Source organism: Poeciliopsis prolifica, unplaced genomic scaffold (assembly GCF_027474105.1).
Source record: "Poeciliopsis prolifica strain line A6 unplaced genomic scaffold, Auburn_PproV2 SCAFFOLD035, whole genome shotgun sequence".
NCBI lineage: Eukaryota > Metazoa > Chordata > Actinopteri > Cyprinodontiformes > Poeciliidae > Poeciliopsis > Poeciliopsis prolifica.
In genome coordinates this window covers 4517506-4584510 of record NW_026562410.1, presented here as the reverse complement: position 1 = coordinate 4584510, position 67005 = coordinate 4517506, and the positions used below count along the sequence as shown (strand labels likewise).

The following is a 67005-nucleotide window of genomic DNA, read 5'->3' as shown; positions in this document are numbered from 1 at the left end:
CCTACAAAGCTCACTTCATCATGGTAACATGCATTGGCTTCGCTCGGGATAAACAAACTCCATTTTGTCAATTTTCAGCCTCCGTCTCTGTAGCAGAAGTGAAGATGCTTTCTGCGAGTTGAACATGTTGTCCTAAATATTGTCAAAGCCATATAAAATAACAGCAGCTGGCCAAAGAGATGCACTGTTTTCACCAACCATGATAACATAAAGCAAAACTTAAAACAATAAAAGTGAAACTGAGAAATTAAACAGAAAACAAGTTGAGTAAAAGTTTCAGAAAAAACAGTAACTCCAGCCGTACTGCAAGCCAATAGAAACATATTTAAAAAGTGGAAGCATTATGTGACTAAATAACCTAAAAGTTGTTGATATATCAGAACACATAACTACTTTCAAAATTTGATATTTTTATTATATTTTTCACCAGTTCTTCAGCTGCATCACAGACCGATGAAATTCACAGCGTCCCGCTGCGTCCTGCCTGGGTACCTTACTTATTTATGATGTCACAGTCTGGTTTTTATCCTACATTAAAACAAATCAACTGGGAACATATGATCTACGACTGCGGCCAAATTGTCAAGTAATTGTTGGACGGCATAAAGTAACGGCTTATATTTCGCTCCCATTTTAATCTGGTGAGTCAAGTGTCAACACAGCATATTATGAGATTAAACAATGTCATTACTGACTCATTGTTGCTAGATTTAAATCGCATTTGACTTGTTTCTGTGGCAGTGACCAATGTTCCCTCTAAGCTGCGCGCCTGCGCAATCGCGCACTGCTCGCATATTCTCAGCGCACAAGAAAATCTATGTAGCGCATAAAATAAAGTCCAACGTAAAGTGGACATTGAGCTCAGACATCAGTTTTTACTATGGACCAATAAAATTTTTTCCGTACTACTTTGCGATCGAACAGTGAGTGACAGGAATCCAGCCAATGATACGATACGGTTCACTTTCGCTACGCAGCCAATCAGCGCACGCTGATTGCTGTGTGTACGTGGGTTACGTACCTTGGTCATATGCGCCGTGCAGGTGAGAATAGTGCGGTAGAGTTAAGAAAACGTGAAAGCCATCACCTTATCATGTCTACGTGGGACATCCACTCACCAAGCCAAAGTAAAAAAAAAAGAAATGCACTTCTTCTAAGATCAAATGGAATCAAATCAAATGAAAGGAATGATCTGCATTTGATATTGAAATGTTGAGTTCAGACTTTTGACTATGGATAAGCAGACATTTGTACACTGGCAAAGAAGTATGAGGCCATTCTCCTCCACCCACAGATTATGGAGGCCATTAACAGTCAATATGCTGAATTCAAGTACATAAAGCAAGAAGCAGACTGACCATCAACCTGGGCTAAGTGAACAACCACTGGAGAAGTGAGAAGGGCAGACGTGAAAAAAACTGTAATTAAATATTTTACAAGAATCTATACTTCATCACAAGCTACAGAAAACATTTCATTGTGCAAAATGTGAATGTTTTAATCTTAACAAACATTTATGTCTGAAAGGTGTAATGTCTCATTTCTCACCGTGGCTGAAGCAGGACTCTTATAGCATGCATCTCATGAACAGCAATGTTTTCTTTTCTTTTCTTTTTTATTTTAATTGAGCAAATCACTTAAATTAAAAGCAAACGAATGAAAATTGCTGATGTAATTAGATTTTTTTAATAAGCCATGCAACTTTCTATGATCCCAGATTTATGATACTTGTGTGTGGCCACACCGTGTACACTGATGATGATCACAGTGGTCCTCAGTGTGCTCAGGAAGCTTGTGTGTACGCCCCAGACACATGAAAAATTAGAGGGAACATTGGCAGTGACATATATGACTTTTGACAGCTGCAGTGGCCATTTTGTCAGGATTTTCTGAAATGAGAAAGCGTTAAAAAAAAAAAGAACAGAATGAATTGTTGAACCATTGATAAGAGTCCAGATTGAATTTGTAGGTCGGAGGCGTGGGGATGCTATTTATGGCATCATGCCTTAAAAACGCAACAGTGTGATGCGGGTATTAACATTTTCTGAGCTTACTATGAAAAATATTAAGAATTGCAGCAACATATGTTGAGCTTAAGAGTCACCAGCTTTGAATTTACTAGAAACGTTTGATGCGCTTGCAGTCCAAGCAGATAGTTAAAAAGACCTGACAGTGAGAGAGCCGTGCACAGAAAGCTGTGTCTGGTGCCAGCTTTAAGGGCAAGGACCTCCGGAAGTGTGCATACTTCCTGCTGGGTAAAGTATACATCTCCTGCAAGGCTGCAGTTCAACAGCCCCTCACCTCGGTACACGTGAACCTAAATTAGCAAACAGTTCTATGAAGTGTCATCGAGTTGCTGCACATTGTGAGATTCCCTCTATTTGTACAGGGTTATATCACAGTTTGCTCAAAGCGCTGCCTCATATCGACACTGTCAACTCTCTCTCTGCCTCGCTGATGCAACGGTGGAGAGTTTGGTTTATACTCATTGAAACGTAATTGAGCCGCCTTTAGGCCACACTACGGCATCTATGATTCCGGCGTTGTGCTCGTACGCCTCGCCGGCGAACGTTTTCTCGGCGGAACATGAACGAAGTGCCGCCATCGGGTCAAATGGAAGCCGAAATAATAATCTGGTTATTATTTCGGCTGCCAGTTGAGCAAAGGTCACGGCGTTGCCTAAGAAAACCTGTTTGCATTAGTCACGCCATGCGGCCCGAGAGAAACACACCGAAGAGCCATTAATCTCGATTTTCAGGGAAAAGGTTTTCCCAAGAGTCTGAGCTATATTTGAATTGGCTCTGCTCTCGGTGGAGGGTCCCTGGCAATGTGTGAATATGTATCTAAATCATCTCCCTTGGCCCTGTCAGTGCACCTGAAAAATATTTTTCCACTCCTATATTGGACACCAGCTCTTTTTTTAGTCGCATGTCTCCTAACCCGAACCCCCAACCCCTTCCTCTGTTTATTACATACGCTCAGTGAACTCCTCATGCGTGTTTGTTTGTTCAACGAGGACAGCTGCGGATTTGAATTATTAAAATGAATCCTATTTAATGTTTCCCCATCTTGGATTCTCGGAAATATGAAAGCAGCAGAGAGCGTTCCCGAGCATTTGATATGAAGCCTTTAAAAAAAAAAAAAAAGCACAAAGACATCACATGAGCAGAGCTCTGTAATCTTAAGCAAACGTTAGCAGATGCTGCGTATTGCTGCGCCTACATCTGAGCTCCAGTGTGCTGCAATCAAGCAGCAGATGAAGCAGAGTCCTGCCGAGACTGGAATCATTATCACAGCTTTATACTGAGGAGTGACATTGTGTAATTGACCCAAATAAAATCTTCTCGTAAAATTTGTTGGCTTACTGCAGAAATGTCTCTCTGTTTTTTCTTTCTTTCTTTCTTTGAGAACTGAAATGTGTTACAAAAATAGCTCATTTTCTCCTGCTTTTTTTTTTTTTTTTTGACAGCTACTGCTTCATAAGTAAAATGGATCAATTTTAATATTGTGAACAACTTTTACTTAATGCTGGTCCCGGTTTGAAGCGCCAAAGTCTGCGCAGCCAGCGGCGGCTACGTCTCACATTCTCTCTGAAGGCTAGCTACCGCTAACTGATTGGAAAAACGAGAAGGAAGCTACTCACTTGAGTTAGCTTTGAAGAGTGATTAGCATGTGAACTGCCTTCTCCGTCGGCTAGCCACTAGAACGGACAGGCTAGCGTTAGCCTTGGATAGACTAGCAAGTAGCTAGCCAAGCACTCTCCATTTCTGTATGAATTAAAACAAACTGTACAGTCTAAACTTTTTACTACCTCTTACTAAATCTTTTTTTTGTGTGCATATGAGTTTGTAATATACTGTTATGTACTTTAAGCACATGACCCACTTTCTTCTGACCTTTCACAAAAAGTTAAGAGCATTTTTTTTCTCCCGAGGGGGTCAGCGTGTTCCTCTGTGTTTAATAGACAGGACTTGGAAATCCTTTCTTGGAGCAAATTTGGCAGTAAAAATTTATAGCTGACTCATCTAGAGGATTTTGGCAGCCTGGAATAAATTGGGTTTTTTTCTCCTTCTTTTTTTCCACATAGAACCAAATCTTCAGTGGCAGACCGCTCTCAGCTCAATCTCACAGAAAGTTTTTTTGTTTTTTTTGTTGCTATTTTGGACCCCCAGAAAAAAAAAGGGTTATTTTATCAAAAATAACACCGGTGCAACATTTCACAGAATCTAAATAGTGCCGCTTTTAACCACTTGCGTGAAGTTGCGTAGTTCCTGCGGCTTCGGCCAAAATAAAAACGAGCCTCGACTACATGAGCAGTCGGTGACCTTCCACACACATGTGGTCCCGCTGTGAACTCGACAGTGTGATGAGCCCCTCTAATGGATCCATGTTTTCTAGATTACCAACAGAACTCGCTCAGGTCCAATGAAGCTCATAGAAATGGATCCTGTCGGCGACCGAGACCAGATGTCTGACCCCGCGGTGATTGAAACAAACTATAAAGTGGATTATTCAATAAAAGGTCACGCAAGTGTCAATCCCCGGTCCAAATGAAGGGATCTGGTAATCCTTTGCATCATCGGTACATTGTCGGCTCCTGTGTTGCTGTACATGCGTTAGGAGAAAGCAGATTTAATTAGAACTCTGCGGATGCACGTAAAGTTGGACCGGCGCCTGGGAGGATTGTGTTCAGAGTGTGTCTGTTGAACGTCACACATGACCTGCTCAAGCTGCCTTCGTCCTACATACTATACGACGCAGATCGCAACTCTGACCTCTTGACCTTATCAAGTTACCATCTGGACCTTTTAGGCCCGCAGGGTCGTAAAGGTCTGAAAGCGAATTCGTTGTAATTCTACTTATATAAGGATTTTTTTTTTCACAAACCGTGCCTGTTGACAGAACTCAACTAGTTGCAGTAATTCTGTTGCAAAACTTCATTAGAATGAGGGCGTCTTATGTTGCATTACCTCCACTTTCCGCTTAAAGAAACCTGCTAACATTTCTAATTAAAATAAAGCTTCTCAGAAGTGCTAAATGAAGCAAGCTGATGAGAAAGGCAGAAACATGGATAGTTAGTGACAGGTCGACTCATTTCAACCCAAACATCTTCACGCTTGCTGAACAAAAAAACAAACAAACAAAAAGAAACAAAACCGCCGCATGCTGGGTCAAGTGACGTTGCGAGAGGTGATCACTGACATAAAAATAGTTTGCTGCGTGGTTTGCAGCTTCCCGTGTCACCAACACTGACGTACTGTGAAGGTGGACGTGTTCAAACATACAGTTACATAAAAAAAAGAAAGAAAAAAAAAACAGCTCCAGCAGCAGCAGAGAAAAACAGGTTTAATCTGCATTTAACTGCATTGATGAAGTTATTGTTCCCGCTGAGGTATTGATTTCAGTTTTCTTTGACTTTTGAAACGATTAGCCCAGGATTCTGAAATATTCTGATCCACGACTCTATTGTGATCGGTGGTGGTTGATCGTCCATCGCTAGTTTTTCTCTTGCTCATGTCTTCCCTTACAACAACCTGTCAGTGACGCCTTTGTCAGATCCTGCCATGCTCCTTGTTACAGCGTGGAGTTGTTTCCACGTTTTCCCACCTGCTTTCTATTTACTTTTGTAAATTTTGGCATCTGTTTTTGTAAAGTCTTAATCTTTTGTTCTTTTGTCCGGCTTTAAGTTCTCTGGGAAGACGTGGTCGCTGCTGCAGATCTGAAAACTGGCAGACTGAAAGTATAGTTCAAACTGGATGTTATGCTTTCCCAGGCTTTCCTCTTTGAGCACTAAGGTTCAAAAAGATGGTCCAAATTTCTGGCATGATGCAGCAACTGGAGAAATGAGGTGGAAGAAATGGTCCAGGATTAGTTCACCTCGGGTCAGGCAGAGTGGAGTCAGAAGTCAGATAAGAGTTAGAAACCATTGCTTTCGTTCTTCAGGTCAGACGTTGGGACGGCAGAGACATGCTTGTGTTCCACTTAGCTGTCTCCACATTGCAAATGTGCGCAAAACTTTATTGCAAAACACAATTTTGCAACGGTAGTGTTTCCATTAAACGAGAAACGTAATTGAAATGACACTTAAATAAATTTGTTAGTCATTATAAAACAACCAACTTCTTCCTGTCGTCGTCTTGCGCTAGCAGCAGCAGCTAGTCATTGAAAAATGTTTCAACTGTAGTTTTGTGAAATAAAAACATTTTGATTGAAAAAAAAATATATTTTTTTATTAGCATTTTTCCATTTAGCAAATTTATTTTCGAAATGTCAAAGTGCGCCATAACACAACCAACAGAAACTCGACTTAAACAAAGACAGACAGGTGAGAGTGATTGAGAGTGAGTGCAGTGAGATATGGAAAACCATTCATAGCAACAATCAAGGCATGACATGAGAAAAACATGAGTTAAACACCTTAAAAGACAAAAAAACCCAGATCTTTACTGAATTACTGTAAAATCTCCACTGGAAGCACACAGGTTTGCATTTATGCTTTTCATTCAAATTCAGTTGTATTTGCATACAAGGACTTTATACTTCCTCTGCGTGACAGCTACTTTGTTCCTTAAAGGCTTTGTAAAACATTTCAAATCAGTTCAGAGAATCCCTTTATGGGATTTAGTGTACCTGCTCATATTCCCCCGCTTCTCTGTCTTTTTTTTTTTTTTTTTTTTTACGTGACGATGATTTGAAACCCGCAGCAGGGTGACATAACGCCGGGCACGGTGCGGAGGATTACGACTCATTCTCCAGAGCTTTATTTTGAGGTTCGAGTGGATAAAACAGGATTAGCATCACAATGAATCTACGAGTATTCAGAGGCAAAGACCAGTGGCTTTGTGACCTTTGGCGTCTGAAACGTTTCTTAATCCCTCCTCCATCTGTGTTGTGATGGCTAAACATAGATCCGATGAGTTGTCGTTGCAGCAAGGTGCCCAATTTTTTTTTTCTTTTTTAATCAGAGTTGTTAGGGGTCTACTAAAAAAAATCAAAAAGTCCTGCAACGTTTAGACGTCTTTTGGGTCCAACACACCTGAATCAAATGCCTGGAAGCTTTTTTTCCCCCTCGCAAAACACGAATCATGTGACCAGCAACAGGATGTTACCTCTGGCGGAAAAGAAGACGACAGGAAGTGGTAGGAGGATGATGGCACGGCGTGTTCTTTCAGTGACTTGTCCTGTGGGAAACCTTATTTACAAGTGATTTCAGTTGCGTTTCTTAATTAGCAGAATTGAGAAATTGTGTCTTATTGACATTTATGGAATACCAGCAAAGTTTTGCACAATAGAAACGCAGCTGTTACGAATGAAACGTACTTTCTGCCAGTTTTTTTACACCACGCCAAGTAATGAGTCTGTGTTTGAGTTGTGTGTGGCGCCGGCTTTCCCTGAAATGAAGAGAAAACAAAAGTGCGACTCTGCTGCACTTCCTGGTTTTGGGTCATTGATACTGAAGAATATATTATTTTTCATTGAACTGTGTTTCTAAATGCTGCATTGCACGTAGCATCAGTTAACCAAAAGCGACATTAGTGAGATTGCTAGCATGCTAATGCTTTTGAACTCTTGGGTTGGACTTCAAATGAATTTAAAACAAATTAAAGGATTTTACTCAAGAATCACTTCATTGCATTGTTCAGCCCTTTGTCAACATCTGCTGTTTTTATGTGCCATGTTTTTCCCTATTATGGCGAAATATTCATTTCTAAGACACATCGGCTTTGGTTTGATAGTCAAAATCAAACCGAGTGGAATCTCTGCAGCCATCTTTACTGCAGAGGTTTGAATCCTTATGTTATAATTCTGTGTAATAGAGATGCTTTAAACGTTTCTTTACTGGTGATGCAGAAACTTGCACATTTCCCCCAGGATGCACCAGTCCTCTGTGATGGTTAGATGTGAAGAGAAACTGGGTCAGAGCTTCTGGGAAGCATTAATATGTGAATGAGTCCATCCCATAACTTATGAGCTATATGATCTAAACGCACAAATATCCACTTCAGTCAAATTTATGTTCATATCAGCCTCATTTTGGCTGCTAAATACCAGGAAGTGCAAAATAAATGTGGGATTTAGTTTTATTTCGTCATTTTCCATCCAGAAGCTGTAATGCATTTTAACCTCCATTAGTTTCTTCCTTAGTAGACCATTGTTGCACTTCACAGACATTACAATAAAATCACACTTTTACAAAAAGGACGGAATAAAATTACATCAAGACACAATCGAAACATAAAATTCTAAAAGCCTCAAGACTTTTAATATTTGGCAAATATTACAAAAGGGCATGTGCACAAGATTAAAACAGGACATTTCAAAAATATATTTAAAAACATATTGATGTGAACGTCCAACACGTCGCAGACAGAAACAAAAAGAGTCACTGTCTGCAAAAACGTGTACGACATTTTCTAGAAAAAAAAAAAAAGAATTCTCAATATTTAATCTCAGAAATCTGGAACAAAACTTTGAATTTTCAGATTTTATTTTTTTTTTATTATTTGCACAAAACTCAAAGCAAAAATGGAAACAAAAATGAAGTGCAATAAAATGAATAATATATTGACACCTTTCTAAAATAATGGCCTGAGACATTGTTTGCCAAAAGGCATACTTGCAAAATAAAAAATTAAAAAACACTCAGGTTGTATTGCCAGAATACTTTTGGCAAAGAATAACTGAGGTCATTATTTTAGAAAGGTGAATCATCAAGAATCAGTGTTTGAAACGTCATCAGTTCTCAAACAGCATGTTTAACCAGACAAGTGAGTCTCATAGGAATGCGTATTATTGATTATTGACTATGACTGCATGTTCGAGGAGGACAAATCTTGATGCAACCTGAGGGTGAGTTTGATTCATTGTCGTCACATCCTGAACAGTCTTAATGTAGCTGAATGAAAACCCTTTAAATCTCTCACCACCTTGTGCTACATAAATTCTCAAAAAAACAAAAGAAAAACCATGACTGGCGTTATAGTTCGCAGATGATTCTTCTGAAAGAGTTTTATTTCTCTTTCTTCCAAGTATGGAGAAAATTTCCTTGTGGGCCTTCAAAGTGGAAAACACACACACACATACACACACACACACACACACACAAATCCCTTTGGTAATGAATCTAAAATACCCTCAGTGTGCAGCAAGTCTGTATATTCATATTTTTCTAAAAATGATTGTTTTCAGAAGTCAACTTACATAAAAAAAAAGTCAAAACAACGAACCATTTGCCCCAAGCATTGTGCGATTCGGGGGAATCCTGGAATAAATCATGAAGGCTGAATTTAACTGTACAGAGAGCCAGAGCTAAAATGGAATATAAAAGTGCACCAGGTCAAGGTTTTATGTAGCCATTTTGCCTTTCTCCGTTTTAAAAGTGTACTGCACCATTTTTGGCGCTCCCTGCAGGTCGGTACTGTACAGCTGGAGTGGAGCTGCTGGTGTCTCACCACACAATTCATTGTTTCTGTGTTTATGATGTAAAGCACTTTGAAATGCCTCGCTGCTGAAATGTGCTACACAAATAAAATTTGATTGATTGATTGATTGATTGATTATGATGAGGCATCTGGGTTCAACCCACTGGTGATGCAAAGGTTCTCCATGAAACAGTAAACTGAACCGTACTGACGTTACTGAAATATCCACTTTTGCTACCTTTGGAGAAAGATTGCTTACTCTGTTGTTGCAGAACTCCACCACTGTCAGACACAAGTGTTTCTCCAAAGGGAATCCTCTTTCATTTCTCTTCAGCCAGTGTGTGTGGATATTCAGTGTGATCTCTAAAATGAATAATCAAAGCCTTCGCATGTGGCGTTCAGATGTTTTCCTCATGCCAGTGTGTTTCCTGTAATGGCTGGAAGACGTCGCCGTCCTTAAATGTCAAATCTCAGGCCCGAGTCCCAGCCACCTTCCACTGTACCGCGCCGGATCGCACATTTGAGAACTTCGACGGAAAACAACAGAAAAGTCAGTCCAGGTTTGAAACTCACAGCCTCGGGCCTGAACTCATTGACCTAACCTTGTTGAGGTTATAGGTCACCAAGGTTAGGAATTTCCTGAGAGATCCCACAGGGCTACATTCCTGGCTTCCTGCTTCTGCATCCTTTTTTTTGTCTGCTTTCTTTTCATCAGAATCGGATTGAGTTCAAGTCTATGCAGATGAGCATCAAGTTTATCTTCCGATCAAGAAGCTGATGATAGTTTGACTGGGGATTTTCTGATCTTTATGATGTTTGGAACGAACAAACCTAAAGGTTTACATCTCTGGATCCAAAATGAGAGAACTAAAAAAAACAAAACAAATTTAATCATTAAAATGAATCCTGCCAAGTAAAGGCAGATACTATTTTATTTTTACCAGTTGAGAAATTTGGCAAAATTTAAACAATTTTTTTTTCTTGAAGTATTTTGGAGAAAATATTTCAGCAACTTTATGCTTAACTGTTCACCACCTGGTCAACTTTACTGGTTTAAAGGCGTCTTATTAATAAAATGGTATTGGTATATCGACCAGATTCTATCCATTGTTCCACCAACAGGATGCTTTGTCAGGATGACACATTTTTTAAAATTTAATCAACGATGTGTTTCTCCAGCGTCTCAGTTCAACTAAATCGGTCTCATTTCATTTGAAATTGGCTCAAAAGGGCAGAGGCCGAGGTGGTTTGCAACACAGAGAGTTGAGGTCAGACGCTTACACAGCTCTGCAATCAGATCCAGTGTGTGTGTGTGTGAGTCATATACACAGTTTGTCCCCCTGGGGACAGTCTGACGTTCCCAAGATTGTCTTCCAGTCGAAGCTAAAGTCTTTACGTAAAGGTTACTTACCTCGTACTGGGAAGAGCAAAACGGAACGTGACTTTTTGTACTTTTTAGTATTTTATCGCTCAATTGTCCTCCAGGCCCATCCTGATAACCCAGCAATGAGATTTCCTGGAATGTTGCCCTTTGAGCGCCTGCGGATTCACACGGCTCTGATCGGGCCCGATCATTGAACGTGCAATGGAAGTTGGGGGAGCTCTCTGTATTTGCGGCGAGGCATGAAACATCACAGGCCGAGCAAAGGGGAGTTCATGATCCTTCGGCGTACGATGATTATGTATGTCAGCCATTGGAATGGATTTGTTCATCTTTCGCAGGGCCAGGTGGGGTTTGGGGGGGTTGATCGGTGGACTTTGGCCTCCGATTATTTCCCTCTTTCCAAGAGTGGCTCATCAATGCTTTAGATAGGAAGTGTTAATGTTTGACAGAGTGCAGTGCAATGCGGCAGCACTCTGCTCTCGCGATTGGGGCTTTAAAGATAAGCCGTCTGAACTTGTTGCCTTATCTCATGGCCTCATCTTTACAGCTCTGTAACTGGCCTGGCTGCATTACAGTCTGAAGACCTAATGGAGGAGGAATTTATTTTCTAAAGAAGCAGAGGCACAAAAAAAGAGAGAAGAATCACAACTATTTGAGTCCTTTTGACAATTCGGGACATGGTGGCTTCGTGGGAAGTAAGAAACCCGAGTCCAACTCTCGCACACTGTTAATCACAGATAGAAGTCCATTTACACTCCAAGCCCCTTTTCTTAGAGAATCAGCTAATGAAAGCAAATGGAAGAAAGAGAATACAATCTAAAATGCAGCTTTCATTTGTTGATTAATCTTAGTGAAACGAAGCGAGTCTCTCGCCTCAGAAGACCCCAGGAGGCAGGGTTTGCTCATGGCAAAGTCCAAGTTTTCGCTCTTACACAACACGCGTTGCTCCGTGCAACAGATAGACTGTAAAGCGAACAAGCGAGGGGCATTTAAGGATGAAGAAGTACAGTATACTAAATGAAGCTGCGGATTTCCTCGACTTCTTTTCTCCTCGAGAAAAGAAGACTTCCAAATCTTCTTTTCTCGTGGGAGAAAAGAAGACTCATCGTAACAGGAGTAACAGCTCATTTCTTGAGTTGTTACGCCTTTACCTTTACTTCCTAAAATGCAGAGGTTCACCATGGAGCGAACAAACGAACAAGTCAGGATTCAAGAAAAGAAAAGGAAGAAGGAATGGAAAAGGAAGGATGAAAATACAAAAGGCTTAGATGTGTAGCTATGAGGGATAAGGAAAGGGAAAGAATGAGTCAATGGCAGGTTGAACAGAAACAGGAACAAGGAAGGAAAAAGGGATTGAAGTGAGGTAAAGACGGAAGAACATATAGGAGGGACAAAGGTCACAGTGAAGGAAGGAGAATGAAATAGTTGAGGAAGGAAGCAAGAAAATAGGAGGGAAGAATGGACACAAGGAGGGAAGGAAGCAGAATCGGGAAGTACGGAGGTTTTTTCCTGAACTCTTCTATTTGGCAAAATAATCTTCTGGACGATGTGGGAACTCTTAGTGACAGTGAAGAGATCCGTGTGGCGTTGCTGTTGTTGTGGGGTCACATGGTCACAGTGTTGTTTGACCTGACCAAGTGTAGCGTGTGTGAGGTCACCCAAATACAGAAGCCCAACAACGCTCACCATCAGGATCCTTTGTCCCCAAAACAGCCTTTAAGAACGACTGACGCTTTTTACAAAATCCGACTTTTCTCCACCCTAGGAGAAATAGTTGTAGTTACACTTAGGCTAACACGGTGCACCATGCAGTGCGGACTGCGCGGTCCTGCTAGGAGGAGCTTCATCCTCAGAGGCGGAGCTAGGTCCACCTTGCTGTTTTTGCACAGCTGAATGGTTGCCAACGGGAGAGTGAAAAACTTCTCAAACATGCATGAAAGATTCAAGGCAACACTCCTGGGTTCGCCTTGCAGCGTGATTGAATTTTACACATTACTGCTCCTTTAATGTGACTTGCTAATCAGAAACCGAACCGACAGCGTCTTTCATCTTCTAAATTACTGCAGTTGTCCCTGTTGCCGGCGTCAGAGAGTGGATTTGACTTTTCAAACTTAACTTACCACGAACTGCTGATAACGGTGGCAGCTTGTGGTGTGCGAAGAGTCTTTGTTGCTGCACGGCGCGCATGCAGGATGTAGCTCGACAAGCTTGCAGTGCAATCAAAGTTCAACGTGAAGGGGGAGGTGGAGGCTGTGACGAAAACTCATCAGGCCAAATGCGGCATCCATCCAGCTGCATACTCCACAACGCAATGAGACAGATGGGCAGTATGACAAACGGTATGGGTTGGGTGGGGATTCTCAGAAGCTTCTTTTTAGTTCTCTCTCGGTTAAGAGGAAGGGATATTCCTTCCTCGTCGACAATGAAACGACTCAACGAAGCGGGCGTCGCAGAGCTCTGATTCCAGGCTCTTGGAAATATGTGAACAGAGCTGAAAGGTTTTTGTTGGGTGACCTATATACTCGACTCTGTTCCACCAGTTCTGTGAAAATGAACGGGCAAAAAAAAAAAAAAAAAAAAAAGCCCAGCAAATTATGAGAAGTTTGTGGAATGAATCCCAAAATGTTTGAGCAGAAAAACGCAGCTCTACCAAATACTAACGAATGACGTGAAAACCAAAAGTCCCCCCTGTGATTGGTCTGACATTCAGGTCCAAACTGACTTAAAGTAGAAAAGTTAGATATCAGAGGTCGTGGTCAGGGGGAAACACTAAATAAATTGTGAGTATATTTAAAATTAGAGATATGAATATCTGTTTGGGTCCAGATATTGAAAAGATTCTAGAACAGGTATTGGTGATCTATTGGCTGATCTATTCAGTCTAATTCTATTCTGTGAAGCTGTTGGTGTATTTACGTGTGGTGTACTGCTGTATAGTTGTCAAAACAATTGTGATTAAGTAGATTTACATCTGTTTAAAAGACAAAGAAACGTTTCAATGTTTCCAAACATCTGAACCTTTGCATTCTGCCCCCAACACTTTGACAACACTAAATAAATTCAACCGTTTGCATTTGAAACAAGCTGGAGTTACTCTGGTGCTTCCAGTGTCTTTGGGCCTAAAACTTTCTGTTTCTAAGAATGATGCTAATCTGGCTGCTGCACATAATCTCCTAAAAAATAAAAAAAAGCTTCCAAGTTGACACCATTCCAGTTTTTCTCTTCTGATGCGCCTCTGGTATGCCAGTTATGGCAACTTTTTGCAACGTGAGGGAGTGGCGTCCAGGTGGGAAAAAAAAAAAAAAAAAAAAACTGGTTAGTGAACAGTTGCATAGTTGTAAAACTCCACTGCGCCCGGCAGCAAAAAGCAGAAAACGAGGGAACACTGGGAGGGGAAAAAAAACCCGGCAAAATCTGCAGCGCGGCGTTCCGACTGTCTGCGATGGCAGCAAAGATGAAAGATCAGCGGTAAAATGCGATGGAGTGATTTTGTAGCATTAGGCTACAAAAAGACATTAGGCTGTGCTAACTTTTCTACCAGAATATTTTGTTTTATTTTGTTTAGCTGAGATTAATGTTTTCTTAATCATATTAATACAAATATATAAATATAAATCAATCAAATTGGCATAAATGAGTAAATATGTAGAAACCTGGTATCGTGTTATTTTTGTGGGGCTATCAAGCATCAACACTTATGTTCACCTGGGTAACATTAATTTGATTACTTGTAACAAAATAGATTTTTTCCAAGTTGGATCACCCGTTTTCTGTTTTCTTTGAGGTTGAGCTCAAGAATAAGGAAGTAGAAAATGTAACATTGAGAGCCTGAATACGTCTGAGTGCCAGTTTAAAGGCACAGAAAATAAATATAAAAATCAGCTTTGACTCAGCAATCTCCAGCCAGGTGGAGGTTTGCTCTTTTTTTTTAACGCAGGAAAGAAGAACAAAACGCTTTCATCTGGTTTTGACGTAAATCTGGAGGCATAAAGCAAAGACCTGAACAGTCGAGACGTATCCTAGTTCTGAGCAGGTACCACCTGTGACGATGCATCGATTAAACGTCTGGAGAGGAACAAGCCGACTCGTGTCTCAATTAAAACAAAACGCCTCGAGTTTTTGACGCTGAGCAAAAGCAAGCTTTACGCTACACCAACTAATTTAAGCCCAAGCTCCTTCCAATATTTCTAGGGACTGTAGCTAAAATCCAAGACTTTTAAACTGCATTTTATGTTAAACTGCACCTTTTTATCATATCATCTTCAATTAGTCGTGATGTCATTTTACCTCTGCTGGTCGTCACACCAAAGTTCATTCAGCAAATAAATTAAACACTCGTGTTTCTTTAAAAAAAAAAAAGTGTTTTATTTGTTGTCGTTTTTAAACAAAGCCCAATACAGATTCAAAGCCAAACCGAGGAACACTGGCAAAAATCAATCCAATCATGTGCGGGACACAAGATGAACAAGGAGAGAGAGAAAAAGAAAAAAATCAATCAATCAATCATACAACTGAGTCAGAGAAGGTGCATGATGTCTGTGATCTGAGGGAATAATAATGAAATAAAAGGTTTGTGGCAGCAGCTGTTGTGAGGTAAATACAATTAGACATATTATAGATGTCTTTAGTACTTTTATAAATGTCATAAAACCCAAAATGTGCTTAAAAAAAAAAAACAATAAATTTCAGATGAGCAGTTTGGTCAAAACTGCGTGTACCATCACAGAAACAGTTTCCTGCCTCAGGGGGGAAAAACAAATATACACCCAGCCTGTGCCGCTTTGGATGTGTGTGCGTGTGTGTGTGTGTGTGTGAGAAATAGTCATAATAGTGAAAATAGAAACAATCGCTTTCTGGTTTCCCAGCTCATTTTTGTGAACATTTCAACTTGACAGCTGTGACTCAGGGTGCGTGTGCGTTCAGATTTCATGAAACGCGTCACACCGACGAGCGCTGCGATTGGTCGTGTACCGTTTTCTATAAACTTTAAAGATAAAAAAAAAAAAAAAACGAGGAGGGAAAACTGTAGTTGAGCTGTTGCCGTGTTTTATTTCGGGATCGCGCCACTACCGCGCGGCGCAACTTTGAAATATGAAAAGAAAAAAAAAAATAAACGTTAGTTTCTGAAATGAGCTGATCCACCCATGTAAACATTTTCTGATACAGAAAAATATACAAAGTGTAAAATGTAAATTGATCTTCTATTCTCTCATATGGGAACATATCTATCTTATAACAAAATAAATCTCTACTGCTGTTTGGGCGGCGATATGGGCTCGAACAATCCCAACCAGCACCGTTCTCCGGCTGCTCCTCCAACGCGCGCTTCGCTCTCTACTCTTCACCGAAGCAGCTCAAACACTCAAAAGGCTCTGCCTGAGAGGAGCTTTAGTTTGAAGCAAAACGACAAAAAAAAAAGGTAATAAAATACTCGTTTCCATCTGTATACCAGCTGTTAAAGTAATTTACAATAAAGTGTACGTTTCTATTATTATTCTTTAAAAATCAGAAGCGTTTTGTACTGTAGCTTGGCTTTTTGAAACGACAAAAAAAAAAATAACCTGCTGGATATTTTTTTTGTTTTTTTTTTACACAGGAAAAGATACTTTTCAAGCGGTAAAACAAGCTTATGTTGTGGGTTTGCAACAGTTAAACAATTCTTAAGTACAAATGGAGAAAGAATTGCATAGCTGATCAGAAGAGAACTCAACAGGAGCCGATCCTTTTTGGTACGGTGCACTTTGTTTCATGACTTTGCACAATTTCACATATGTACATGAAATAGTAAGTCCATTCATAGTCTCCGCCTCCTCCGACACCTTTAAGATCAAGTTTGCTTCTGCGCTCCAAAGCTCGACAGCAGCAAGGCTGCAGGCTTTTTTCCGTCTCCACTCTGCTCTTACAAGTTCGTAGGAGTTTTTCTTTTAAGAAACCATTAAAAAACAAAAAACAAATTATGTGTAAAAAAAAAAGAAAAGAAAAAAAAGTGCCATTTTGCTACATTTTCAGCTGATCCGTGGTCTGAGCTGAAAAACACAGGCTAATGTGTTCCAGCCATTCAGCGTCGCACGGTCTCTCGATTCTATGAGTTTTGGTCATGTGGACAGTCCGCACAAACACACACGTAGAGGAAGGAGGAGAAAAAGAAATGCACGTCGATGATGCGAGGAAAAAAAATCAACACAAGAACAAGTCGTAGCCGGCGAGTACGGTTCCGTTTCAAGGGTTTGACTTTGTGGTTTAACATTCCGGCTGGTAAAGCTTCGAAAAAACGAACAAGCACCATAAGGAAAAGGCCTCAGACGTCCTCCTCTTGGAGAGTTCAGCAGTTTCCGCTCGGTTCTGTGCTCCCACAAAATCAAAAAGAAAAATAAAGAGTTCTACATTCAGACTCGCCTCAGGTTTTACGGCAAAGTCACTGAAATGTTTCAGGCTTTATCGTGTCCTTTTCCTCCGGTTTCCAAGTCCGAGTGTCGGAGCGCGTCCGTTCCGTTGTTTATTGTTCGTATTTGCTCAAGGAGTCCAAGATGTCGTGTCCTCTGGCTCCAGCCAGGTTCGTAAACCCGTGTGTCCATGTGGGGAACAGAACGTCCGGTGTTTGGGGGTTCCTCACCGTCTCTGCTGGGCATACACCGGATACGCTAGCGTCACGTTCAGAGAGTCGTTGTGCTGGACCAAAGACGTGTGCTGGTAGTGGAGTACGAGTTCCTTCAACGAGCCGTACAGGTTGTATGGCTCGGCAAAGCCGTAGCCCGACGGCGTCTTGTTGATGACGCAGTGCTTCACCTCGCCTTCGACGCTGCGGAGAGACACAGAGGCAGGACAAACGGTCACACACTTGTTGGGAAATCTAATCACAACAACTCTAATCGTGGTTTTATAGATACGTACACAACGCTGCAGGCGTAGCACCCTGCTTTGCTGCTGTCCCGAACCAGGAATGTTCCGTCTCTCTTGCCTTGGAGCACGGCCTCGGCCTGGAGCCGGTTGATGTTGCCCAGTCTCCAGCTGCGTTCGTCATGATGCGGGAGGTCTTCGTCGTCGTCCACCATCGAGTATTGACTGAAAGGAAACCAAAGACATGGCAGAATGTTAGTCGAGGCACGTTTTCTTGTCGAGTGACGTTTTCTGTGCCATTTGGACTTGGGGACTTACTCTTCTGTGTTTTCGTTCTTGATTCCTAGCCATTCGTTGAGCTTCTTCTGTCGGACTCCTTTCTGTGTCAACCACCTGTCGGACAGGAAGCACGTTAGACACCAAGGAAAAACAAATCTATCAAAGTACGTCAAGGTTACAACGCACCTCGATAAGAGCACCCTAACCCTACATGCAAAGTACTTACATAAGGTACTGGTCTCTGGTCTTGCGGAGCTGGATGAGGTCGGGTTTGATGCTGTTCATCCTCTTGTCGATCTCTCTGTAGTCCGCCGCCTGCTTCTTCAGGTCTTCCTCCAGCCTGCGCTTGCTGTCAACGATTTCGCTGATCCTCGATTTCAACTTTTCGTAGTTACCCATGATTCTGCAAACAGCAACGAGTTAGCGCAAAAATCCCCGAACAACAACAAAAACACTGCATCGGAAGGTGAGCTAAAAACGACTAATTCTTGTAGCGTCCTCACCTTTGGATCTCCTTGTCGTTGCCTTCTCTCTTGAACTTCTCGATGTACTCTTTGCTGTACCGCTCTTGTGTCTGACATTGCTCCTCAAATATCTTAATGGTTTCGTTAAAGGCTTCTATCGCTGTGCGTTTCATTTGGATTTCCTGCAAGATGAAGTGCGGTTTTAAAATCCAAATCCAATTTCCGCGGTGAAAGTACCGATGCCAGTCGGGAGTGAGGCTGCGACTCACCTGTGACGTTCTGGTGTATTCCTCATACAGACGGTCGTACTCCTTGTTCTTCTCTTGGTACTGCTGGTGGTATTCACAAAGCTTCCTCCCCACAGCTTCGATGTTGTCTTCTTTCACCACCTGGTCCTGATGACGGATTTCAGAGTTGTGGTTAAGCTCCCGTCAAAAAAGGGAAGCGCTGTGACAATCCAGTGGGTTAGCTTCCCTACCTGCTGGTGTTTGGAGACCGGGTAAAGCAGCTTGACGTCTAGCTTGGGGTTGTACTGAGCCAGCGACTCGTTCCGATAGTGGTTGATGAGTTCCACGACGGAGCTGAAGGTCAGCGGATCCGAGAAGCCGTACTTTCCGTCGCGGTGGAAAATCTTGATGAGCTTGTTGTTGCCTCCTTTCCTGCAAGCGAACAAAGGCGGTAGAAGAGTTTAACCAAGAGTGGGAAGGAAGGATAGGAAGGCGGAGGAGGACGGTTCGACTCACCTCAGCGTCAGAGTGTAGTCTCCGTGCATTTTAGTTGAGGCGTCCCGCACCAAAAACGTACCGTCCGCAGTGTCCCTCAGTTTCTCATTGACTTCCTCCCGAGAGATATCCCCCCAGTACCATTCGGCGTCCTGAAGAGCCATGTTGTTGTTCATACCGTTGTTAGTCACAGCTGTGGACTTGGGTGGTTTTGGAGGTAGAGCTGTTGGAGCAAAAATAAAAAAAATATATACAGGTTGAATTTCTGGCGTCTCGGCAGCAAAATATACTTTCCCCGACTTCTGCTATTTGAGGCAAATCAGGCGTTTTGCTGCAGGCTGATTAGCTCTCACTCATGCCTCTCCTCCTCTCCGCCCCAATTCATCAAACTGGGATAATGAAACTCTGCCTTCTCTCCCGACAGCGAGAGAGTGGGAGGAGAGACGGAGCGCAGCGTGAGTCAGGCAGAATGAATTTCATTCAAGAAAGGAGGCCGCCTATAAATATTCCTCGCTGCAAAATGAGAGAGCGCATCCTTCTGAGAAAGCGATCTTAACCAGCGTTGAAAAACAGACGGCTGAAATCAGACGATGCACGCAAGTTTGAAATCTACAGCCGTCGCCAGCCAACGAATCCCCTAAGGCCCGGGCTTTGGTGAGGGATAACCTGATTCTGCTCTAGAGATTTAGTCAATAAACCTATGAAAGTCAAAGCCAACGTAGGCTAGCAGAGACTGTAGCTAAGGTAGTTGGCTATTTTTAACCCCACAAATCTGCACTGCATCAACGGTTCTGCGGCGGCGGACCTCGCAGAACATCTCTTGCCTGCAAGTAAAAGCAGGATTAACTTGTCAGATGCCTTCTGCAGTAACAAAAAAAATAAATAAAAAAAATTATTGCATAAAACACAACAGAGTGGGTCTGAGCTTCCCACCTCATCTGGAAAGGACTGGAAACGCCTCCTCCTCAAGCACAAAGCAGACTTCAGAAAAGCAAAAGGAAACCACAGATTCCTTGTTCTCTCTGAGGCAGAAACACTTTTAAAATCGCACGATTCCCAAAAAGCCATTAAGAGGCAGCCTGCTCGGTAACGCGTTACATCACTCACCGCAGCCAATCACACAGGGGGGTCAGTCACCAACCGCTCCTGCATCTTTCATTTCCTGAGAGCGATGAGGTCATTTTCCGAGCGTATTTCCTGCCGATATACTTTACAGCACTGCTGCCGAGCAGAATGGGATCAGACTCTCGTAGGAAGGAAATAAAAAAAAGCTTCCCGCAGCTCGAATCATGCTTTCCCTCGCGCATCCCCGTCTCCCTCTGCCGAGCCTGTGCACTTGCTCTCCTGCAGGTTCGCTTGCCCACCCCCTCGCCCCTCCTCCCTGCGTGTGTCGCGCGGACGCTCGGCCCATCCCACTGCTGGCACGCGGACAAAGCCGGCTCTGCTGCTGCAGCACGTACGCAGCTGAATCATAATGCCTAGCCCCCCCCCCCCGGTCAGCATTAACCCGGGGTTCTGAAATACGTCCTGTAATCCCGCAGCATGACACTCGACGTGACGGAGACAGCCTGCCAGGTTTCCTTAGCGATGTTAAAATAGAAGCAGCTTCCTGGTAGAGAATTAGGGCCTCAGAGGGAGGAGGGGCCGGTTTTCATATGGCCAGATTTGCTAAGAGGAGATTCTACTGATTTATGAAGAAAAAAAAATTGAAGAAGAAGTGAGGGATGCCCAAGAAGAGAGCGATTAGTTTAATAAATGAGTCCCTGAAAGAAAAAGTACAGCTATTATGATTAGCAAGATCTGCTGCTCTCCCCACACCTGTTGCTGCACACTGCTACTCAGCTGGCTGAAAGAACCTTTCCTTTTGTGACAAAACATTCTATTGAAATAAGCCCAATTCTAAATATTACTTCATACCTGAATCGGTCCAAATATCAGCAAAAATGAATTCTAGACTGAATTTTGTGACAGTGCAGGCAAATCTATTCTCTCTAATTCTACGCTTTGTGGTCTGAGCAACTTTATAATTTATTATTTTACATTATGTTTGGTATTCCTAATTGCATTTTCTGAACCATTGGAACATTTCTGTTGCAGTTCATTTGTCCAAATTTCATGTTTGACCAAGCTAGTGGAACTGTTGGATTATTTCCATGTGTGCTCAACTGTTGCAGTTATCAAGCCAATTTGTTTTGTTTTTTTAAAAGAAGGAAAAAAAAGAAAGAAACATTTTAAAATAAATTCAGCGAAGCTTTTCTGAATTCATGCCTCAGAGATGGCAGCATTGGAAGTGGAAAAAAAAAACAAAGCAACTTTTGCTTTCCTGTTTGAAATAAAAGTAATTCCATCTCGCGGTTCTCGCTCGAGGTTCCTGTCCTGTGAGAATCTCACGCCGGGTAAAGAGTCCTTTTACGCTTTCAATTATTTAGTCTCTCTCTCGAGACGCCGCATCTAAAAATAATGCGAGGGTTTTAGAGCCGGTGTGGATCGGAGAGTTACTTATCCAGCCGTGTGCCTGAAGCAGGTCTGAGAGAAGAATTTTTAAAACAATAAAACAAAATAAAATATCTTGGTGTATGTGTTTTTTTTTTTTTTTTTTTTTTTTAAGAGTTCGCAAAATAAAATTAGAGACACATCCTGGAGTTTCAGAGTAAGAGCGTCAAACTCACGCTGTAAGTTGTGCATGTCTCAGTGGATCAAAAGTCCTTTCTGAAGCGGTTCTTTCAGTTCCACAGGTTGAATTAAATCCAATTCGACAGAGCTCCGTTTCATAGTTTGGGTCGTCTCCACCCTCCTCTTCTTCTTCCTCCTCCGGTATGAAGATGCGTCTCGTTTTAATTCTTTGAAAAAGCTGCGGCTCTGCGCGCTTCTTAATGAAATCCAGGTAATCCTCTGGGCAGGTGCTGCGTGCGACCGGGCTGAGTGTGTGACTGACTCGCTCGCCCCGCTCTGTCTGACTGAGAGCGTTCAGCTTCTGCTCCGACTCTCCCTCCCCTCCCTCCTCCTCCTGCAGCTCCTCCCCCCTTCCCCCACGACGTTTCCTTTTCTGAGCCGAGCCTGAGGCCTGCTCACGTGGAGGCGGATGGTTAATGATTAGCAGTAGCTGCTCTGGTGTCGCCTTGAATCCAGAGTCTCAGGTTTCTGTGGTCACTCCCTCTTTTTTTTTTTTCCTCCTTTTTTTTTCCCTACATGTTTGTAAAGGACGAATGGGGTGGGCGTTCGGTCTTATGATTAACTTGCAAAAGTTTCAAATATTTGCTGACTGAGCCCTTTGAGGAGGCAGGACATGTGGATGTCCAGGCGGTGGGGAGGCGAGGTGGGGTTGGCCGTCTTCAGTTAACAAGAAGCGCTCTGTGGCGCAGGCCGACTTTCCAGCCAACCAAATCTAAGTGGGCCTTTTGACGCTTACTTAAAATAGGCCAGCAGTAACTGGGAGGAGGCATGCAGACACCCTTAAACACACGCACACAGACACAGGTCATTCACAAAACACACACAATCCGAACATGTGTGTTTACAAAGTAGGCTCCCCTCGTCTCGGTGTTTGCAGGAGCCAGATGACTGAAACCCGCCGCACCTGAGCGCCTATGTTTGACCGGGTCATGTGCTTCTTCAGACGGGCCGCCGACGCCCGGCTGCGTCGAGCTGACCCGCTCAAACTCTTTCTGGTCCTGGGCCCTTCCCCGCATGTTTCTACAGACCGACAGTCAGCTTGGGGGAAAGATGCTATTGCTAACGAGGAAAAAAAAAAAACGGTGTTTCGTTTATCTGTGCTACCCGTAAATCTGTCCTACATCGATGCTACGTCACATACTGCTTACTCAGCAGATTTTTTTATAAATACGTCCTACCTGGGGAAGTTTTGTTTCATCAAAGATTACGGTAAGGTCTTATTTTATACCTGGTTTTCATGAAGCTGCTACATTACTTCATGTTTTTACTTTACATGACAGGCAGCTTATAAATAGCTTTAGTTCGCCGTCTGCAAAGTCATTACAACTGTAAACTAGTCATTGGCGGTTAATCAGGGCTATTTTTAAATATTTTAGTTTAATTACACTCTTTTTTATTATTAAACTTTGCTGAACAGATGTTAGCGATACTATGGGGGATCAAAGCTGTAATAGCTGTGTAATATTAGTGTATATTAATCATATCCTATCATTTCAGAAACACAATGACCTGCGCAGTTCGGTGGACACATTGTGGCTGCGCTGCATCTGATAAAGTCTGTCGTACAACGTATTAATGCGCAAAAAATAGTTGCGGTGATCTGTGTTTGTCTGCGTTTAATTTAATTCCCCAAAAAAACTGTTTCTGCTATCTTATACTGTTCTATTCTTACAAGCACCTCTGTACTTACAATATTTATCAGGCAGGATATTCTAGTAAAAGGATTAGTGCAAACATCCATAGCTTTCATTTTAAATGGGTAGGACATTCAGATGAAGGAAGTGATGTTTTTGTGGTTTCGTCGTGTATATGAATTGTTCCAATGCTAACTATAACTCCAAAGCTTCCACTTCAGTCCTGTCACTCAAATAATGGTATCCAATAGATTTAACATCAACACAACCTGCTATAGTTTTCTGTTTGTAAACGTGACGGTAGCACAGACCGATAGACTTAGCTATCTATTTGTGCTACGATAGCAAAATCTGATGAGGTAGCACCGCTAGTCAGAACACCGGACACCTGAAAATATTTCTGGTCCAAAAAAAAATGCAACTGTGCCATTTCAAAGCTAAAGCTAGCATGCTACAAGTAGCAGAGCAGGAAGCCCAACTAAACTAATAGCTACCAGATTGCTATGTATGGCAAAAAAAAATAGCTATTTTTTTTTTGCTAGAATTTTATATATATATATATTATATAAGATAATTGTAATTTTCAGGTGATACTAATTTTTGCTTATATTTCTTGATTTCATATGTCATTCCTTTTGATCAGATTTTGTTTTAAATGAGAAAAGGTTTCAATAGAAACCTTTTCTATTGAAACAGCGAAGAATTATTTTTAGCAATCTATTATTCTATCAATAATTTTAATGATTAGTTGGATTTTTTTTTTAAATCAACAGTTTCTTTATACAATATTAGGAATATCCTAAAGGTGCAAGCAAAAAGAAATAATTAATCATTTTATTGTCTAATATTCAAAATTCCCTTAGAGAATTTGAACCATGTGAAGCTAAAACTATTGCGTTTAAAATATTTACAAAGGTTTTTAATCTACATTTTTGGCTTAATTACTACTTTGTTGACATTTTGAGTCTGTACATACCAGTGACTAAGCTAGTCGTCTATTCATCGCGATGAATCTGGTTAATCATTTCAACCCAACGACTTTCCAAATATAAATCTATAATTGGGGAACAAAAAGCATTTCCAACCGTCCATCAAAATGCTCTTGCAGGTGTAAATTACTGACAGCAGAGACCAGTCTAAGCACAGCCGTGTTATAAATAGCCCCAACAGGTAATAAAAATGTTTAAACAGCCATGGTCGGTCTATGGTCCGTGGGCGAGCCAACAACAGCGCTTTTAACAAGCCCTGTAAAAACATAAGTGTCACACGCAACACACTGCTGCCTCCTACCACAGCAGCTCTTTTTTCTCTCTCTCTTGCTTTCAGCCCCCCAAAGCAGACCACCGCCGAAACTTTTAAACTAACTTCAGTTTCCAGGCTGACCGGGAGAAAATAGACCCAGAAAGACAAACCGCAAAATCACAGAATCTGGTTCAATCCGGTTAAAATGATTAAAAAAAAAACCCCCAACATCCAGAAAGAGCAAGTTTGTGATGACGCATGCTTTGAAGCACCTTGGCTCCATAAACACTAAACTTCCCATCTGAAGTTACTTTCTTCAATGTACAATTGCTAAATTATTCCTCAAATAGGTTTGATAAGATTCAGGAAATGTAAGAACCACTGACAATCGGGTCGTTTCACTTGAGTTTTCTGTTTTTATGCATCAGAAGAAGCTCACATCTGATCAAACTGAAAACTATTAAACGTTTACGCTCTGCCTGGATCATTTTACATTACAGATTTGAAAAGCAGCATTTAAGGTGAGAAATATTTCTCATTTTGCTGGAAAAACATCTGAATGCACTGGAATCTAAACAAGACTCATAAAAAAATCCCAAATAACTCAAAAATAACAGCAGGATTTTTCAAAAGTGCATTGAAATCCTGCAAGAAAATTTGACACTTTCAATTCAAATGCACCTAGATGTTGCAATCTGCAGCCTGCTGCAGCCTGCTTCAGCTGCAGGTCCCAACGCTTTGAGCTGAGCTATTAATAGCTCAGCTCTCAGTCAAGAGTTGTGCAGCAGTTTAGTGCCCACGGGGAGCTTAATGTTCTGCACTGCCTAATAAATAATGCGTCCATCTCTAAAAGAAGCGATGCAAAGTGCGAGCGTCCGATGTAAAGGTAGTAAATGATGGATAACCGAAGCTGTTACCTGGAGCTGCTTGGCTCTCGCTCCACTCGCTTGTCACCAGCACTTCAATGATCTTGATGAAAGCATCCAGACTGGGTTCGCAGCTGTGGGAGGGGAGAAAAGGGCAAGTGTGGGGGGTTAAAGGTCAAGTCTCAAATGCAATATATCTGAATTTCTTTTTTCTGACGAGTGGTGTTCACCTGGTGGGCTGCTGTCTGAAAAACACGGGGCTGAAGATCTCGCCCAACGATCTGGCGCTGAGCTGGTTCTTGGGCGCGTTCTGGCAGACTCTAGAGAAGTGCCTGAGCAGACACTGCAGGGTGAGCCAGTACTGGGGCGGCAGGGTCGGGGAGCTGGCTATGCGGCGCAGCAACTGGGCGCATTCCTCGGGGTTCGCTGCCTCTGTTGGTGGGAGGAAAACAAAAAAATAAAAGACGCTCTGGTCAAAAGAAAACGAGATGAAACAACTGCGAGCGTCTTTGGCTGAAGAGCGACACGAAATGAAAGTGTGATCTTCAGACAATGAAGAGATGGAACAAAAAAAAAAAAAAGAGAAAAAAAAACAGTCATGCAGTTTGTCTTGGAAACCGCTGAGAGATTGTGTGGTTGAGAATGAGCGTAAGGTACACTAGCAGGTGATTGGCTGCCTGGAGATGGCAGAGATAAACTTTCAGGCTTGTTTTAGTTCCTATTAACCACAGATATCCTGTTTCTGGCCATGTGACAGAAAGAGAATGCAATGCAACAGAACGCAGTGAGGTGCAACTTTTCTTCTTCCCTTTGCTTTGCAAAAAAAAAAAAAAACAGCAGAAAAGTTGATGCAAAGTTAGAGAAAAAAAAGCAGGGGAGAAGGATGCATGATTTGAACTTTGCATGTTTTCAATTGATGATGTCAAGAACCCAAACCACCCAAAAGTAGAAGTGGAGAGTAGATGAGTTTTTTTTTTTTTTTTTTTTCATCTCACAGAACGTGCTGTACAGTTTGGGGACATCACGTCAGCATTTCACGCGCCACTTTTCGAGGCCTTCTACGCAAGCGAACAAACGCAAATTTGAGCTGGCGCTCACCTTTGACGGCGTGGACCATCTGAGCGTGGAGGGCGGCCGGGACGATGGGCTGGGGCAGATCCTGCAGGTATCTGCGCAGGCCGTCGCACAGGGCGGGCAGCTCCAGCTGGTCCAGCTCGGCGGTGGGAGGATCTGAAATGCAACGGCTTGGTTTGTGAGAAAACCGCAAGCTCTTTGAGTCACCAATGTCATGCGTGTGCAAACACAAAACCCCTTTTATTTTCTGAAACTTCCTCTGTGTGTGTACTGGTCTCGTTTTGCTGACTGGAAAGTTACAAGGTTCACACACACACACACTCAAGCTGATTAGGACATGGGGAGTGGAAAAAAATACCCAAAAACAAAACATTCTTACCACAATCACAATACTGCCTGACTTCGAGTCCACCTCCAGCGGTGAACGTTCGATACAGAGTTGGGTTGTCCACACCTGTCAAAAGGAGAACACAGACGTCACCCCGTGTGGTTCTGCCGAACTGGTCACCGATCGACAGAGTCAACTGGGTCGTGAGGAGGAAGGCGGGTTGTCATGGCAGCCTCACCTTTCCTCTCGATAGCTTCCAGGAGTCTGGTCAGCAAGGGCGGGGCGGTCTCTGGGAGGAAAAACTGCTCCGTCAAGTCGGCCAAACAGACTCCTGAGGAGACAAAGGTCAACAGAGGGAAATATTAAAATCAGTGGTTTCATATCAAACAGACGTGACAGTATGGTGTCTAGGGTGACTAAAATAACACGAGGCAACAACCTAAAGATCAGTGATCAGCTAGAAAATTGAATTTGGATTTTGGCAACCTGCATACAGATGTTTTAACAACAGCTTTACTCTCAACAATAAAGAAGTTTCACAAGACTCGTGGCTCTCTGCAGCTTCTCCAAACTTATTGCAATTTCTCACTATAATGCTCTCCTTTCTTGCGTGAAATCCCCTAAAGTACATCGAAGTACAAGGGACCGTTTCTCTCTGACTGAAAACACAAAAGCTCTCAGGGGATTTCAGTCGGCGTAGCAATTCTCAAGGTGCACACTCATGGATTGTTTCTCCGTTTTGCGAGATTGGGGTTATTCTTGCAGTTTTCACACTTGCGTTTTCAGAAAAGCTTCTCACAACTCTGTGTCAAGCTAACAAAAATGCAAGGAAGTCTTTATTCTGGCGCCACAGTTTAATTTCTCCCAAGAAAAATGACGTTTGACACTCTAAACAACAACAATAAAAATACAGATAAGTCAGATGGCGGTGATTCTTCTGAACCGGCTCAGGTGTTTGACCAACAAACCACTCAGAGGCTTCAAAGGCGGCAGGTACATGGTCGGAGAACGCCTTTCAAAAGGTGAAAAGAACAGTCTGATTCAAGAGCAGGAGGGGCCGAGCGCTCAAGTCAGGGTTTGGTGGGTTAAGGAACTAAGCAAATATCCTGTGACATGAGGTTAGCCAGGTCTCTGGGTATTTTAGTTCTTTACTTATTTTGCCTTTAGAACTTTGCAGCCAGGTGCGGACATGAAAGGATGAAGTATTTGGCCGGGGTTTTATTTGGATTTTGTAAAGGCGTATTTTGAAGAAAAAAAAAAGAAGTAAAAAGGGATATTTTCTGAAAGGCTCGACTGTTTTAACACCGAGACTCTGGGTCGGTGAATGGAACCTTTCTCCAAACTGTATTTTCCTTTCTGCTCCTCTTTAAAAAAATTGCGAATAAAAAAAAAAAATAAAATAAAAAATCTGCCTTTAAAAGAAGAAAATGAACAAGTGCAGCTCTCAGTAATGCATGATAATTATTAGAGAGGCTTTGCTTACATCCCACGAACGCGAGCGGGTCGGGGAGGATGGGGGGCCGAGGGGTTCAATCGGGCGAATAATGAACGGCTTCGACCGAATCCACATCCTGAGACCAGAGGGGCTGGTGGGTTGCGTGTGAAGAAACTGGATTACTCAAGTCCCTCTGACCACATAACACACAAACCTTCGTTGAGGACAAGTGGTCATCTGGAACACATTACTGGAAATGCAAAACCAATGGGATGGGGGAGGTGGAGAGGGGGGGGGTTTCGGAGAAGTAGCAAACTTTTAGATGGAGCAAAGTTTCCCTAAATAAAGATGGGAGACATGAGGTGCTGCCATCTCTCACCTTGGAAGAGTGAGCTTCTTCCCCTTACTTCCCCCGAACAACAAGACATCCAACACGGATCTCCTCCCGCGGCCAACCTCGTCTTTCCGGGAAAGGAAACCCTAACCCGGCTGCTTTCCCTCAGATCAAACCCATAAAAATAACAGATCAAAAGAGGAGAATGAGTCGCTGAAAGCTTAAACAGGATCCAAAACCTTTCCAAACAAAGTTGCAGATGCGCTTTTCCTGCATATTTTCACGCACAGATCTGCTCCAGACAAGGTAGGGCGATAACTGCTACAACGAGACGGCTCTTCAAGATGATCCAGAGTCCCATGTTTATTAGGGGGAGGTCATGAGTGGCACGGCACACTGGAGATTGAGTTGCTTCTTAGTACTGTCAACGGCATGACGGTTTTGGCGTCCGTAGAAACGTATTGAGTGTCCGGGAGGCAAAACATGGCAGAAATGCTCTGAGCAATCGCCGACGATTCCTGAGACGATCCGATGATAGACAAGCCTGTGTTGGCCATGGCTTGTAACCAGGGAAACCCAAAAAATATGCTTCGTTTATTTAAAGTTTGATAATTTCTCTAGCAAAATACATTTTCCCAGGGTAGACACAACCGGTTTAATTATTTTTACAACTGTTTGCTTTGATGTGTCGAGGTCTTTGCTCAGGAGGACAGATCGGTGCCATCAGCTGGCCTTCTGAATTATCAAACCCTTCTGTGGTGAAAATCCTTCTGTTGATGGATAATTTATGATGTTAATGTTGATTGTTGGAAGTGTTAAGTAGGTCATATTATTTTTTAGGTATTTCTTGTGATGTATGAAACAGGTTGTTCTTGTAAATGACTCAAGAGATTTTTTTATGAATAATATATAAAGCATTATGTTATATAACATTATTTCACTTCACTTGTATAAATGAAATAAATAGGATTGGATTCCCACATTCAGTGTAATAGATATTAGTGCAGTGGTTCCCAAAGATTTTCTTCTGAGCCCCCCTATGGATCACAATAAAATCCCCCCCAAAAAAAAAAAAAAAAAAAAAAAAAAAAACCCGACTGGGCACACATCGTTAAACCAGACACAGACCTATACACTCATTTTGTTTTCAAACTCCACTGAAGTTTATTTCACACTTCAGGTTGCAACAAAACAAACTACTAACTATCTTTACAGTGAAACACTTTTGTGTAACTGTCTCCCCCACCCCCATTCGTCCCTACCGCTTCCCACACCGACCCGGCAATGCCACTGTGCCCCACACTTTGAGAACCACTGGATTAGTGTAACCTGTTTTTCTTGTAAAGTGTGGTTAGGTGTCATGTTTTTTGTGAAGTCGGCGCTTTAGAATTGAACCAAACTGAACTGAAAGTTAGTTCAGTTCACTTCATGCATACATTCTAACTGCTAAATGTATCAAGTTTTGTTATTTCAATTAGAAGAGACCATTTTCTTCTTTATTCAGACAGAATAGTTGCATGACAGCATGGTCTGAAACTTTATTTAGCTTTTTGACGAGAGACTGTTTCTGCAGCAACTTGGAAAAGAATAGCAAGGCGACGGTGGCCTCCTAAACATGCCTCTACAAGTGTGCATGTTTGGCCTCAGTCAATCAGCAGTCAGTCAGAAAGACAGACCGAGGAAGTCTTTGCAGCTGCCACTCGTAGAGCTGCGGTGTGCTGCAACGGGGGTTTAGGTGGGGGGCACAATCTCACCGGCTCAAGTGGTATGTCTGCAATGAACAAAATGTAGACTGTGGGCAGAGGGAGCCGTGAACTCACTAAAGATAGCTGGGATAAATTTAGAGAGTCTGCTCTGGTAACTACCATTTTCAGGTTCCTCCTGGTCTGGAAGAGGTCGAGCTACGACTCAAGAAGACCAGTGCAACAGCTGAAACAAGCGGCTGTGCAAAAAAATGTTCAAAAAGATGTTCAATACTTCACTGGAAACTAATATTATATGGAACATACCGCTTAGAATCTGTTTTAACCACACAAAAAAATGATGCAACTGTGATGCACAGTAGAGGATATAAAAGGCAGACAATGTCTCCTCCTGGTGGAGAGAAGATGCAATGCAGAAGAAAAGGAAGAACCAATAAGATCATCCTTGTTAGAGGGTGAAAATTAACCCTCTGTGTGCATGTGTGAAGACTCACCACTAAAGACTATTTTTCTGAAGCCAAATTAAAATGTCTTACTTAAAATAGAAGAACGATATAAAAAATTGATACCAATGTTTCCTGTTCATACCAACAGCTTTTGAGTCAAGATACAAATTTTATTACGTTTTTGCAAGATTAATGCACAAGTTTAGAACCCCATCTGGTATGCACATCAGACAGTCATACCAGACACCGTCAGATCAGATAGCAGCTTGGTTTTACAGCTCTATAGCGACAGAGTGAGCTATAATCTCGGATGTTTTGTTTGACCACAACGGTTTTTAAAAGATATGCTGCCTCTGAGTCGTGTTGAAGGGGCGTGCTGCTGCGCGCTAATGGCTACAAGCCTGTGCTTTCAGTAGAAGTGTGCAATGCTGTGTGAGCCAACAGGAGGAAGGAAAACATGTGGGCTGAAAATAAAAGTGTTTAGAAGGAGCAGAGGTTTTTTTTTTTTTTTAATGGATTGATGCAACGCATGTCCGTTTTAGAGCTATGCATAAACCGTTTTGGTGGAGCTTCTCTGTATCTTCCAGATATTGTCTTGCTCTAATCTCACCTCTGTCCTGTTGCTCTCCTTCCAAGTCCACCAAACACACAAACACACACACACCATCCCAGGCTTCATTTCCTCTCCCTCCTAATCCTCCTGACAGACACTGACTGACTCCGGTAAAGAAGATTTGCCAGTTCAGACTTCAGTCCTTGCACACAATCAGGTAATGAAACGGCTATGCACACGATTCCATGTTATGTCTTGAGTGGATTTACCCTCTAATGCAATTTGGTGTGTGTGTGTGTGTGTGTGTGTAGTTGGTGGGGAGTGTGGGTGGCGAGAAAATATTAAATTTACAGCAGTCATCTTATTGAGCTTCAGAATCACATTACAGCCCAGGACAGCAGTTTCAACACACAATGGGTTCATGTGAAAGTGTTCCTGGAAGCGAACGTAACAAACAAGCTGGGGGGGTGTAACTGTGTTAGCATGTCAGTACAGTTCACTGCAGTTCGGCAAACATTGAAAGGATAAGATGAATGTTTATTAAACATGTTTTTATTCTAATCAGATCTTGGAAACAGCGAGGAGCCAAAAATACATTTAAATCCAGCTGGAGGCCAACAGATTTATCACAGTCAGGCTCTCAGGACGCAAGCTAACGTTCACCAACATTTCAAAGACTTAAAGGGCCGGTGTAATGCGTTTTCAAGCACACAGTGTTATTTTATTGCACAAACAATGACCAGTGCTACTTTCAGTTCTCATTAAAATAATGTATATGTCAAATTAGACTTAAAACACCTTGAAATTGGGCTCCTGTCTCTTTAAGAAGCTCCTGCTTTTTCTGACACACCACCTTCAGGAAGTCATTCCGACATTACTCCATTAAGTATTTAACAACATTTTACCAGTGCTTCACTGAAATGTAGCTCCTATAATGAACTCAGCAGATGAACAGTTCCACCAGGTGTTTGCTAATTCCTGCTGGCTAGTCTGAAGGAGCTGAATAGGGGGTGGTCCTCAAGCTTCGGAGCTAGAGGACCAAGCCTGAATGGTTGCCACGGGAGATTCAAGGACTGTTCAAACATCCAAGAAAGACTCATCGCCAACCTCTCAATAAGTTTTTCCTTTTTTTTTAGGTTGATATAATGTCATATAAAGCTCAAAAAAGTCAAATTTACATAATACTCCCCATCAGCCCAAGGAAAATCAACTATTTCTTACAAATAGCAAAGAATAAATCAGTGAAACTGATATCCGCCAGTGTAGAGCTGCCGAGAATTATCGTTTTATTTTCTGGTCGCATTCTCTACTGCTACTGTAATCGGCACTTAACACAATATGGATTCATCACAGAGCTATTAATCAGTCTTCCGTGCAATCTAAAGCATCAATACACTGCTTGCATTACTGCAACAACAACAAAGATCACACCATGCCTGTGTGCTGTTCTCCATCTGCTACTGACTTGGATGATGGTAACAATGTGTGACTTTTCCTTCGGGGGGCGGAGGAATTTAAAAAAAATATAGCCACTGCCAAAGTCACTAAGCACCATAATTTATAAGAATTGATTAAAAAAAACATAAAGTGACTGTGTTGAATGGAGCAGCTGTCAGGCTGAATGCTAAAGAGGCCCAGAGAAGGAGAGCTGCATTAGCTCAATCTGCTGCTATGTGGAGGACCGACCCATCCAAACACCCACTAGCTTCTTTCAGTTGCACTTTTTAGCAACTTTTTCAATAAACACAAATGAAACTTGTGGGCTTTTTTTTTTAGATAGTTTTGGTAATGTGCCAATGCGACAGACGGCGTTGAATATTTCCTCAAACAAGCTCGAGCATGCCCGCCGAATCTTGTGACAGCATGCAGAACAGCAAGCAATCACTGTCCTCCTCCAGCATGAACACCAAAACTGAGAACTAGAAAGTAAAAAAAAAAGAAGAAAAATATGGGTGTCGCCTAAAGAATTTATATGCAACTTTGGTGGTGACCTATGAAAAAATAAAAATAATAATAATTTAAAAAAAAGGTTCCACGTGAGGCCACTCCGTGTTCCTTCCACTCGGCAGGCCCAAACGTATGCATGGTGTCTTAACTCAGAGGCCCCGGCGAAGGAGCAACACTTTAATGTTTGTAAAAAAACAGAGAGAAGAAGAAGAAGAAGAAGAAAAAAAAAAAGAGGTAGTGAGCTGGAATGAGCCGGAATAGTTTCCCAGCCCTGCCCTCCTCTCCTCTCCTCTCCTCTCTTCTCTCCACATCTGCTGCACTCATGTAAACTCCCTCCTCCCCCCGTGGCTCAGAGAAGAGAGGCCCCCTTTCTAAGCCTCAACTCTCCACCTCCTTTGCCCTCGCAGAGCTGACTGTAGGCGCTATGAAAACATTTTAAAAAAGGGAGTAGAAGGAAGGAGAAGAAGAAGAAGGGAATAAAAAACTGGTGTAGGAGGAAAGGAGTTGGATCCCCTCGGTGGTGGGCGATAAATCACAAACACTCTGGGAGCAACAGGACCCTCTTCAAAGAGCCCTTGAGCATGGTTCCTCCCATAGCCCCCCTCTGGCTACCCTACTCCCCTCCGCCTAGCACAACGCTCTCGCTCTTCCTCCTCCCCACCAACCTCAGGGCGTTACCTCCCCTCCCCGTTCCTCTCCTCGCCCGGGACACAGAGACTTTTCTTCTTCTTCTTCTCCTCCCTGCACTAAAATTCTCCACTCGCTCCAGGCTCAACCCTGCGATGCACCCCCCCCCCCACAAGACGCACCCCGGCAAAGGATTTCACAATCGCACCACAAAAAGAGCAGAAACTGGAAACCTGGCAACCGCGGCTACTCTTTAGGTGCGCAGCGGAGTTTGAGCTGCCGCCTCCTTCGAAAAGCAAAAAAAAGCAGAGACCGGTTTTAATTGCGCTTCATAGTTGCGGCCGGCGCATCCCCCCGCCCTCCCCTCACTCTGCCGAAACATAAAATCTTACCAAGGTTTTTTTTCTTTTTCAAATATCTTGGCACACTTGAAATAAGAAAGCTAACTGAAAAGTAATGTTTCAGTAGGATACAGCAGTTTGTTTAAAGTCAAACATCTCTTAACATTGATGAAAAAGCTGATAGCATTACACTCATGGGGAAAATGTCTTGCTGTAAGTGAAATAATCCTTGTGATTTTCATCAATATTGAGGAATTATTGACCTTAATAGCTGCTGAAAGGTTATTTGTGGAGTATTTGAAACACCAAGATATTAAAAGTAGAAACTAGACATGTTAAGATGGTAAGATTTTGAGTTTTGCATCACGTTACAAAACTTCTAATGTTAACAAGTAAACTGTACAAGTTTCAGTTATGAAGTAACCATTAATTGAAAGTAACCAGGTAAGAAAGTGAGCAACAGGGGGAGAATGATAGAGGAAAATGTTCCTTTTGTGTTGGTTTTGGTTGGACTGAACACTGGGTGCTTTCTCCTCACATGCTCAATCGGTGACATTGTGTTGTTGTGATAGCCACAAATTCAGTCCAACAACAAACACTCTGTGCAGCATTTTGCTTTCTTTTCTTACGAAAAGAAAAAAAAAAAGTCCCAAGCTTTTCATATTCGACACTTGTGGTTTTGCTGCTTCGCCGTTCGCACTCTGTGGATCGCAGGACGAAACCAAACACGCCAAATGACTAAAACACAGTTAAGAGGGCTGAAAAGACAATGACTAAATACTGAGATCATTCATTGGATTCTTCTGGCATTTGAATTCTTGTGGGATTTTTTCCCTCGTGTGACGATGTTAGAAATAAATTAAGTGAACTTTTGGCTGCAGACGAAACACGTTGGTGGCAGCGTCATGCTACTAAACCTAAATTCAAGTCAGAATTTGTGGCAAAGTTTGGAAAAAAATTGGTGTTGAGACATTATCTGAGTGAGTTTGTTTTTAACAACACTGTCAGTCTCTGCTTTTGTGTAACTTCCTAAAATAAAATAAAAAACAAAAAACAGCAATAGCAAAAGGTGCTTTAAAAAACTATCTGCATATTTCACACTATTGCTTTAAGTTTATGACAAAAAAAATACCAATTATTGACCGTTGGTAATAAAAAATAAAAGATCAGGAGGTTATAGTTACATTAAAATCAGTCCAGTGTCTACAAGACTGTTTTTCAGAGTCTTGTAAAAACAAAATAAATCCTGAGAAGAGCCTATGACTGGTTGAATGTCCTGATACCTCTCCAAAATACAGCAACAAAAAAAAAAAAAAAACACAAAAGGCAACCTGTTTAAGCAAAAAGACTAAAAAAAACAAAACAATGTATTTTCCCCTCTTTTTGCTTCCACTTACAAACCAGCTTGCCTGAACATGCTCAGACCCATAGATCATTTTTCTTAGCGCTGATAAGGACATTCCAATCTCGCACGATGGAGATTGACAAAAACATGACAGCCACCGTCCCTCTGGCAACTGGAGCTTCGCTCTTTTGGATTCTGATTCAGGGCTAAGTTCAAGTTCGCACTTGTACGTTAAAAAACAGAAGCTCACCTTGATCCGAGTCGGAGTCCTCTGCCTTGAAGGAACCTGGAGCTACAGGTAAGGGTCTCAGCGGCCTTGGCTTGGGCGTCGGTGGCGAGATCCACTTCTTCCCCACGTACTCCACGTACGTCCCGGGGAAGTCGCCCTTCTCCTGCGTGGTTTCGTTGAAGCCCGGCAGCCAGCCGATCTTCTGCGGCTGCTGCTCCAAGCCGTCGCTGTAACCGAGGGCGACCAGGGCGCCCTTGCTCACAAGAAGGATGTCCCCCACATGCAGGTCGATATCCTCCTCCCGCTCTTTCTTGTACTCGTACAGCGCTCTGTACTGGTATCCTTCCACGCTCATGTTGAATGGGGGTCGATTTATTGTTGGGTTTTTTTGTGTTTTTTTGTGACTTTTTGGCTACCGAAGACTGAACGGAGACGGGGGTCGTCTAGCTCGTCTTCATTCTCTCACAGATCCGGTCTGACGTCGCCGCTCTGCTGTGCTCCTCATGAGTCGCCGCGTGGCGCGTACCCATCAGTGAACGGCCCGCAGTCGTGACGTTGAGCGTGCCTACCCAGACCTGAAAGCTGAGAGGAGAGGCCATGTTGGTCACAGTTTCACCAGACGGCTCCTGCCAACGCCACGCGTGCGCGGCGTAGCCTTTTTAGCCAAGTGTCTGAGAAGCCGTAAAAGTGGCGGTTAGAGAGGCAGATGCAGCGTGAGGTTCTTCGCAGTTTGATAAATGCGACACGGCTTTACATAACGGGGGGGGGTTTAAGTTTACAGGATGTAAAAGCTTGTGTTTAAACTAAAAGAACAAAAAAATCTCAAAAGTACAGGAAGTTACTGTATTCGGTCTCATAAACAGTTTTCATTAGCTTTGCCAAGAAGAGCTTGAACTGAGTTAGGGGCAAATAAGAACAGTATAAACGGATTGTGCCTCTTGGTTTAAATCAGTCGAGATGTAAAGGAAATGGAGTTAAACTTTGAAACATTGTGAATGCTGAAATGACTGTATTGATCGGCGACGGTACTACAGACTGGACACATAGCTCTTTTTGTTTTATTGTTTATGTTTTATAAAAGCTGCACAAGAAATCTAACTGCAGCCATTACAAAAACAATACTCGAGTAGGATGGTATATTTACATTTTTTTATCCTTTCATGCTCAGCATATCTATAACATACATATCAAGCTTGATGGGCTTAACCTCTTTCCAATTCCCACATTTCATGTATGATTTTTTTTTTTCAGTTGATTTGAGCTTAAATATCACATTGTAAAAAAACAAAATCCTCATGGGTCCTAATATGTCTCATCTACATTGTATATGAACCAGCGTCAGCCAGAAACATTTCTAAAAGACACCAAATTTGACGCTTTTGTCAACAACTGATGAAAAGCCTAGGAGCCTACCGTCAGCCAGCAACAAGTGGGGGAGGGGGAAGGCTGCATTACACTATGCATCCTCTGGCCAGATTTAAAGAAAAAAAAAAGGTGATGACTCTAGCTCTTTCTCTGGCATTTACACTTCAATTGCCACAAAAGAAAATTACAGCTTTTTAGAGTATGGATAGACATATTTTAATTATGGCATTCTAACATTATTATGTGGAGAATTTCAAGATTTGGACACAGATAAATATGTGTGGGATGATAAAATAAGAGCTATTGGAGCAAACATGAGGGGCACATAAAGTAGAATGTACTTTAGCTTCACAGAGGTTAAGATAAATTATTGCTTTTCAGATGTCAGATAATGTATTCAGTTAGTTTCTTTACCGTCTTTGTTTTGTACATACGGATGATGTGTAGTTTTCTGTGAAAGCGATAAAAAAATTTTTTCCAAACGTATCTACCCCTGGTTCACACAATAAGCACATAAAGTGCTGTTCTATAATGTCTTCAAAAGTTGTACAAAATGTTCTATGCAAATCAAGATTTCATCTGATTTGAATAAGCATCCCACAGAAAGTAGAGTAAGGAAGTTTTCGTTCTGATTGCGAAATGGTAAAAAGGACACAAGCCATTTTATTTTATTTTTTAAAGAAAAAACTAAGTTAGAAAAAAAAAGTTTTTGGGGTTGCTTAAAATCCTTCATATGTCCATGAAGGATTTTTTTTTTTGGTGCCACAGAAATATCTCCAGGTCAGACCTGGTCATCTGCCAAGAAGATAAGAGTCTTAAAAGTGAGTGATTCACTGCACTCCAGAATGCGTTCTTACTACGAACCGGTTTTTAATGGCTCCTCTTTACCGTCTGTGGCATGCAGAGCTGCACGGCTAACATATATAACACACGGTTCCTCTCACATGTGCCTTATCGCCTTCATTATCTAGAAAACACATAGATAATAACCACAAGCGGCATGGCTGGAGAGTTGGCGAAACGTATGGATAGAGTCCCGAGTCGCTTTTGGACAGAGAACCTGCAGACAAAATGTTAACGGAGTAGTTCGTTAGCTAAAACGGGCAAAAAGAATGAAGGGAGAGAAAGAGAGAAAAAGAGAGAGGAAAAAGCTACGTATGAAAGTTAAGCAACTACACAAAACACCAAGAGCGCAAGGCAACTCCTTTTAAGAAACATTAACAACGTAAATAGTCGACTTTTGCTCGTAAGAACTGAACATTTTAGCTAGTTAAGTTAAGGAGTTCGGAGAGCAGCCACTTACCGAGGGAGTATGCTATGCTCCCGCAAGCGGTTCCAGAGAGTCCTCCTCCTCTCTTCGCGAAAAATGGCTTTTAACTTCGAAAAACTACCAGCGAACGGAAGCCCAAACACATCCTCTACCTGCCTGCTTGAAAACGACGAGTCCCCCGCGACGGTCTAAATCCGATTTAATGACTAGAACAAAGTGTTACGACACACACGCAGCCAGGCGACATAACGGCGCAGCTCCCGTCCCGAACAAATGTTCCCTTCAACGTAGCTCCCCCCTCCCATCTTGACCCGACGAGGGGGCGAGACCAGACGTTGACGCTGATTGGTCGAAACAGCTGTCAACCAATGGTGTCATGAAATTGGACCAATCCGATTCCCGCGAGAGCCGACACTCCCCCTTCTATGTTACTCTCGTAGGCAACATGGAGCGTATAGAAATTACATAACTACAACTCGTAGCCCCAAAGTTGTGCGGCATTGTCATTGTAAGCAAGACGCACAAAGCAATATTATTGCTACTTTCGGAAGTTATGAGAGGGTTTGCAGATTCTGTGTGGCAGGGAGTAGATGTGAATTTTTACAAGTAAAATGAGTTATATATATTTCTACAGGTAGGTAGAAAGAGAGATCTAAAACAAGCTTAAGGTTCAGGGTAACTTGAAGCTTGCAAGTCTAGCCAAAAAGTTTAATTTAGAGCTTATTCAACCAAAGCACCTAGTTTGACAATTCTCAAACCTCTGAAGTCTTCACAGAGTATCTCTGTGTATACTCCTAACACCTCCATCATGTGAAAATCCAATAAAATACAGCAACAATTGTGGAAGTGGGAGGAGACCAGTAAATCACATTGTAAATGTTCCCATTTTACCGCAGCTTTCCCCACCCCAAATCTCTATAAATCTAGATGATTTTGTTTTCATTTCATTGCATTTATGATTGATAAAGACAATCCACAAGCAAAGAGCCAAGCACTGCAAGTTTATTGTTTTCACTTTTTTCTGCCAATCAATACATGTTTTTAGTGAACACAGTCTGAAACCATGTGAGGCTCATGACCGTGAATGTGGGTGGCCTAATTAAGGCAGAGAGAGAGAGAGAGAGATTGCTTGCAGAAATACTCCCATACTATCCTGACTGAACTGTAAGCAGCTTTGTACAAGAGTAGGCCCCTTTAAGTGTTCACCAGGCAGTCAAAAGAGGAACAAGAATGGCACACAGCAGTATTGATGGTGTTGAAACAATCAGCAAAGTAGGAACTTCAAACTGCTGCTGTGGTGCCTTTGGAAACCCAAATTACACTTCTGATGTCCTCTCTGAGCCACTCGAAATGCAGAAAACTTGCTTTTTCTTAAAGGCGAGCTCCGTTCTACAAGTTGGGTTTTCAAATAGCCAGGAAAAAAAGGGTTTGGGCAGATATCTCTAGAATAATAAACTGAGCTACAGATGATGGAGTGATTATTTTGGCCTCCAGACCACACAGTATAATCTCCACCTCCGCCAGCGAGAGTTTACCCCCACCCCACCTAAAATAATCATGCTCGGATGACCCATCTGCTGCTCTGTGGATACACAAAATGCAACTGTGATCTCTGTTCCCAGACAAAACATTTGTTGGATTTGCCCTTTTTTTTATATTGTCTGCAATACAATACAGAATTATGGATAAGTGTTTCATAAACTCAGTACCCACTATTACTAAATATGAGAAACCACACAGCAGTCATTTTGGAATTTAAAATGACTAAAATCAAAATATCAAGGAATCTCACATGGCAACTGAGGTCACTGTGTTATTTGGCAATCGGAAATCCAAGCAAAGATCACACGTGGAATTTCTCAAGGCTCCGTTCTAGGGGCGCTTTCATTTGACATCTTGATGATCTCTCTAGCTCAGAATATGGGGAACTATTGCATCTCTTACCATAAGTATATTGATAATGCAGAATTTTATACTGTTTGTTATCACATGACAACAGACCTTGACAGTCAATTCATTTAGTTTCTTTCAACTTAATGCTGCAAAGTTTTCCCACAACAACAGATTGCTGCGATGGGGTCTTTACCCGTCTCTTCAAATAAAAAATAGAAAATCCGTCAAGCAATTGTTACTCATTCAGAATGCTGCTGACGGAGTCCTGAAAAACATCAGGGCCATCTCACACTAGTCCTCCAATCAATGCAGTGGCTCTCTGTTTATAAAATGATAGAATTTAAAATCTCTTTGCTGGTCGACAGGGTGTAAAAGTACGTCTGTATTATCATTTAGCCCCCAGCCTTTTTCGTAGTAATGTACAAAGTGCAGTGGTCTTATACTGTTTGCAGGATGTTGTGCAGCACAGTCTGAAGTAGGTCAACAGAAAATGGTGTTATAAATTTTGCAAAAGGACTTCTGTCTTTCACTCACAAGATCTGGCAATAAAACTGAGTGCCAAAACGATTCGATTCATTCAATGTGGCATTCTTCTGCTGAAACCTTTGAGAGCTGGGTTTCTCTTTTCTTCCAGAATCCATCAAAAATAATTTGGCTTTGTAGAATAAAGTGCTTTGTGGGCTGTCAGATGGCAGAGTTAAGCTGTGGCTGCCTCGCGGTGGTTTCCTTTCATGTCGTGACACTGGATGCGCCTCTTGTACAACTCCTTCTGTCAGCATTGTGCTCCTTAAGCCAACGTCCTTTGAATTCACATATTAGTTCAGTCTGTCCGCCTCTTTGGTTTTATTAATCCCTCTTCATTCCCTGTTCATAGCTTCTTTTATGGTTTTGAGCAAGCCGAGAACTTTCACGTGGACTGCCCCATAACGTCGACCGACACGAGATGAACTTCTGAAACATATCACCCACCAACGGCTATTCAAACAAACCGCTCCCCCCTTCAAAAACGAGGGAAAAAAGATACTTCCTCTTCACGCTTTGGTTCCTTTTTTTAACACTGGAATAGTTTTTTTTAATTCATGCTGGTTTGCTGCATCATCCTACTTTTGCTTAGCAGAGTTTTGAAATCATAAACATTGCATTGACATGTGTCATTCATAGCTTAAAAGAAAGCTGAAAAACTAACCCCAAAGGTGCTTTCCTGTACTTTCCACCACGGTCTCTGAGACACCTGAACGTGACATGAAACTGAACATAATCAGAATTATATTTTTAAAGTCTTTGGGTTTTTTTCTTTTTGGCAAGGTTAAAACTGAGTCAATAGAATACAATCTTGTAAAATCCTCCTACTTGTCCTACGCAAGTCTCATACCGTGTCTTAAACATTGGCTCCAGATGAACATTCTTATACGGGGAAGTTATAGGAAAACTCTCCCTCTGGAAAATGTAAACAAACAGGTTTGAAAGAGCAACAATTCTCTCTCTCTCTGACCTTGGTATGACGACTTGTATTCATGCAGAGGTACCAGGAAACACTTGACCTATGACTACAGGTGAGAGCTGAGTCAGTTGTAAGGGAGCAAAGAAGTAGAGAATGGCGAGAGACAGAGAAATGACATGAAGAAAGACTGATGGACAATGAGTCACTGACCAGTCAACACACTGGGCCAAGAAGCCCAGTACTATGGCAGCATTTGGGGATTTCCAGTTGGAACCGCAAATGCAGCAGAGTGACAGACAAGAAACGGCAAAGGTGAAAGTACTCCAAATTGTTTAGCTACAACAGCCACTGTGTGGATGTCTAATGGTACGTTAAGCTATAAAGCAATCACAGCCCTTTCTATCAGCTGCAATTGAACTGAAAACAGATCAAACAACGAAAGATCATCTTGTTGAGTTTGTGGAAATCTAAAGTCTATGAAAATGCAGAATAAAGACCTTTTCAAAGCAAAGAATTGATCTTTGATGTTTTTCTGAGGTAATCTTAAAACCTCACCCTGTCTTGTACTCGTAAAATCAGTATCGTGTCTAGTCTTAAGAGTTTTAGGTATCGTTAAACCCTTAGAGGTCAGTGAACCTAATAGTCACGTTTTTAGACTGTCGGAGGAAGTCGCTGTATCTGGAGAGAACCATGAAAAAAGACCCCAGACGGAATTTCTAAACCAGGACATTGGTCAGTCCTGGATTGTTTTTATTCGTTTTAGTCTTGATTAAGCCTTCAGCTAGGCAATTTCTCAGACTGCTTATGGTTCGGTTCTGAAAACGAGGAACGGCCAAACATCCAGCAGCTTTCTATCCCCACCTGCGTCCCAGTGTTGTTTAATGGGGTTTAGATTTTGGATTCTGTCGAGTTTATTTGCATTGCACACTTAATGTCAAATGACATCATCAAGCTAAATACACATCAAATATGTTGATCAATGTTTCACTTACTGCAAATCAAAGGCAGCTCTAAACAAGTGAGTTTTTAGCCTTGATTTGAGGCTAAAAAACATCAACGCTGGTTTGCCTTAATTTCTTAATGTGTTTCGGCTGATTTCCAGTTGTCCAGAAGTTTGTTCCACATTAGAGGAGCCTAGAAGCTGAATGCTGCTTCTCCATGTTTGGTTCTGGGGTTGCATAGTAGATACTCAACTTCAGTGTTTAGATTCTTTAAAACTGAGACAGGTTAAGGAGTTTGCTAGGAAGTTCACGAACATCTTAGCAAAGAAGTTAGCCAACATCCTGGCAAGGAAGTTAAACTTCCTGGCAAGGGGTCTTTCTCTCATATAGTTTTGTTGTCAATAATTCCATAGCCATGACTCTTTTGCACTGAAGTTTACTACATACAGACCGTTAAATGGTGCCGTTTTCTCTCTCTTTTAGTTTTTTGTGTTACTAATTATACACCCTCCATTTCTAAAACTCCTCTGTCACTTCATGAAAGCACAAGCTTTTGTTTGGACGTCCTCTGTTATAAAAGTGCAGTCTCTCTAATTAGTCATTGACTCATCTCATAAACTTTTCGCTGACTTTTCTTGTGAATCATTTTTAGTGAAGGTCACATTTCAGGTGATCTCAGGCTTTACGGTAAATAAGCATGTCAAAGCATTGGTGTTTTTGCAGAAAGTCATAACATTAACTCCATATTAGCCCATAAAAGCTGGCATGTTTGTGGTTTAAACTATTGGCCTTCTTTTCAGGAAACACATTTCTGACTCATACCTGGCAGAGAGAAATAATGGAAAGTTAGTTATTGTTATCGTGTGGGGCATCGTGTGGGGAGCTGGATTTATGCAGCTCCTCCAGAGTGTTTCCCTAAATGTTGCTTTAGCCATGGGGTTCTGGTACGTCTACGTGCAACTCCATAAAGTGTTTAAAGCGTAGGATATTTCCTTTTCTTAAAAACTTAATGTTCTTCTATGTCGAAAGAGCACAATTGTATAATTACGGTGTTTCCATTAAATATGAAACGTAATTAAATGTTTTGGGGTTTTTTTTTTTATGATGTGGACCCTGTGTAATTGTAGCCATTATTACGGCAATGGTTAACGGGGATTCAAATAAACAAACACAGAAAGAGTGGAAAACGCAGCTGTTGTGCGATTTTCAGACTTTTGTGGCGAAAGAAAAGATTGGTGAACAAGATGGGCTCCACTTGTAAATAAAGTCTGTAGCTGTAACATTTCAAGGGACGTGAAAACGTTTGCAAGACACTAAAACTCGAGTCCTAATCCCTCCATACAATCCCACAAATCCCATCTCTTCTGCTCAAAAGTCACACGTTTTTGAAAGTCGCCATAACCTAACAACCCAAGGTCAGAGAGCGAAAAGAAAAAGAGAAAACGAAAACGAAGTTTTATGCAGCCGACACATGTGAGCCGAAAATAAATTTAAAACACCCTCTAACTTCTGCCTCGCATTAACGAGGCATCTTGGAAAAGAGCTCGGCGAGATGATTAATGGATAATGTTGGCAGGCTGTAGTGGAGACTTCTGGGAAATCAGTGACACAGAATAGGAGCCTGAGCTGTCATTTGGTGTTAGTCTCTGAGAAAAACACACATCTCCTATCTTTTCTCAAGCAGTGACAGGGAAGTTTTGAAAAAGATAATGCAGAAACAATAATTGTTTTGTGTGAAACTCTCTTTTAAGTAGAGACTCTATTTTCCATGAAAGTGAGACTTCTTCCCCGTGCAGTTTGACGAAACTTCTCCACTCTCGCCGTCTCTTCGTCACGGAGCCTCCCCCCAGCCCCGGCAGACACGTCCCTGACCATAGAACATGTTGGTTCAAACGTCTCCTCTGCTGCACGGCTGCATGCCGTGAAGGGCCAGAGGTGATGACATGTCACAGAGACAAAAGAGAGATGGAGGAGAAAAAGAAAAGAAAATAGACGGCATCGTGTGGGGAGCGGATGGCGGGGGGGTGCAGCAGCGAGCCAGCCGGTGCTGGAGCGGAGGTCCCCCTGTTTGATGTGCACGCACGGAGAGGAATGACCTAGTTCAGCAGTGACATGTTTACGGCCGATGAGCACAGGGCAGTGATTTAGCTCGTGGAGATTGCACCCTTGCTTCAGGGCCCTCTCATTTGGAGCGCCTGGACTTGAAATCATTCAGGGAGATGAGACATGCCTCTTGTTGGATGGAGCCCGAAAAGTCCTCTGTCAAGTCAGCGTCTGTGTCTTCTTTGGTTTTTTTTTTTCCTTCTTCTTTTTGGTGTGTGCGCACGTCTCTCACTTTACCACTCTTTCTATTTTTGACTTGACAGCAGAGTGACGTGGCTTAGCGATAGGTTAAAATACTTTTGCGCTTGATTCGTGTTAACTTCATCTCTGGATTTTGTCTCGCCCAGGGCACGATTTGATGTTAGAGTTTGGTAATTCAGCAACTTTAAGTCGTCCATTTAGGGCTTCTTTATTATTATTTTTTGCCGTTTTGCAAAGCCTGGCAAAAATGAAATTGACAATTTAAAGACCGTAACAAGTCCTGTTTGTGGCAAAGTTCTTATAGCTAACTCAAGCTAACAAAAAAAAAAAAAACTGAAATTGAGAAAACATTTTTAACTGAAATAAATAAGAATGGTAACTAATGGGGAAAACTTATTACTAAAAGCAAACTAAACCATACTGAATTAATAGCTACAACATCTTTTGGTTTTGTGTTTATGAATCTATTACTTAACTTTCGTTAAATTATTGTGAAATTGATTTTTTTCCCTTCACACTGGCAGTTTACATCAGCTGTTGGGAAAGGACGATAACCCACAATTGTCCTGGCTCCTTTTAAGTTGGTTTGCAAAACTGGTGACAGCACAAGTTGGGATATAACGCCAGTCAGTTGGTTCTGCAACAATACTTGATACATTTTTTTTGAAAATGGCATCTGCTGTTTGAAAGTATTCTTTACATAATCCAATATATACATAGTCACAATACAATACTTTGACCTTTTTGAATTCTGGACCCAAGTATACAAAAGCTAAAAATACTCCTTTAACAAATAAAAAACTAAACTAATCAATATTTAACTTCAAAGGGCCGGATGTACCAGAATGTATTGATAAAATCTGTTCTCAAACTGTTAAAATATCAATGAATTTTTAAAATTAAATATTATTGAACATATTTTCAGTCTCCTCCAGGATCTCTTGATTCTTTGTGGTTTTTTTTTTTTTTGCAATAAAAGTCTTTCTAGTTTGGAAATATTTGCAATGTTTAATTATGATGATTGACAACATAATGTTTAAGCACATTGTGTTTAGTCTAGAATCTAGAGGGCCACATAAAGAGCTGCAGTGGACCGGATTTGGCCCACTGGCCTTCAGTTTTGACACATGTCAGCCTTGACCTAAAAATGAATTTCCAATCTGTAGGAAGACTTTGGACCTCACAGACACTCCCCGTCTAATCTGGTGATCAAAGCAGGTAGAGACGTTCAAACAGACCTGCAGCTCCAGATGGACAAAAAAAAAAAAGCAATTACATAACGCCTTGTTATATAATACATACGCATGAAAACCTATTCAGATTTTTAAATATGAATTGTTTTTTTTTTCTCCCCATATACTTCTCAGTTGTATACTACCTTATGTTGGTTAAAATAGGTTTGTAATTGTAATGTGAGAAAATATGAAATAAGTTTGCCGTGCTGTTGAGCTCATTGATGTAGTAAATGTTACTGTAAATACTTAAAAAAAAAATTTTTAATCTTAAATGCAGAATGCATCTCATTTTTGTTACAGTTTTGACATAATCACTGCTCTAAATGTGCCGTTCCTTCTGCAAATGGCCTATTTTTGACTGTGTTCTCCTGTTAATGATTAATGGATCAATAAATGAGCTGATGATTTACTGTTTCAGCCCTACTGCTTTTCTGATCAGTCAAAACCTGAAATGACGTTTCAACGGAGCAGCTGTCGTCTTCGAACTTTGTCCGGTAGCAAATTTGACCTGTTGCCGGTGCTGGTCAGCTGTCGTGTGTCTTTTTGTGGTATTTATTCATAAAGTTCTCTTACAAACACATGTGCCATTCAGTGCATTTGTCAGAGTTGAGCTCCTCTGTTACTGTACAGATTCAGTTTGAAAGTGTTTTCCTGTGATAACCGCTACACAGCATGTCACTTCAGTCCTGCCTCACACACCTGAGGCCTCACACACTGCTACACTTACATGTTTCTGGACTCTTGATATTTCCAACTTTTGAATAATCCTCCTTAAGAGCAAAATGTTTGACTTCTTATTGCTTAGAAATAAACGTGCAGTTGGAACCAGGAGCAACGAATGTCTTATTTGCAGTTGAAACTGACATCTTTTCTTTTAGCACTGATAACGCACCTTTTGATTTTGTTTTGTTTTTGTTTGACAAATAAGGCTTTTTTAAAATTCTCTATTATTCTCTTCAAGTTGGATTCAAATTATTCTAGAACCTGGTAATATCATAAAAACATTTAAAAGGTGGTTTTTGTTTATTTTATTTGACATCAAAAACCTTTCCACTCAAAGGTGAGCAAATTTTATTTGAAAAAATAATTGTCTTTTGAGAGATCCAGTAGCTGCACAGGCAGCTTTGCTAAGTGCCTCTGCCTCCTCAAACTTAAATTATTTATTCCGGATGTGAGATAAATAGATTGGCCGTCTTTTCCAAATCATTGACTCATAAACCTTCTGATTGCTTCTCCTTCTCTCTGCGGAAACTAAAAGAAAAGCGAAAAGTTTAGAAGTGAGTCTCACAATCTGTCAAAAATCAGCATTTCTTCCAGAGGCGATCTCTGTATGTTTCTCAAGTTTTCATTCAGAGCCAACACTAAAACTTGACACTTGAACTAAAGATTGTACAAAAAAGCCAACACTTAGCAATCAGTAAAGTGGATGGCTGCTCTGTGAGGCGGAAGCTGAACGGTTGCCATAGGACATGAAAGAATCAAAGAAACGCTCTAGGTTTGGATGAAGGAATAACATTATAACATGACGTAAAGCTAAAAAAACCAAAAAGTTAATTTTACATGACACTACCCCTTTAAGTTAATCTTACAGGTTGTAAATTACTGCGTCTCCCTGTTTTTTTTTTTTTTAAGAGATGTCAGTACTTTGGAGAATAAGCACAAACTAAAAAAAATGACAAAATAAGAACCAAAAATAAAACAAGACCCGGCAATTATTTCCATAAGTACGTGGATAAAAAGTAGACAACTAAAAAATATACAAACAGAGGTAACAGAAAGTAAAACATAAATTAGACAACGATTGCTGAGGAGCGAGCTTATGTCCGCGATTATTATGCTAGCACGAGTCGGGGGCGCGTCTTTTCTCGTTCAGAAGATTTTCCTTTGGCCCTGGACATGACAAAGTAAGTTTACGAGAAATAATAGCTACAAAACAGAATGTTCAGTTCCAAAAAAAAAAAAAAAACCCCCCCGAAATACTTTCAACTTTACAAACCAGATAGGGTTTTAAGGAAGTGTATAAAGGACAAATGCAGCAGCAGTCAAAGAGTGTGTGTGCTCCACAAGCGTTCCACCCGGAAGTCACAGCATCTGTCTTTGTTAAAGTTGAGAGAGTGAAAGAAGTTGAAAAGCAGGTGGATTTTAGTAGGAGAGAAGGGAAGATGAAGGTGGCGAAGCGAGTGACGACAGAAGGTGAAGGTGAAAATCTTTTTTGGGGGGGATTTTCCCAATAAAGACGCCAAGCTAAGCTAAGATCCTATTCTTGAACTCCGTCTTTCACCGTCGGAAAGAAAATATTTAGAAGACGAGTTTGACACCCAGACGGTTTACTTTGTCCCCCACTCCGGACTGGGACGCCGCTGAAGCAGTAATCCAGCCGGCTGTTTGGTTCTTTAAATGCATCTTGAAAGTGACCCGGAGCAAAAGTGGTTCCCGTATCCAACGGGTCAAATCTGACACGTCCATGTGCACGCCAGCCATTTTTTTTTATTTTATTTAAATAATACTTGATCTCCCCCCCCCCCCCCACCCCACTTCAGGAGGTTGCAAGTTCAGCTGCAATAATGAATCTTAATTCTTCTGCCTGTGATTACGTGGTGTTTAAGGTCATGTGTGAGTTGCCACAGGGCCTGCATGAAAGCCTGAGCATATTCATTTTTTCTGATTAAAGCCTCTGATCAAGGGGCCCTTCCTCTATAATTACAGCCAACCCCGCTGCCTCTCTTCTTTGTGTGACCCGAGTTGTTGTCAAGGCAACAACCAAATTAAATACGTCTCCGAAGGGGAGTAAATATACCCTTGCTCTAAATATGTAATCTCGTTTGATGTGTTTGCCACAGAGCGCTCTCTCGGCGCTGGAGGAGGGAATCGCTGGCGGAAATCGGACGAGTGGAGGGCGAGCTTCTCCTTTCTGTCATCGAGGAGGTGGGGCAGCGGAGTCGATCGGGCCGGGGCTTGGCGTGAAACGCTCGGGACACCGGATTGAGAGATTGATTTTTTTAGCTGGAAATTCCTGTTTCACAGGCAACAAGCGGCATGGATGTGTTCCGTGTTGAACAAGAAACCGGAAAACACAAGATGGAAAACCTGATTAACCTGCTGATTGTTGAGCTCCCACAGAAAAACTCCAGCAGAACACATTTTCTTTTTTACACATATTCCAACAGTTTTGCTATTCTTTCTATTTCCTTGTATTAGTGTTTTTTTTCCTTTTCGTTTTACATGTTAAGCAAAATTCACATTTTCCATATATTTCTAACTTCCATTTACAGCCTCTTAAAGACTTTTTGCCAAATGAGACATTTTTTGGCAATAAGTTAATATTTTTTAGTTACTGGAAAATCAGCCCTTTCACAAAAACCCCAAAAAATCCTGGAATGTAATATCACAACTGGGTTTGAATTAAATTTTCTAGATGTGACATTTCATAAGTTAGTACTTAATCCCTATTCAATTTTCAAGGGATCATCCTGGGAAGTGCTCAACTCCACACACACACATGCACGCACGCACACACACACGCCGCTCTTTTCCTCCTGCTGACACTCAGAATCTGTCCTGCTATTTCTCACCTGCATCCCAAATTCGTCATCGGCACACAGCGAAGGTTTCAAACTGTCAATTGTCAAACTGAATTACACAACGAGGCAATAGGATGTGTTTGCAAATTGAGTTTGCCGGGAGACACCCGTCTGGCGCTGTCGTAGTTTGAGGCAAACTGTAAGAAAGGTTCCTGGAAAGACTTGGTGCTCCCGGTTAATCATCAGCCATCTTCAGGGGAAGTTGTTCTGCTGAAGAGGTTAGAAGGAGAAGCAGAAATGGTGGCATGGGCAGGCATTGGGGGGCATTACTCCCACCTCTGGACTGGAAGCTGTTTGTTGTTTTTACCTTAAAGTGACCAACTTTCTGTTATTCCTATGTCAATTTGATACAGTAGGGGCTTCCGCACTTCCCAAGACCTGTGCCTCAGTCACTTTTTTCAGCAGTTAAAACCTCTTAATCCGTTAACACGTTGTAACCTGTTTTTCCGAGCTGCCTTTAAACGCAACATGAGCGCTGAGATGCTCGCGCTGTGTTACATCTGTGCGGCAGCGACGGAGACCTGCTGCTGTTGTGCAGAGCAGCTCAGGTTTGTGTTAGAATCATGTCAGAAAACCAACAAAACGCAAAGAACTTTTCACAGTTTTCCTCCCAATCTAACCGACTGAGTTGAGTAATGCTGAGTCCTTTTGTGTTTATTTACCACAAATCCTGCAGGAGACTAATGCTAACAAGTCCAAGACCAAGTGGCCATTTTTTTAAATCATAAAAAATCCAGTCTCCAAACAATAAAAGCAGTTTATGCCCAAAAAATTTTTTATGGACCTTTAAACATTAGCACGTTTACTCTGGGTGGCTATTTAGACAGAAAATGGAGTTTGGAGGCATTGCGCCAACAATCGTCTTTCTGAGTGAAACGTGCTTGAAACCGAGTCTGTTAATGATTTATGATAAAAATAACTGTTATATGAATGTAAAAATGTGCAAAAATCCAAAATGTTACAGCAGTCCCAGGGAAGTCTTCATTTTTTTTTGACACTTCCTTGCCTTTTTGTCAAATAATTACTTTGAATGAAAATGCTTTAATTCCCAGTACATGTTTTACTCAGGAAGATTATTCTTGATGCGCGGCCTCCAGTCTTTATTTTGACTGTAAGTACTGCACATACCGAGTGATTATAACCTTTAAAGTGCATCTTAACTCAAAGTACAAAGTCCATTTACAGCAGCATGCATAGTTACTAATGTAATAAATGCACGTGACAATTACTTCAAGATCACTTAAAACGACAAAAAAAAAAAAAGAGTTACATTGTTTTAAGTCAAACTATGACGGAAAATGAAAAAAAGAGTTACATTTTTTTATTATCATGTATATTTAGGCTACATGCTAAATAGGAGAGAAACAAAAAGAGGAAATTTCTTCAGAACTTGATTATCTTTACCATATTCTGAAACTTTTTTTAAAGGCTGATTTTAACATGATGGCGATTCATGAGAAAGATTGCTGCTTGTCAAGCAATCTGCAAAAGTAAAAAGACAACTCTCAATGTTTATCAGACAACATGCAAATTCTGATTTTCACTCCTTCTCTTTAATCTATGTTTGGAGAGTTTCATTAGTCTAAAAATAATAATGATTTTTAAAAAAATCCCCTGTTTGATTTATTTTTCTGGTCTAAATATGGCTAATGACTCACTAAGCCAAAATAGCTTTAAGAAATACCCATTGGAGGCCCAACGTTGAGCTGCATAGTAACTACTGCTTAAAAAAAAATAAAAGGAATTTTGAAACGCAAAAAACACATGAGCAAGTGGAGTGTTGTAAAAGGAGTCGGAGCCCAATGATCAACCTCGGCAGAACCTATGTTTAAACTCATGAAAGGAATGTTATTTTCACCATGCAGTCCAGAAATGAGCAGCACAAACAGGGGGAATCCCAGAGGCTGCCGGACTGAAGCAGCAGATGGTAAGAGCGCCGCCGAGGGCAGGAGGAGCTGAAGGGAGTTAAAACTCTCTGACATAAAGGCAGTTGGCTCTGGAGGCCGGGCCGAAGCCTCCTGTCGTCCCAACCGGACATTCAGTTCCCATTGCGGGGTTAGGTATCAGCGTCCAGGGGCATGATGGGAAAGGCTCTGCATTGTGTATGAGGTGGACCATCTGGCTTCAAACACAGGAGATGGAAACAGGGAAGAGCATCCGACCGTCACACCGACACAAACACGAGCTTATCAATAGGTGTGAAGAGTGTTTTGAGGGTCCCAGGACGCGTTGATTCGCACATTTGTGAATCGGGGTTTAGTAGCAGAGGCAGGGTGTGACCTTTCTGGCTGAAGACATTTGGGTGTTGAACTGAAGTGGATTAGGGTCACTGAAAAAAGTAAATAAGATTTTTTCTCAGATTTTTATCATTTTTTTTCATCAGAATCCTGGCTGTAATCACAGAATTTAGATTGTAATCTAATAACTTTCATCAGAATTATTATGCTAATCTCAGAATTCTGACATTTTTTTTTATCAGAATCCTGACTTTAATCTCAGACTTCTGACTCTAATCTGAGAATGCAGGATTTAATCTCAGAATTCTCTTGTTTTCATCGGAAATATGACTTTAATCTCAGAATTCTGACATTAATATCACATCCTGACATTTCTTCATCACAATTATAACTTTGATCTTTTATGATCAAAAGTCAGAAATCTGAGATCAGAAAAAAGTCAGAATTGGGAGATTAAAATCAGAATTCCAAGGTTAGTTTTTCTGGCACGCAGCATTCAAGTGAGCAAAAATAAGACAAACTTCATTCACAAAATCTTGCTCTCGTCCAAATGTTTTGTAAGCTCTTTCAAGTTGTAAATTGAGGAAAGGAAACTGTCTTTTCAGCATAAAGTCGGTCATGTTTTTTTGTTGTTGTTGTTGTTTTCGGTGATATTTCTGCCACAGCACATGATTCCACACATGAAAGACATCACGCTCATTTCAAGTGTCGAAATTGCCATAAAATCACACCAAATCGTGACCAGGTTCTCCTGGGAAGTTGGAACCTTTGGGTGGAGTTTCGAGTGAGACGGGAGAACGTAGAAATTTAAGACAGAACAGCTCCGGTCGTCACATGAAAGAGGGAATAACAAACTGCATCAGACAAACATGTGAGTATTAATAAACTAATCATGAGCTTGTCTGCTAAGCTAAATGCTAACGCCTCCGGAAAAGATCCGCAAACATCTTTCACTCACATTGAAAGCAAATTTGGCGGTGCGCTCTAGATAAAAATATCTAACCTTGAAAATGTTTGCGTTTCTAATCTACTGGATTGGAATAAATTGATCAAGACCCAACTGATAGCTGTTTTCATGAACAACATAGAATTTCCCGTTAGTTATCCAGGCAAATTGGATAATTGTGGAGAATATGCGCTGATCAAGCTAAGAAGATAAGTTTCTTTAAGCAAAGCCACTTTCCTTATTTGGCGTCAGACTTATCCGGGCAGATCGGAGTGACACAGAGAAGGAAAAGCTTCAGAGTACCACAGAAGAGGAGTGAGAGGTAGCAGCTCGACTGACAAGTTTGGTTTGGTATGTGATTGGTATGCAAAAGAAAACATCCAGCGATTTCATTTCTCTTAAAAAGCTTCGTCAAGTAAAGATTTTAGAGTCCAAAAATCTTGGTTGAGAATTACTGTTGTTTGGTTATTCATTAAAACTGAGGTATGTAACTTTTATTAAAAATAAAATGTAAAAAAATCTGACAAAATGCAGCTGATTGGTTGGTCAAAAACAACCAATCCGAATCAGGAGAAGGGTCTTAGCGCTGTCAATTGAGCTTGTGAGTGTGCTACTAAATGCACTAAACAAAACCACTGTTTAACACACTGTTTCTAAAAGCCTTAGCATTCACATACAGGCTCTGCTGGCTGTACCACAGCAGAGAGCAAGGAGGCAGAAAGAGAGGATTGACAGCATCAAGGGTGATTGACAGCACTAAGACCTGCCTCCTAGCTCTGATTGGTTGTTTCCAGTTAGCACTGCAGGAGCCAGAGAAGTAACTTTTTCTCACCAATTATCTGTCTCATAAACTACCACTACACAGTGACAGCTTCAACAAATGTGTAAAAACAATATGTTAATATATTTTTGTAAAAATTACACACTGAAGCTTTAACAAATATGTCAAAAACATTTATTTTTAATGAAAGCTGCATACCCCAGCATTACGGGGGCATCTACATGGGACATGTTTTTTTCTGTTCCTGTCCTGAATGAATCCTGTAAAGAAACAGCAGCTGCAGCTCCATTTGTGATTATCCTTAATGACCCAACGATACCACCCTCTCCAATCATTTAAAACAGAATCCTCGGGCAGAACAAATTGAACCAAGCACCTCTGGACCCGGAGCACTCCCTGTTAGAATCGTCTCACATGAAAGAACCTAAACACGTCATTACCCAAGAATGTGTCACTTGGACACGTTCCCACCGTTTGACAAGACGGTGCGCTTTCCCGATGCCAACCATTAAATCCTCTTTCAGCAGTGAGTCTAATATTAGAGGAGCTCAGTATTTAGTCTGGCTTCACGGCGCAGGCCGGGACAGGTCTGTAACGGCCGCAGGCTCCGGCTGGGGCCTCCACCAGAATAGTGCAATAAAGCAGGAAGGAGCATTGTCTGACATATATTATTAATTCTGCCGCCGAGTTCCCCGCCAGGGCATGACTGACATTTATGAACGCAGCTCTGAGCCATGTCGTCGTTCCTGGAAGAGGGATGAAAGAAAAAAAAATAGAAAAAAAAAAAAAAAAAGATATCGGAGCGAACTAACTCTGCCTGTCGGCAGCAGCGCAGGCCTCGGAGGTCAGAGAGTACGCATTCGTTATGCATCTTCAAAACAGGACAGCTCAACCTTTTATCCCAATGACACTGCTGGTTGCCATATTCACACAGGACTGTTTTGGTGGAGATCAGTCACCAAGACGAGACATGTAAAGTTAAAGATTAGAATCACGTCTACGCATCTGACTTTCTTTCCTACAGGAAGTACTTCCTATTTCCTCTCTCTGTTTTTCTTTCTCACACTCCTGATTCTTCTCCTGATTTAGTTGTCCCCAAAACAAAGTACAGGTAGGCCGGTGCTTATGAGGTTTACTCCACCACAATAAATACAACCTTACTGTACAAGACAGTGAGGAAAAACATACTGGCCACCACTCCTTTAACGTTCACAATTCTTAAAGGGACACTGTTATATGTTTTCAAAGAACTTTGTGCCATTTTAAAGCACAATCAAGTAACTATACTGGCTTCAGGTGTTATAAAAATGCCATATATCATCAAAAATGATTTAAGAGAAACTGGACTTCTTAACGCCTTAAGTAGTCTCTTTAAAAACTCTTGCTCCTTATGAAACTCTGCCATCAGGAAGTCATCACAACATTCTCTATTAACCCTTTAACAACATTTCTTTTTGCACTGAGCAGTAGCTCATTTAACAAGCTCAGAAGATGTGCAGCTCCAGCAGCTGTTTGCTAATTGCGTCTAGCTAGTCTGAAGGGGCTGAGTGGCGGAGTCACGGGAAAGCCTGGAAACTACAGTATTGAGGAGGAGCTTCGTCCTCGAAGGCGGCGCTTGGTCTACCCAGATGTTCTGCACAGCTGAACAGTTGCCAAGGAACTTTAAAGGATTTCTCAAGCATGCGTGAAAGAATCAAAGAAACACTCCAGATATGTTTTTGATTAAGGAATAACATTATAACATGTTGTGAAGCTCAACATTTCACACAATACCGCCCCTTTTGATTACATCTTTTATAACAAATATTAAGTGTTTCAGGATGAAAACAGATTATACCAGAGCTTTATTGTGCTGTTTCTTTAAAGGGACACGCAACGTCACATCTTCAACTCAGTATCCGATTTCTGACCATTGAAGTTTTTCCCCCAAATCACTTCAGACATAAGTAATCTTGTCACTTCTTGGGTTTCTGTTTAAGGGCCATGTCCTTGTTTGCAAACACAGCTTTGATTTCTCTGCCTTAAAAGGCCGCCGTAACAGAGATAATGGCATCGGTTGAGCCATGTCTTGGGAGAGCACCGTATCAGATGTGGCGTGAGGAGGAATATTAGACGGTTCCAGTCCGTTTTTAGAATCAGACTTCCTGTCCCTTCAGCTCCCTGCCAGACTCATTAGGAAACTCCTTTCTAACGTTGAGAAGAGAAAATGAATCACATTAAGGGTCGACGAGTAGCTCGTATTGTGTATTTTGCTTGAAAAAGTAATTTTTTTATCATTAAAATAGTCCATTTTTGGACTCAGCTTTGCATGCTGAGCAGCGGTTGTGAACAATTCCTAGAGCTGGAGCGCGTGGACACGGAGTACGAGTTTTAAGTATTTAAAAAGGACACGACAGAAATAGGAGAAATGTATTATTTAGTGGCTTAGTGACACATGACTGGAATCTGGGAATTCATAGAAGCAGTTTACTGAGCAGAGAAATACGATTTAAAATAGCGTAAAGGTTTCATCTGCAAGCGGAGTCTGATTTCTTCCCAATTCGGAGACATTAAATAAGTGAGGAAAAGGGTGAAATAATACAAAATCCATAAAATACAAATAAAAAATGTTGATACTACTACTTGCAATAAAAATAACTGAATACTTTGCAAATCATGCAGCTTCTTTTTCGTTTTCCTATTTCGTAAAGTGACATTCAGATCAAATCTATCTGCTAGAGATTGTTCAACTAGGTGCAAAACATCTTCACTTGTCTTCCAGAGTTCTTTTTTTTTTTTTTTTTTTAAATAACAATATGCTTTTATGGATAGAAAAGCACAAAAAACAAAAAAGACAGCCAAAGACTACATTGCTGTCTGCTTGAAAAGACAGATGAAGCAGATCAAAGATGGCGTTCAACATTTTCACACTACTGTTTGTCAGAAATAGTAGGAATGAAGTTTGACATCAAGAGAATTGCAGAAATAGATTTCTCAGGGTAGGGTTTTTTGTTTTTTTGTTTGTTTCTTCAGGAAAAGTCCATGAAATAAGTCTGAGCACATGATCACCATGAACTTTTAATTGAAGTGATCTGATAAATCAGCAGGATGAAATCACAAGACTCACAATTTTCCTTTATGTCCCGCAAACGCACATTTCCAAGAAACTGGATGTTAGTTTGCATTATATGTACTGAGGAGTGAGCTGCCTTTGTTGAATAAAGTGATTTGCCGTGTTGCTTTTTCCTTGCAATTCCCCACACAGCGCCTGTATTCCCGGAGCAAAATGTCTATTGTGTGACAATGAAGGACACGGCCATGTAAAATCTGATTACGCCAGGCCTCAAAAAGTCACATTTAGCAGCCTGGGATAAATTCTGGCATATTTTCCTCTACTGCTCCTCAGAAAAAGAAAAAAAAAATTTTTTTATTTTTTTGCCAAATGGCTTTAAAGAAGATGACAAAAAGTCCACTGGAAACCGGGCTTGGCTTTTACCTCGACTGACAATCCAGTGCCTGATTGAACCTTAAAATGGATGATGCAAGCCTGAGGCTTTTCAGCACAAATCCTCCGGGAACACTGGGCCGTGTTCTTGTCAACAGCCAGTGACTCATCCATTAAAGAAAAGTGCTTCCTGCGATCGGAGACCGAAATAGGCTCCTCTTACAGCGGTTTGCCTCACCAGTTATTCAAGGCTTTTAATGGCGTCCATTTAAATAAATGTTTCAGTGCAAGTTGGCACTCTGGACCAGGGAGTTTTCTTGCTGACCATATGCAGTCCTGGGAAAAAGTATTTGCTTTCTCCTTATATTGAATTTTTTTCATTTTTTACATCAGAATAGTCGTTTCGAAAATAGTCTTAATGAATCTCCATTTCAAATCAAATAAAATAACGTTATCAGGCATTTGCGATATTTGCTGTTAAATTGTTTACATTCCTATAAAAAAATCCAAATTTCCTGTTTGAGTTTCTGTCAATTGGATTTAAGTTCAGACTTTGGTTAAGTCAGAACTTTCATCACATTATATTTTTTTGTGTTTGTCATTCAGATGTGGATTTGCTGCCACAGTTGGACGATTTGCTGTGTTTCTGTTGAGCAAATTTACTTTTAAAATATCAAATTGTTCAATTATATGGTCAGTGGAAGTGCGGTAATAGTTCGCTGGAAATTCAGATCTTTAGAAGTGACTTTGTAACCTTTTCCAGACCAGTCACTTAGAATCCGGTCACTTTGTTTCTCATCTGTTTTTTTTCTTTTTTTTTCTTCAGATGGTGTGAGCTGTTTTCAACCTACTTCATATTGTGAAACAAGTTATTTCTTGATTTTACAGATCAGTCATTCATCACATCTGGGCATTGCAAGGGAACTAAATCCCAAAAAAGACAAGAAAAAAGAAAAGTTGGGATAAGTTTTGTATTTAAGTAAATGAAGTTCATCATCTGAAAGCTACTTTACGTATTTACTCAAGTTATTGATGTGATACACAGCTGGCTGTTGTGTATGTCCCCACCAAAGTCAAAAAGTGTTTTTTATTTTTCATAAAATGCTGCACATTTCCTGCATCTCAGTGCACAAATCAAGTATTTGGGCCTCAGATGCTAGCTGGGTGATTAATCGCAGCCGTTTGTCGTGTTTTCCCTAAAGTACTGATGAACTCGCGCACGACGGGGTCACGGTTTAAACCTTCTACTGTTTTAGCTCGGACTTCTCATGCGTCCCTCTGCGTTGCCAGGCTGGTGCCCACAGATCTGTGGGCAGGGTGTGACTCTGCGTAATAAGCACAAGACTTCCTGGGAGCGCTGCCTCAATACGTGGCTTCAAACGGGTTAACGTGCCGCTGGCTCGACCCGTCTTGCTTCCGGTAAACTGTCCGTCTTCACGTTCGCAACGTCGCGTTGGCGCCGACGCCACATTGAGAGCAAATTTTACATCAGTCCAAAATCATGTCAGAGTTTCCAAAAGGATTTGGCTCTTTGTCTGTAACTCCGGGCCTGCTTGGTAATGAGAGAGTGAACACGTCTACACCAAGCTGATTATTGCACAAGCCTATAATCTGTTAACATCTGCAGCTCGACTAGTCTGCCACCACCAGTCGCCGCAGTTTGAGAAAATCTGCAAACGGCAGATTTGCCCACTCTCCCTTGGAGGACCTTAGACCCAAACGTGACGTTCTGTTGCAGGATGCGGACAAGCTTGAGTCTTGATCACTTATTCAAGGTGTATTACAAATCAAATGGTTCCCAGCTGAACGCAGAATCAAGCATTTTACAACATAAACTTGTACATGTATTATTTCACACAGGATATGCTTTACGGTCAGGATTATGTATTTGATGACTTACCTAGAGTCGTTTACCCTGACATCCCTAAATAAAATCTAGAGTAACTACATTAAAATTATTATTTTTTAGCTTTGCATGATGTTACAATGTTATTCCCTCATCAAAAAAAAAATAAAAAAATGTTGCTTTGATTCTTTCATGTTTGAGAAATCCTTTAGTCTCCATGGCAACCATTCAGGTTTGTTAAATGTGCCGCTTTTGATGACGAAGCTCCTCCTCTGAGCTGCAGTTTCCATTCCTACCTTCACATTACAGAGCAACCGTACGCGTTCAGACCGCAGCAGGGGAAGTGACCGTAAATTAAGTGGAGTCTTTAATTTAATTTATTATAAGTTATTGGGGCCAAATTCAGTGATTTTTGTCAGTATGGAGAAAAAGTTAGATGCATTTATCTGTGTGATGGCATCTGGATTCAACTAGGTGAATATTAACCAAACCGCATAAAAATGCGGCTAAACAGCCCAACGTTAATATGATTAGAATTTGACGGGTCAAAATAGAATATGATGTTTTTTAATGCTGTCGGTCAAAATGACCAACAACAAAAAAGTCTAGCGCAACCTCTGCTCACGTCCAACATCAGCGTCCGATCCCACACCCGCTTTCCTAAAAGAAAGGTTGAACTTTCATATAAACACTCTAATGCAGCTTGTGCAAACTCACACAATAAGAGTTGAAGCTGTTATCATTTTCAACGCTGTACCAAGAATGGGATTCATAATGTGAATGTGAAGAACTTAGAATTTTATCGCAATATTCTTTGGTCCTATGTTGATAACAATAAAGGTAATGACAAAAGAAAAAACTGATTGCGTTTTTTTTTTTACACACGGCAAATATTGTGCTTGAAAAACATTTTCATCTGAAGTAGGCTTTTAAGTAAGTACCACTGAGCTGAACAAAGTAGCTTAACTTAATCATATTTTTGAATTGACTTAAATTTATTTTTGCTTTTGTGGAACAAAAAGTGAAGAAAATAGCAAAAAGTGACATTTCTGATCATACTGTCGGTTTTGTTTTTCTACTTCAACTAACTGAAGTTAATTGTAATTTATTGCAACAGAGATAAATAAAAATTGATAAGACAATATGATAAATGCGCGCCCGCTGATGTGAAGGCAGATGAGGAGTACAGTGTATTTTGCAAAAAAGCATTTGGCCGACAGCCTTATGCATGAGGATCTTTCTTCTTTTAGTAAAAATAGGTAAAAAATACAAGTGAACTCAAGGCTTTTCATATTTTTATTTGCTAAATATATTTCCAATCCCACCAACGCCTCCCTGTATCTCAAAAGGCAGACTTAACCCGTCGAAGTCGGAGAAATATGACGAAATGCGGACAAGGTCACGGATCCAGGGTGTGAAAATTCTTCGCAAAGCACCGATCGTTAACATCGTTCTTCAGACTTGACGTTTGGCAAAACCTGGACCGCTAAACGCAAACATCTGCTTTGCCACACATCCCACTGTAAATCCCGTTAAAGTTGTGACATTTGCAGCATTTCTTCTTTTTTTTCTTTTTTCCCCCCACTGAACAGTAGCTCACTGTTGTTCTGGTTCCACATCCTGAGCTGATGAAATCAGCAGCTGTAAGCGCCGTGTTCCTGTGACTGCTGAAGGCTGTGCCATGCTGGCAGCTAAAGGGAAGCAAATCCAGTATGTTCCAATTATGAATCAGAGCACTTTACTCCACTTAAGTGCATTACGCCCTTAATCAGTGCGTGGCTGTACTTGTTAGTGCATGACCGCTCATATTTAGCAAAGGTACAAGCTTCTGGTAAATTAGCTCTAATTGTATTAATTTCACGCGAAACGTGGTGTTTACATTTTTAAAAAGAGTCGTCAATTTCTTTCCTGTTATCTAACTTTTTTACCAGCTTAAAAACTGTAAATCCCTCAATATATGCACATGTAGCATAATGCCTGCTTTTCTTTTTCCTTCAAGCCTCTCTAAAACGTGCCGCTGTATCTCCGACGCCGCTAGACGCAGATTCAACTTAAGAAAGCTGGAACATTTTGTCCAGGGATGAAACATTTCGCTGGACTGAGTTTTGGAGAGTTTTGGGAGAGTTCGTAGACACCCTGACCTTGTTCTTGCGTTCCTGAATCTTAAAAAAAAATAACATTTTGGCAGGAATTGTACGGCTGATGGAAATGAGGAAATAACCATGAAAGGGTGTGCTTCAGCAACAGTTGTTTAGGTGGTATGTGTCTTGGCGAAACGACAGGATCCAGGGGCTGTCGTTCCTCTCGACGCGCCGCATTTCTCCATGTGGTCGGCACGTATGAAAACACAAATCGGCTTTATGCGGCTCGGTTCAGACGCGTGTTTTCCCGTGGCAAGTGCTTCTAATGGGGGAGGTGGGAGTGGACGAGTGGAAACTCTTTAAGCAGCGTCACATGAAACAAACGGTAGCTGCGTTTCCGTGGCGCAAATCGGAATTACGAAAATACATTTGCTTGTGGAAACATGCTAATTTAGAAAAACAAAACTCGGGTTTCTCTGCTGGGAGGTGGCATTTTTGACCATATCGAAATTGATGTATTCCGCAAGAATCCAATGGAAACACTTTTTTTTGTGTCACACCAGTCATGTGATGGACCGCCAGATCATACTACCGGAAGAAATGACGAAGAAGATGACAGGAAGTGGTAGGAGGAGAATGGTGTGGCATGTTTTTTTTTAATCTTTAATAGCTTGACCAAACTTATTCACGTGGGATTTTGTTTCTTATTCAATGGAATAGCAAAATTTTGGGGGGATTTCCCCAACATTTGTGGAATGTCGACAAAGTTTTGTGCACGATTGTTGTGGAAACGAAGCCAAAGATTTGTATAGTCAGCATTGACTTTCAGCAACCGCAGCAAAATCGCTATGACTTTGCTCCCCGTGTGCCTCAGACATGTTTGGCTTCACATTTTTATCAGCAGTTCACTGGCTTTTCCTAAGCGCTCCAGACTGGAAACATCTCACAAAAGCTGCACTTGTAGAGTTGCCCAGTCATCTATTGAAAAACTAATTAGTACTTGGCAACGTTGCTCACATTCTTGGGTTTCTGCTTCCAGCAAATCAACTTCGAGGACATAAGGCTTCTTTGAGCTCATCAGATGTCAGTGAGACGACTAGAGAGACTCAACCACAACGTTTCACCTGTCTGACATTATCTTGCAATTCTGATAAGCGATTAGCCAACAAATGGGTGGCACTAGTAGAGAGTTGGGGGTTGGTTTACCCCACTTCACATTCTTGGACGTATTTTACATTTTCTAGTTTTATGGAAAATGAATGCTGTTAGCTTTGCGGTCATTAGATGTGCTAATGAAAACTCACGAGCTTTTTATTACAGCTGAAGAACTTTTTTCCATGTCGTTTGTGAGATATCTGAAGTTTCATGAGGATAGAAATGCATCACAAATCTATGTGCAAAATGCAAAAGCAAACAGGTCGGAGATAGTCTTTCCCATGTGAAAGGTATGATCTTTGAGCAATTATCTTTGTCGGTTTTGCATCGGGGACATGCTGCTCCATCACGCTGGAAAGTCAACAGATCACCACCAGACTGTTCCGGGGGGATTGAAAGAAGTTCCTCTTGGAGGACATTTTGATCCCACTTTCCGTGGCACAGTGTCATCGGGGAGAATTTGGAGGAACCTTACTGCGTCAAGGAGAAGAAATCCAACACATGGACCAAATCAAGATGCCTCACTGTTGGCTTAACTGCAGACTAATGAAAGCTCTAATAGTTTCTTCTCCAAAAAATTAGGTTTTCCAGACAGAGAGGATCCATCAGAGGACGCGCCAATGTTCTACTCCATTCTATAAAAGTTCACAATGTCCTTGATGGTTTTTTTTGTTTTGTTTTCAGACAGAAGAAGCATATTTGACACCTTTGTTGTCAGTGATCCATTATGCTTGCCTTATTCTGTTGATTTACACCGCTGTGAATACTAACCAAGCTCTGTACAGATGGCACCTTGAAGGACAATTCTGGACCCTTCATTTCAAAGCACTTGTACTTCCATTTCAATATGTCAATGTCAAATTTATTTATATAGCACTTTAAAGACAGATATAGAACTGCACCAAAGTGCTGCACAATAACAATAACACAAGATCTTACCAAGTATTTTTGGTCTAATCAAAGTAGTGCAAAGTAGACTTTGAACTAAGAAAAGCTAACTTACAAGTAACTTTTTAACAAGGTACAACAGCTTGTTTTAAGTCAATAATTCCTTAATGTTGATTCAAAAAAGTACCAGTTCCACTGGCAGATTATTTCACTTATAATACTGGAAAAATGTCCTGCTGTAAGTAGTGGTGGTGTGATGTTAATTTAAAGTTTTATCAAGATATTTTGAGTTACTATTGTGATAACGATATGTGACAGTAAGAACTATTTATTCCAATCACAGCCCCTCAAACACAAGTAACACTCTTGAAACATTCCCAGTAGTGATTCGTTTCTTTAGGACACCAGTCCCATAGAAAGTGTGATTTGCATCATTAAACTGCACACAGACCCTGGATTTAATCATATTTTGACGTTTCTAGATATTTACTGAACACTGTTGCTGAAGAAACAGTGATGAAAAATAGCTAATAAAATTAATCAATCCAAACATTACTGACAGTTTTAGGGATTTTTAGCGTCATTATTTAGAATTCATCATGACAACAATAAATCAAAATGAGTAATTTATTATGATAAACGATACGATAAATGGCCGCCCCGAGTAATAAGTGATTTAATTTGCTTGCAGAATAAGAACTTTTTCATCAGTATCGAGGAACTATTGACTTAAAACTATTTTCTATATCTTCCTAAAAACGTTACTTGCAAGTTAGTAGACTTGAATACAACGAATTCAAGTTTGCGAAAATAGATCGATTCCGACTTTGACTGAATGGACTATGAAAATTTAGTTAAAATGAACCTCTGTTAAAAGAAAATGGAGCCAACTCCCAACAAAATCTGGGACGTTCAATCATAAAGCTGTCAAAATAAGTTCAGTGAAGTTTTCCCGAGCGCCCCTGGAAGCCGCTCAAACTGAAGGGTCTCTTTTCGACGCTCTACTTATTCGGGACAACCTCAATCCTGCACTTAACGCTAATCCATCCGTTGCAGTACCATGGAGTTGGTGACTGTGACACCAGCCTGAACTAAAGGAGATTTCCACTGATCTACAAACCCGAATGGCAAACACAGAGTCTGAGCCGAGGGGGCCTCTTACGCAAGTCCAGCCAGCTGTGGCTGCCTGGGCCTTGCGTGCAGGGAATGTGTTTACTTAACGCCCATTTGGGCTCTTTCACCTCACATAGCAGGTCCTAAATAAACTCCAAAAGCAACGGGGTGAATTCTTTTTTTTTTTTTTTTTATTTACGGGACTTCTTCACAATGAATGAAACGGGTTATGGAGCTCTACTCTGGGGTATTGTCTTTTTAAAGGTGGTATTTGGAAACTAAACTTAGCAGAAAAACTCCCTTTACAAAAAGAACGAACTGAGCTGCATTTTCTACATTGTAAAATCGTGCATGTTTTTTTTTCTTCTTTTGCCTTTGAGCTCATGTGTTGTTGCTTTTTCTCTCTCTCCTTTGGCTCTCTTTAGATTAATGATGTACAAAACATATGCAGAGCAGCGCTTTATTGTGCAGTTCAAAGTCTAGTTTCAGCTTCTGCTGGAACAAAAGTGTTTTTTCTTTTCTTTTTTTTATTGCACAAACATTTCGCCCATCAGCCAAGTGACATGACACACACACACACAAACAAGCGCTTGCTAACTTCTGCACGTGAAGCCTTCAGCCCCGTTTACACAGAGGCACGAAACGCCAAACAGGAGGCTTTCTACGAAACGGTCGCTTTCAAGTACGAAAGTCTCCGAACGGCGTTCTAAATCGGATGCTTCTGTGAATGTAAAGCATGTTGTAAATTGCCATTTTAAAACATTTTGTCCAATTGTATCCGTAAACTTTTTATATTAGGATTATACGTCATAAAAACCAAACAAACAAAAAAATAATCTGTTTGGCACCACCAGCTCCAATTTGCTCTAATGCCCCTATTATAAGTCATAATAGAGTCCACATGTGTGTATTTATATTTTCTTGCATTTTATCTCAGAATGAATGCAGCTGCTCTGTGAAGGTCTCAGAGGTTTGTTGGAGAACAAACAGCATCAGGAAGACGAAGGGACGGAGAGAACGTTTAAAGCCGGCAGCTTAAGCTATTTGAACATCTCGTAATGTACTGTTAAACTCGTTATCTATAAAAATAAAAAAAAGACACAACGGCAAACTTACCAAGCAGCAGCCAGTGAATGCTTTCCAGAAGGCGTTGTCGAAAGAAAGTAACCAACCATGAGTGAAGAAGAAGCTTGAGGTATTTTGTGAAAAAGAAAATGAAAACGTCGCCGGCCGCCATGACACCTGACACAAAGTTGACCGTTGCTCGCGAAGCGCCGCTCTCGTTTCTTGGTGCTGATTGGCTGAAAACAGGACACCTCAAAACTTAGTCTGGTGGAGGTGCGCAGTGCGCATGCGCTTAGACTTCCTGCTGCGCTTACACTTCCTTTCGCGTTTATTTTGATGCGCGCGCAGTGTACGTTGCGCTGACTGCCAAACGTCCGTCTTTAGCGCGCAGACAACACAATGTACTGGCATTCAACGCGTAAACATCATGCATTGTTTTGCATTGTCTGTTGTAAAATTAACGTAAATTGTTACACTTTCGAATACAGGTGTGAGCCACTTGGTTGTAAGATGACTGAATTTATATTAAAGAGTGTTAAGTTGTTGGTAGTTTACAGTATAATTGGTGAATTATTAAAAAGGCTGCTAGGAGCATTTTTATAGGATTTCCTCGTATATTAGTGGATTGCAAATATTTGTATACAGCTATGGCACCTAACCACAACTAAACAAATCTGAACCTAGCCTGGTGGAGGCCCAAGTAAAGCCTGGTGGCCCCCCAGGCTTAGAATAAATACACTGGTGAAAACCCGGAAATTTTACTAAAATATGTTGAGGTTCAGGTTAGTAATAGCATAAAACTTTAGGGGAAAAAGAAAAAAATTCTAGACACCGTTTCATTGTTGTTTCAAATATGTTCACATCAAATGGAACTTTATAATCCCATTATTTTACTGTAGTATCTCGATATTTGAAGTTCTTCTTTGATGCTCCTCTCAGACCTGTCCTGTTTTTTTGAGGGTTTTTTTTTCCTCCCTCAGGCAGGGAACCATGGCCTGATCTGCGCTAAGCCCTGCTACTCTAAATCCCTCTCAGACGCTCAGTAATGCGCTCGGTGTGGGACCACACTGGGGTCATGTCACTCATCTGAGCCCAGACCACAGCTTGGTGTCTGACAGAGGGATCTTCTCTCCCCCATCGCCCCACCAAACCGTCAGCCTCTTCATCCTCTTTCATTTCTTCCTCACCACCGACTCTCAGCTCGGGTCACCACTTGACCTTTCACACTCATCCTCTCTGCTGCCAGGCGAGGGATTATCAATCAGCTGTTTGTAGAGTTGTATATGGTTTTATTTTCACTCCTGCTAACATCGCATCAAATTTGGAGACAAATGCGGACATTTCGCTTCATTCTGCATTCTTTAAAATTGAATTGAATTGACATGTGGATGCATGTAGAGAAAGACTTTCAGTGGAAAGGTTTTCAGAATGACTTTAGTCAACGCGGTGACTAAGTACAAAAAAATCTGTTTGTAAATCATTTTCGGTGTTTTGTTTTGTTTTTTTGCCGGAGTGTTCAGGTGAGGCGCAGACCGTCACACCACCACCATATCT

The 67005-nt window shown here is 41.3% G+C and overlaps 1 protein-coding gene and 1 long non-coding RNA gene across 4 annotated transcripts; one reads left to right on the top strand and one right to left on the bottom strand.

Moving 5' to 3' along the window:
- Positions 1-15150: 15150 nt before the first annotated feature.
- On the bottom strand, positions 15151-38782 carry pik3r1 (phosphoinositide-3-kinase, regulatory subunit 1 (alpha)). Of its 3 annotated transcripts, XM_055052333.1 has the most exons (15): positions 38554-38782; positions 35907-36467; positions 27164-27256; positions 26977-27051; positions 26622-26753; positions 25754-25955; positions 25575-25657; positions 19130-19331; positions 18865-19045; positions 18656-18781; positions 18426-18568; positions 18149-18325; positions 17962-18036; positions 17698-17868; positions 15151-17605 (listed from the first exon to the last, which is right to left on the bottom strand). In XM_055052333.1, the coding sequence occupies exons 2-15, from the start codon at positions 36238-36240 to the stop codon at positions 17416-17418; spliced, it is 2184 nt and encodes a 727-aa protein (XP_054908308.1). In that variant the 5' UTR covers positions 36241-36467; positions 38554-38782; the 3' UTR covers positions 15151-17415. The 3 variants fall into 3 exon arrangements, with proteins under 3 accessions (XP_054908308.1, XP_054908309.1, XP_054908310.1); XM_055052334.1 differs by lacking the exons at positions 25575-25657; positions 25754-25955; positions 26622-26753; ... (2 more) ...; positions 35907-36467; positions 38554-38782 and adding an exon at positions 21778-22093; XM_055052335.1 differs by lacking the exons at positions 25575-25657; positions 25754-25955; positions 26622-26753; ... (2 more) ...; positions 35907-36467; positions 38554-38782 and adding an exon at positions 20216-20531.
- Positions 22592-27212, top strand: LOC129374117 (uncharacterized). Its single transcript, XR_008607460.1, has 2 exons — positions 22592-22990; positions 26521-27212. It is a non-coding gene; the product is annotated as an uncharacterized LOC129374117 (long non-coding RNA).
- Positions 38783-67005: the final 28223 nt, after the last annotated feature.

Coding starts and splice junctions, on each gene's coding strand:
- pik3r1 (XM_055052333.1), bottom strand. CDS start 36,240: ATGAGCGTGGAAGGATACCAGTACAGAGCGCTGTACGAGTACAAGAAA. Junction 19,046..19,129: donor GACTACACTCTGACGCTGAG/GTGAGTCGAACC, acceptor GTTCGCTTGCAG/GAAAGGAGGCAACAACAAGC. Junction 18,037..18,148: donor ACCAGAGACCAGTACCTTAT/GTAAGTACTTTG, acceptor CCTGTCCGACAG/GTGGTTGACACAGAAAGGAG.